The sequence below is a fragment of the Petromyzon marinus genome, chromosome 40 (genome assembly GCF_048934315.1).
Source record: "Petromyzon marinus isolate PM22_M1 ecotype Great Lakes invasive population chromosome 40, UKy_Petmar_22M1.pri1.0, whole genome shotgun sequence".
Lineage (NCBI taxonomy): Eukaryota > Metazoa > Chordata > Hyperoartia > Petromyzontiformes > Petromyzontidae > Petromyzon > Petromyzon marinus.
The window spans coordinates 7,360,569-7,428,048 of record NC_133706.1 but is presented as its reverse complement, the minus strand read 5'-3'; the positions used below and the strand labels follow the sequence as shown (position 1 = coordinate 7,428,048).

The 67,480-nt window shown below is 45.4% G+C and overlaps 1 long non-coding RNA gene across 1 annotated transcript; it reads left to right on the top strand.

Moving 5' to 3' along the window:
* The first annotated feature begins 16,912 nt into the window (after positions 1–16,912).
* On the top strand, positions 16,913–41,137 carry LOC142930525 (uncharacterized). The gene is made up of 4 exons (XR_012946470.1): positions 16,913–17,503; positions 17,914–17,983; positions 36,235–36,457; positions 37,066–41,137. It is a non-coding gene; the product is annotated as an uncharacterized LOC142930525 (long non-coding RNA).
* The last annotated feature ends 26,343 nt before the right edge of the window (positions 41,138–67,480 follow it).

The window sequence follows — 67,480 nt, the reverse complement described above, 5'->3', positions numbered from 1 at the left end:
GCTCTCGGCTCCCTGCTCCACTTAAAATCCATGGATCGAGACCTTTATCTTCTCTGCCTGTGGATGCCTATCATGTCTCTATACTAAACAAAATTTGTAAGCCTCCTGTTTTTCCCCTCCGATTAACACATCCCAGCGTTCTCGAGGTGCAGTCACATTTAAACACTTGAGTATTACCAATTTGGAATTTGTAACTGGAATCATCCGAGGTTGATCACACTAAGTACGACATGTGGGAAATCAACACTGGTTGTCTGATGAAAATACTTTATCCTACCATAATAATTATAATAAGGAATTTTGTAGCAGTGCCACAAGACCAGAGCACGTACATTGCGACTGTATAGGTGATACCTCTAGACTGTGAGTTTAGCATCTGTCACGGCTGTGTGTTGAGATTAGTTTGTCTTATAACGTTTATGAGTAGCAGACGCATCAAACAGAGCATCGTAAAAATGTTATTTCACAGCAGCTGAATTTCATCTATGACTCCATTAATGATGTATGATCCGCAGTTGGGAGAATTCGTGAAAGCATGCAGCAGACTGCGCCGTGAATTACATTTTCAGAATCCCACCGAAGTAATAATAATAATACGTAAGAGATTGTTTTTTACAGCCCATTGTCAATCAACTGCACCAGCGCATGAGCTCATTTCATTACTTCATCTCCACAGTGGACGTGCTTTCTCAGGCGTGTTTCCCTCCTTTGGCTGCCACTCCTTGGCTCGTCTCAGGCACAGGCCATAAGCCTTTCTCGTGACACGTCCTGCCCAAACCCATTTACGCTTCTGATCGCATGTTGCCTCTAACGTTTGCCGTCGTTTGTACAGGGTGATGAGAAACGTAAGCTTTCGTTTTCATCGCGTGTCTTTTTGTACAACGATGCAAATGCAACTTGAAATGATAGCTACCAAAACACACAATAAGTTTGAGAGGTTTTAATTGCGTAAGCACTTGTTTTCATTTGTGTACATATAGGAGCTTCCTCCTGCGCCTGTAATAAAATTTTCACCATGTACGCACACTGCTCCGAAATAAACACACGAAACAAACGATAGTTTATAACACAAAGCAAGGTGTGTGATCGATGGAAGCTCTCACATTGAAAATGCGTTTACACTCGCAAACATCTCGCTTGTTTTGCGAGCTACAATGTCAAAGTCGCGCGTGTATTTTTTTAAGGAAAAGCATGCGATGAAAACTAGATCGTATTTTTGTTCGTTATGAAGACCCCGTATGAAAGAAGCATAGAGAAGTGTAAGCTTGGAATTCCACTGAGAGACAGAGAGAGAGGGAGCAACACAAGCATAATATAAATTATGTAAGTAAGAGGTAACGTAGCGACTTCCCGACATAAACTCTGACGATTATTGCACTGACAGATTACATTTGTTTTCATTAACCATCGAAAATATTACGAAATCATGTGGCTGTTTCATGCAAAGTTACGTTTCTCCCTTGCCTGTTCTGTGAATATATGCACGACGTAAAACGCTGTGGGCATCGTGCCAAAACGTAAGCCTCCGGTAAGGCGAAGTGCACTGCTCCAAAGCAGTGACTTGTGAAATTCTGTGACTTGTGAAATTCTGTCCTGGATATTTCAGAGGAAGCTGCCAAGCCGTCAAATTCGTTTCTGGGACAAAGTATGTCTCGCGATGTTTACACATGTGCCGCGTGTTCTTGTGGGATAAGAGATGATATCGTTTCAGGCAGTGAAGCCTTATCTTCTGTCTAAGGCTGACTGCTGCAAAATTAAATCTTTAGATGTTTAGCAGCTGCACAGAGGAAAAGGGACGAAGGTGTAAAGTGTTATCCTCTCGCGGTAGCGGCAGGTAGAGGTGCAGCCCTGCGGTATCTTTCCCGCACGGCAGCTGGCAGAAGAAGCTCCTCCAGAGAGCTCCAACGGACGTTACGTTGGCCTTCGTCTCCACATTGACCAAACATCCTAACGTCGCACTCGGATTGTAAACGTCGTGGCTTGCCTGTACAACGCACACCGTGTTGCTGTACGAGCGACGAATTGGCCACGTTCTGTTTACGTGACAACCCTTACTGGTTTAGCTGTGTCGGGTGGTGGCGGGTTTTATCGACGCATTTCTGCATTTTTCGCGATCTAACATACAAAACAAACCTCTATTATGGATGATATTGGTCGGGAAAGCCGACGTGTTAAACGTCCTGAAAGAGGTTGGTGAGCACGCACACTTGACCCCATCGCACGCAACCCGCTGATCGCCGAGCTGTGGCGGACCCATCGACACCGCTGGGTGGACGAAGACGGCAAAGGGATTAATTAAACTTGCAACGCTGATTTTTTTTTGTGTTCTTAAACCGCCGCGCTGTGCGATGGAATTGAACTGGCGACCTCTGGGTGTCAAGTCCAGCGTGCTGACGGTAACACCAGGGCAGCGGTACCTAAGTCTGTCTACTCCCTAAACGTTCATGGGGGGGGGGGGGAAATATTCCAATTATGGCAACAGTGAGAATAAAATATTGAATGATGAAAAACAAAAACAGGCGTTTGCCCTTCCTAGCGTTGAGATGTTCCAAAAACCAAAGAGACATAAACTACAAAGGCATCATCAAGTCTGCATTAACCACACAAACTTGTGGTAAAACAAAGGCAAACACCGCGAAACAAATATGCTTCGGTAATTTACGCGCCGCGCCGTGCTTGAAACGGTTCCGCCTGCACCAGCGACAGCGTCAGGAAGCGGCTTCGACTCGACGGTGCTGGACCAATGGCCTACAAAAGACGAGCAGCACAGAGTGGTCCGGATTTCTTGTGACCTCCCCGCTCCCTCCCCCCCCCCCAACTCCAAATTAATTTCCTTTTAAAATGTATTTGCATATGCGTTTCTGTTTTTAATAAAACCTTACTTTTGAAATGTTCAGTTTCAGAGAATTAAATAGGGGGGGGGGGGGTCACACGACATCTGGGCCACCACTTTCATAAAACCTTGCTGCCGCACGACTTTATCGGCATCAGTAGACACACTTTGCCGGCTAGCAAATGTTTTGCGAAGCACAGTAAGTTCATATTAGCGTTTAATCATTCACTTCCATGTAAAAAAAAAAGTGTGTGAACACAAAAAAAAAACCCAGCCGACCGTTAATTTTTACGTATTCCACCCACGGCGTATATTAGAAATGCTCTTTGGCAAAAAATTCAAGAAACGAAATATTCGCAGCCGCACGATTTGCTTTTTTCATCACGCTAAGGTGCGCAGACCACCTTGTTTTGGGGGGGCCGTGAGGTTGCATATAAAATTGCCCCGCGGGTGGAGAATTTCACGTCAAAATTTAATGCGGTGCGCCATGTTCGGTAAATTGCTCAAAGAGAAAAATAAACAACCCACCCCTGTTTATTGCTCGCGAGACCGAGAGAGTTTGTCACTAAAGGAAATAGGAATGGAAATATGGAATTTTTTTTTGTATTTACTTAGATCATGGTGGCGTTCCAATCCAATAAATGTTGATACAGGCTCGGAGCGTAATGCGCGGCGTAGCGAGTTTACTCGCTGCAAGTACAAGCTCTTTTATTTTTCTTTCTAATTTGGACAAAACAAACAAAAAAATATCCCCTTCCAGCTCAAAATGTATCCCTGCTTCTTCTCTGCGCGTACGCGAGATATGAGGAATAACAGTTTGCGCGTTTATTACTGCGCCTGCAACAAAAAAAATGGTGCGTGGGGAGGGGATAAACAGTCTGGCAGCAGGGCATGGTTTGAGAAGGCGTGATTCGGGGCTCCGTGCGCGTGTGTGGCACACTCTACAATGCCATAGTGATTTTTACAATGCCATCGTGATTTTTTCCTTCGCAAAAAAATAGAAAAACCAAGATGTTCTCTCGTTGAGGTGTGCCCACCGTTGAGTTCCCACATCCTGTGTGTTGCGTGACGGACACCCAATCCAAACAACACGATCCAGGCTCAAGCCTGCTCAGCCTCCGAGATCTGACGGGATCGTGGTGCGCATTTTGATAATAAATTATGCCGAAGCGAACGCAATCCCGAGGTAATTGTAACAACAACAACAACAAAACAACTATGTACGTGCTGCTGTGGAGGTGATTGCTAATTGTGTTGAATTAAATTAGTGAGACTGAGGTCCGGCTACTTCTGGGTAAACAATCCGCACATAATATTAATATAAGAAACATTAAGAGAGTCATCGCGTTCAGGAATACATATTTAGCTTTGTCTATTATCAACAACGTATCCCTCGGGATGTTTTTCAATATCCCTCGCATCGGATTTTTTTTCGAATTCATGCAAAAACAGAAATTTGCCTAGAGCTTCGTGGCCGTGCTGTGGATTAAGGTGGCAAATGAATGCGGAATAGACAACACAAATGAATACATTTTACTTCGGTTTCTGCCATCGAGCAATGGGAAGATTAATGAACCGATATTTCTGCCCTCGTACATACTCATTTTTACAGATGTCACACGCGTGCATGTTTGTTTAATAAAACCGTTGTGCTAGAATATTTTTTTATACATTAAATGATTGCCTGTGCATGCAACAACAACAAAAATCACAACATTCAGGCTTAATTTAAAATCCATGTGCATATCAATGCAGTTGCGCGTAGGCTCAAGTTCAACATTACATTAGCCCATGATGTATGCTCACGGTGACTGAATAAAATAATGCCTTTATATAATTCGCTTCAATTACTTTCAATGTCCTTTGTTCGACGAGGTAAGAGCCCACTGAGACACATCGCATATTAAAAATAAGAGAGACCTTGACATCATAGTTGCATGCGAACATTTATTTATGCTTTGTGGCACGCAATGACTTACTCTTGTCAAGAATGTCACAGTGCCTTTAATCTCCCATTCATCAGCCGGTGGAATTCTTTGTGTATATTTACAAATTGCATGAACCCCTATGAGGCGCTAATGCATAGTATGTACGTGTGTGTGGGGGGGGGGAGAGACGCTGTGCCACAACGAATAGCATCGGACACGACTAAAGTGGCAACCTAAGTTTGATTCCCAACCACAGCAAACATCGGCGGTGAACGGTATCAGAACCTCCTGGGCCTCCCCTATGTATCCTCAGCCTTCAATAAGTAAAACAGTGCAATCTGTAAACAAGAGCACTGGGGAGACACAAGCAGCTGAGCGTGGTGCTGGCCATTCCTGTCTCTCCTGCACCTTGCCAACCTTAATAGGATTGTTCGATGAGGGCACTTGTCCCAACAGTCTGCCAAAGGCCATACAGGAAATATTTGACTTCGTGTGTGGACGGTGGTGGCGCAGAGGTGCGCTGCGATATGTGCACTGTGCTATGTAACAGGCGAGGTGAGTTGTTCGCGGACATGGTCAGCATCGGTGACAAGTGGTGCATGAGTCTTTCCCGAGCGTCCCTTGGGTTGACTCAGCCTCAAATCACTGCTTTGGGGACAAAAATGGTGGCCATGTCGGCCTTACTATATGCTTGCTCACAACACCTGCCCCAATTGTTTACAAAAGCTACATAGGGCATCTTTGACTCTATATTTGTGTGCATGAAAAATGCAAGCGGTTTGCTTACATTGCTGCATTCCCAGTGGCCAGGAGAAATCGATTGTCAGTCAGGCAATGGCGAGTGATGTCTGGTGGCGAGATGTTCACTACCTCGCCTGGTATACATGATGTCGTGGGTTCCATCTCGACCATGACGCCAGCTCTATTATTTGGAGTTTGCATGTTCTCCCTGTGGTCGTGTGGATTTTTCTCTGGGTCCTCCGGTTTCCCCCTCCACCTTTAGAAACATGCGTTTAGAGTATTTGGCTTCTCTGAATTTCTTAGGGGCAGTCCATAAATGACGTCACGCATCCTGGGGGGGGGGGTTGATAAATGTGACGTCACATCAAAATGCGCAACTTTAGATCAATATAGACAACACGTTCTTCTTCATTAAATAGACTTTTTTAATAAATGTTTTCTCCTACAACATCAGAGTGCAGCGCCACATTAAATATGCACTACAATGACAATAGTTTAAAGCGATATGAAGCATGTTATATATTTTTTTTTTGGGGGGGGGGCTTTGTGACGTCATATTTGAGGAGCGGGTCTGACTTTTTGTGACGCCGTGTGACGACAGGGGGGGGGGGGGGGGGTCAAAAATCGTCCAAAATCGCGTGACGTCATTTATGGACGGCCCCATACACGATGAGCCCCGATGCAGCGTTTCAACATCAGCACTGGAGAGACACAAAGGACATCAGGATTGGTTTCCTGGCCCACACCGTGGGGGTGTACGGAAGCCTTCAGCATCCAGCAGTTGGATTGACAAATCGCTATATATAAAAATATTTGCAGGTAAAATTTAGGAAATGTTATCGCTTCGATGAACCGCATACGTAACATTCATCAGATTATATCCCTTATAGGTGCTCACTAACAGTACCGGTCCCCATAATCTCTGTGTCTGTGTGTATGCATTTGCAAAAACAAAGATCCCCTCTCTCTCTCTGCCTCCCTGTCCGTCTTTCCTCCCTCCTTACCTCTTAGTGGACTTGTATATGTATTTCTACTGACCGTGTACCTCGTATTTTTCATTCTATCTATGCTGGTATGTGCAATCCAAAGGTTGAACACGAAATTTAACACTCTTCTGAAATTCGTGGTCCGCCAGAAGTGTCTAACTGTGTTGTTGGCCTGACTGGATGTGCTTCACATAATGTTTTTTCAGGTTTGTTGAATTCTCGTCTCTCATCTTTTTGTTGTATTTACCCCCGTGATTTGTTCTTGACACCTGATGAAGATCGCTTGCGTTGTGATCGAAACGTCGTGATTGTTTTTTTTGTTTTAATATAATTTTATTGTATTTCTACATACGTGACTTTACCGAAAAAACCAATGAGTAATCCCCTCTATAGCCTTTAGCAGACTGTTGGGCCAAGTGCTGTTTGTGAGCATCTATGCAGGTCGGCACTGGCACACGAGGGGATGGGTGGCCAGCACCACGCCCGACCGCCTTTGTCCGCCCAGTGGCGATGTTTACACACCACACCAGGTACTCATTTGAGGCTGAGTCTACCTAGGGGAGGCCCATGACCAGTTCAGATAACCGTCACTGCTGTTGGCCGTGATCGGGAGTCGAACTCGGGTCACCGCGTTCGTAGTGCAGCACGCGAACCGCTCCACTACCGCATGTGCACACACACAAACACTTGCGCACGGCATTTTGAAAATGTATTTTGAAAATGCTCATGCAAAGGCCAATGCAACAGCCAAGGCTACACTGTGATCTGAAGTGGATTTGTTTTTAAATCCCCCTCGCCAGCTGCATCGAGTGACCTAACGCTCACGTGCGAGTGTGGGGACCCGCCTGTGTAGGATTCATTATAACCCACGCCGGATCGGTTTCACGTGGAGTACTTCACGAGCCCAGACGCACAGACAAAGCAAAGACAAATATCCTTAAATCTTGACTTAAAGCTTTCGTGAATGCAGGAATTCATATTATTTGGGTCTTTCGCGAAAGCCACATAGATAGAACAAGTAATAAAAATAATAACAATATCACGGCGTTTCGATCGCGACACAAGCAATCGTCGTTAGGCGAAAAATATATAGCGGGAGAGCTGCTGAGAATATATGGTGGCAGCGCTGCTAAGGCAGGGAGTTATAAAGGTTTGAGATGGGTGTAGCCCAAGGGTCAGTGGGCGGGGCTAGAGATTAAATTTGCATATGAATTTAAGATCAGAGAAATCTTGACAAACGAAGCTGTGGGGGTGGCCATTGTATTGTGAGAGATTGGCATGTCAATGTATCGCCACATGTAGGTGGAAACGGATGGCAAGCCGCCATTTACAAACACAGCTAACGGTGGCTGTGTTAGTGAATGTAACTCAGAGTCGAAAATAACTGCTAACATAGGTAGGTAGGGAGGGAACATGACAGCCAGTTATGACCTAAACGTTATTAACCAGTTTTATTTATTTATTTTTACTTTCCTATGCGCCTTGAGTAAAAAGTGCTCCATAAATATACAATAAGAAAGGATATTGCCCCAGGTGACTCTTGCGAAATGAGACTCTTCCTGGTCTCTTGAGTTCTCATCTAGTTAAAAAAGCCCCTTCAAACTTGAAAAATCACTCCCCTAAAGCTCCCCATTACCAAAGCTCCCCACGACCGCCCTTTGTCTCTACATTGCTGATGTTTAAATACCGCACCAGGTAGTCATTTTCAAGGCCGAGTCGACCTAGGCGACGCCCAGGACCCGTTGAGATAATCGTCACCGGTGTTGACCGCGAGCTGGGGAACCGAACTCGGGTGAGCGGGTTTGTAGCGCAACGCTCCAACCGCGAAACTGCGCTCCTCACCACAGACACGCAGACACGCGCGCGTGTATAATGATAACCAGCACACATCACTTTAAGCGAGGACAGGAAGCATGGGACTTTGAGTGGCCGTGCCCTTTAGTTATGACACTGTCGACCGGTTGCCTTGAACTCTTGGGAAATTGCTATCCCAGCACCGGCTCAGTTGTCCAAAAGCATTTAGGTTAAGGCAGATTAAAAGACACGGGATAAAAGGCAGGCTTAAATGTCTGTCTTTGAAATGACAGCATTTGTTAAGTACCTCTGCGCATCCATCCGTTGGGCATTGCGTATCCCTGCACATATCAGAGGTGCACATATCAGAGTTCCGTACAATGGCTGTAAACCGATTTTATGATGGAATAGGCAGTTTGTAAATCATTGGAAAGCAATAATGTGTTAGTGTGTTAGTGTGTGTGTGTACGCGGGGAGCGGTAGTGTAGTGGTTAGCTCGCTGCGCTACGGACCCGGCCACTCGAGTTCGATTCCCGCTCACAGGCAAAACCGGTGGCGATTATCTGAACCGGTACTGGGCATCCCCTAGGTCGACTCGGCCTCAAATGAGTACTTAGTGTGGTGTGTAAAAAGATCGCCAATGGGGGCCGTGGTACTGGCCACTCACCCCCTGGTGTACCATTCCGGCCTTCACGGGTGCTCGCTGGCAGCACTTGCCCCAACAATTTGCTCAGGCTATACGGGGCATCTTTGTATTTAGCGTTAATATATATGTCTGTGTCTATACATACGGAGGGCGTGAGTGTTGTATTTATAGCGGTCAGTGCTATAATCCCGGTGGCCCAAATTAGATATTAGGCCATAGCTAACATTGGCGAACCTATCATGGGCCACTCGTAGGTCAACTCGAAATTAAATAAGTACCTGATGCAGCTGATGCAGTGTGCAAACGAGAGCACGAGGAAGACAAAGGCGGTCACGGAATGGTTATGGCCACCCCACACCCTCGTGCAACGTGCAGCCCTTAATAGGTGCTTGCTTGCAGCACTTGCCTCAAACATATATGCAGGCTACCCGGGGGGAATGGGGGATCTTTGTCTTTATATACCCGAGGGAGCAGCTCAGTGCAACCGCAATCCCAATGATCCAATTTCAAATCCTCGCCAAGGCACAACATGAGTGGAAATTGGTATCTGAACCTGGTCCGGGCCTCCCTATGTTGACCTAGCCTCAAAATGAGCACTCGGCAAGTTGGTCAGGCGGCTAATGGGTCAGGGCGCTGATCCGACTCCCGCTGATGATGCTGGATTCAAATCCGGGTCGCGGTGCTGGGTTCTCGAGTGTGGTGTCAGGCTGTTCATCAATACACCGCAGACACACGAACACACAAACATCAATATGGTGTTGCACTTAATGTGTCCAAAACAAATATGGGGGGGGGGGGAGCGGAGGAGCGGAGGAGGGGGAAATACCAAAAGAAATGAGCACACGGTGGGGTGTACACACAACGTCAGCACTGGAGACGCGAGTGTCTCTGCAATATTAAACGCCAGCCTTCAATGTCACGGGGCCGCAGCGGCCCCTCTGGAAGTGGTTGCGGCCGTAGCCGCCAACTCTGTCACAAAACTTGCCCTGGAATCCCTCCTTCCACCACTCCCCACACATGGCAACCCACACAGCGCACACGCAGATCACAAACTACAATCGTTTAAACCGAACGCACGACAACATGCATGAACTGCACGCCAACCACAACAACCGACATTCGCCGCTAAGTTGGCGGCGACGTGCCAGGCTAGGTGCACTTTAAAGCCACGTGAAGTGTCGGACGCCCGCTGGCAGGAGGTCACGGGACAGACTCAGGTGCCAAAGCCACACACGCTACCTACACATACACGCAAAATATGCAATCATAGCTCGCGTGTCTGTGTGGATCGCAACAAAGACCGAATAATGAAAAACCTATGAGAGCAGGAACTTTTATGTTTATATGGCAGTGTATGGGGCCACGTAAAGAATCCCGCTGCAGTCATAAATACTGTTGGAGCGAGCGCTGTCAGCGAGCACCTATTAAAGTCACCGGTGATACACGAGGGGGTGATTAGGTCACCACCTTTGCCCGACTACATCAACTCCCACGCCGGAAGAACGAATCGAACCAGCGACCTTGGGATTTTACAAGTCCAGCAGCGCTGACCCTCAACACCACGGAAGCAGCAGCAGCAGCATCGCGTGCCAATATTTACCACTCGTTTGAGGCCACGGTGCGTGTAGCAGTAAATAAACAAATTCACGCGGATTTCGGTTCCGTACAAAGCAATGCAAGCTTTTTCACTGCTCTATAACGGTGGCATTTTTGCTGGGGGGGGGGGGGGGGAGTTGGATTTGCATGAAACTTTGATTTTAGTGCTAATGCACAGTTTTGTTGAGTGCAGAGAATAACAGGGTAAGAGTGGTAATTGAGCTGGAAAAGAGTCTCTCCCATTCTTCGAGTGGATATAATGTGTCGTCTCCAGCTTTACCGAGCTGTGTTGTGATGCATCTGCGTCTCGTCTCCGTTGAGGCAGGCATTGTAATTTCATGACCACATTCGAACATTTGCTGTGGAATTTCGCAGTTCAAATTCATGGCCCAAAATAAAGGAGAGCTTCACCGTGAAGGACAGAATCCCTACTGGCAATGTGCACTTTCATTAAATTACCAATAAGACAATGCCATACAGGGGCCTAATTTTGTTTTATCTAAAACTCGTTTTACTTACTATTTTTATTTCACCAGGTAAAGCCCACTGAGCTCTTTAGAACTTTTTTTTAGAAGCGACCTGGCCACAGATGATAGCTTATCACGTGGAATTGTGTAGCAGCCAAATACTCTGAACGCATTTTTTAAAATGTGGAGGGAAAAACCGGACTATCCAGAGAATAATCCACGCGACCACGGGGGGAGAACTTGGACACTCCAAAACATGCAGGCGTCAAGGGTGGGGATCGAACCCACGAACTATTTTATACCAGGCGAAGTAGTTAACATATCACCACCTGGGCACCATTTCTCAGATGGTTACATGCATATGCAAAGACAAAGATCCCCCATACAGACTGTAACGGACTATTGAGGCAAGTGGTATTCGCAATCACCCATGAAGGCAGGCACAGCACACGTATGTGTCGATGGACAACACCACGCCCGGCCACCTTTTTCTCCCTAGTGCTAATAATTACACTCCACATCAGGTACTCATTGAAGGCTGCGTCTTCCTAGGGGATGCCCAGAGCAGGTGAACACATTTGTGTTCACCTGTGTTCACCTGCTCTCTGTGTTCACCTGCTCTGGTGGCTGGTTTCGATGTTCAGTGCCCTAACCACTGCATGACTGCTCGCAACAAAGAAAAAGATCCCCCGTATAGCCTGAACAGACTGTTGGGCCAAGTGCTGTTAACGAGGACCCTATAAAGGCCAGTACGGCGCACGAGGGGGTGGGTGGGCAACACCACGCCCGGCCGCCTTTGTCTCCCATGTGGCGATGTTTACACACTTCACCAGGAAATCATTTGAGGCTGAGTCGACCTAGGGGCAAGTGCTATTAGAAAAGCACCTATTATAAAAGCACAGCTGTGATGTGACTATACACACAAGCTGTCAGATGTCACCGCTACCGCTCCATAAACATAAAGTACTCCGCTATTCTTTCAGAATAAAGTTCAGCAGGATAAATATTGAGCAACCCTCATACATTTAATCAGTTCAATATTCATCTTCTTTGGTTCTTTCGGTAAAGTCACGTAGAATGAGAATAAAATAATAAATTGATCAAATAAAATAACAATAAAATTCTCACGACGTTTCGGCCACAACACAAGCGGCCTTGTGGCCGAAACGTCGTGAGAATTTTATTGCGTCATTTTGTTTTATCAATTTACTATTTTATTCTCATTCTACGTGACTTTACCGAAAGAACCAAAGAAGATGAATCCTTTCAGTCACGAAAGCCTTAACTCGAAATTCCGTTCAATATTCCCTGCTGCATGAAATCCATCACTATTTCCATACCCTTTGCTCTCACAAACTACCAGCGTATGAACTACGATACCACCTGCTGTATTACAACATTATATATATATTTAAAACCGTAAATATATCAACGTCAATTTAAACAATTTGCGCACTCAGCCAAAATGACAAATACCCACGCGGCAGTCGTTTGCTGCTAATTGAATTAATGAGCACATAACGAGCTAGAGCTGTGCGTATCAGCGCAATCTTAGAGGTGTGTCCAAATCGCGCTTCAATTGTAGGTCGCAATGCAAGAGAAAACAAATTTACAGCTTGTTCTGCTTTGCTTTTTTTTTTTACTTAGCCTCGCAATCTCTGCCGCAATGGCGAATGACGCCTCCGTGTCGTTCTGTCAAAACAAGGTTGCATTTATGTAAAGGAATATTTAAAAAAATAGCCACAATAGCTGGCTCAACTCTAAAAAAAAAACAGCCAATGCCTAGACATGCATGGCAGAAGGTTTCATTTTGGGAGTGTTTTTAAAGTAATAACGGACGGTTGTTATCTGCGAACGGTCTTTTGCAAAACTAACAGGTTTGGCTGTTATGAGACTTTAGTTGAGTGTATTTTATTTGTTACAGGGATGATGTTCCCATTTAGCGCCTGTTTGCTGGATATATTTTTTTTCCCGTAATGCTGCGTGTGGCCATCAGTAACAACAACACAAAATCAAATATCGCAGAGAACGAGTGCAGGGTCGTTATGTATGTACGGATGTTGAACTTTTGCACCACACGTAGCCAGCTGAGCCAAGGACGACAAACTGAACACAAAAAGCAGCGCTAAAGATGTTAGTTTTCAATCTAGATGCTTTAACAGCGCATAGGTGCAGTGGCTTCCTAATATGGGAAGGAAGAGCGTCTCAGACGGCGCGTCTAAAAGCGCGTGATGCGGTGATCGTCGTTCATGAATATTGCACAACTAACGAACGAGGTGTAAGAATCCCGCCCGGGAGAACCCCTCGAGAGGAAAGTCCACTTGCACAGGTCTCCTTTGTGCAAGGGAACGCCACGCTTGTGTGTGAATGGTCAAGAACAACAGCTGTAGGGGGGATTGGTGACACGGCATCATCGATTCACGGGCAGAAAGTACACATTTCCGACAGCCCAAGCCTGGTCGCCAAATAACTGCACAACAATAACAACAAAAGCAAAAAAAAACCCATCGTATTAAATATTGTTTTTTTTTATTTCATTTGGTTACGTTCCAACACTATAATCCATAATCTAGGTTTTTTTTTTAAGTTAGATTGCGTAAATATGAATGTGTCGTTAGACCCGCAACCACCCGACACAGCCAACTAGTAAGGGGTTTGTCACCTAAACAGAACGTGTAAATTCGTAACTAGTACAGCACACCGGTGTGTTGGAGAGCAAATCCACAACATTTACAATCGGAGTACGACGTTTCGCCAGTAATTACAACTAGCTTCATGACTAAAAATGTAAAATGAATCCCTTCGATTGTCATTAAACAAAAAAGCACCACAGCAGACTGTCCGAAGTGGGTCGCCTACTTCATTAAAGAGAAAAAAAGGTCACTTTAAGAAGTAACAATGGTGCAAGATTCTTCAATTCACCACACCGCTTCCATCCACCCGGCAAGTATAAATGGGTTAATCAAAGATAATCTATTGGCAGGCTGCAAGTGGTGGCGTATACTGTGGATACATCCAAGCTATTCCAAGAAGTCTGGCCAGCGAAGAAGAGTAGGCCAAAACACCCTCGAGAGGGAACTGTCGTTGAGGCCCTTCCTCCAGCAGTGCCATGAACAAACAAACACAAATATGAGTTCATCATAGAGGTTTTTTGGGATTAGATCACGTAAATATAAATGTGATGTTAAGCTCGCCAACACCCGACAAATCCAATTAGTAAGGTTTGTCACGTAAACAAAACATGCCGATTTGTTACTAGTTCAGCACACCCGTGTGTTGCAGAGTAAGACCCACAATTCGAGTATGACGTTTCACCAGTTATTACAACTAGCATCATCAGGCGGAGAGCCAGAGTTCACACGTAAGCAAAACGATGTGTACGTGTAAACATCCCTTGCACGACCATTCGACGGCACTGATTTGTGATATGTCCCAATGGGTTCTGCATCTCGTGACATGATGCCAATTGGGGGAAAAAAACAGACGGCCAGGAAAAGTTGAAACTCCTGTCGGGGAGTCGACAAAACCCTAAAGGGAAATCAAAAGGACAACCCAGCAGTCTACTTCACGAGAAGGTGAGTGTCCTGCCACAGCATAGCCAACGCCCACTCAGTCACTAGCCCTGCCACCACAGTGAAGTGTCCCCGGCTACCTCGGACTAATAGCAGGCCCTAACCCACTCCTCAGGTAAGCCAAACCCCCTTTTGCACACACAGTGAGCCGTGCACGAGGCCGGAAAATGTTAAACCGGGGAAAATTTCCCAATTTTAACAAATTCTTTAGGGTGCCGGGGACAGGCTGTCTGAGACTGTGGCCAGGCTTTGACGTTGGATGGCCTTAAATGTGGAGAGTAACAACAATAATGGCAACCTGTATCGTGCTGAACGGTATTCCCTCGCACTCCATGGAGACACAGAATGGCTCAGAAGTGCGAGGAGGAACGACGGACAATCGGGAAGGCATCAGCAGTGACGCCGTGAGGCAGCACTATCAATAATTGCCCAGGCTCTGCGGTCCTCTCGATACGAAGATGTTATCGGCCAATTACTGAGTGCTTACATGTGGGTTAACCGGAGCACTCGGAGAACAGCCGCACGTGCGATGGGGCAACCCTCCATCCCGTGTAGATAGAAGCAGGTGGGTTGAACATTTCCTGTACTGTGTTCTAACAATTCCAGGGTACGACATCTCCTCGACGTCTATGGGGAGTTTGATGAACAATGTTTATATGTTCAGGTCGAAGTTGGTGAGTGAGCCAGTGGATGGCTTGAGGAGCAGCCTGCTGACCATCTGAAATGCTGCCAGCAAATGAATGATCGAAGCGGGCGGTAGTGAGTGTTGTTACCATGTGGTCCACGGTCAGAGACTGGTGACAACGGTAACACTTGTGGGCTGCTCAAAATTGTTCCGTCATTGGGTGTGAGCGAGGGCCGCATCTGCTCGTGCGATGTTGCGATGCCAATAAAAATAGGGCATTATTTGCGGGGTTAATTGAAGCCAGGAGCTTCTTCTGTGGGCTTAGAGATTAAGTGCTTGCGAGGGAAGTTGGCATCGTTCCTAGGTTTAACTTTGTTCCACTGAGCCCTTGGGATTCAGTCCTGAGGATTCAAAATTGAGGATTCAATCCTGAGGCTTTGGGCCACCAATGGAGTTGAACACCACAGCCCACGTTGGTTTGAGTGGGTAGACTAAAACGTGTGCACAGGGTGGCCCAAACGTCAGTACACATCTGGTTATTTCACATATTTCACACAACGGCAATCAAAACGTATCAATTGCTTATTCTTTAAGTGAATGTATATATAATAAATTATTTATATAAATGTTTCTTCTTCTTCTGGTGGGATTATCTCAAACCCGTCGTTTGCAAAACTTGACCAAAAACCACGAATGAATGAATTGAGAGAAATCATAATTGATTCAAACAAATTACACCTGTAACCGAAACATGAAAAAACTCCTAAAGTAATTTAAAAAGTGAATTCACGCGTGCATTCATGTTAATGGAAGTCAGTTTGAACATTTGATGAAATAAATGAAACAACCCTATTTGATTTGTTGAAAAAAATGCAATAAACCGATAAGTACAGACTTTTGGGAAACCTTGCATAGTTAGTTTTTCCTTCCCCAGTCACTAAAATTATATTACCAATCACCTGCTAACATCATTATTCAAAAAATTATCTCCCTAAATTGTGATGTGCACATTTCAACCATGAAAATAGTTGATTTACTCCTGCAGAGTATACAAAAACATATTAAATTATATAGTTGGGTCGGAATGTAATTGCAGTATTTAAGCTGTGCAAATTGCGCGAAACTTATTTGTCGAAATGAATAATTTTCTAGTCATAAAAATATATTGGTGATTTGTGTGTGGGTGTGCAGTAATAGAAAACATTCTAGATTTGAGGCTTTCGTGACTGCAACGATTCATACTCTTTGTTTTTTTTATGTAAAGTCACGTGACTTTACAAAAAAAAACAAAGAGTATGAATATAAAACATCTATACACATATAAACATGCCCCATATACTCTCAAGAGACTGTGCTCTTAGCCAACACCTGTGAAGGCCGGACACGGCACATTCATGGATGGGTGGCCAGCACCACGCCCGGCAACCTTTGTCTCCCTCGTGGCGACGATTACACATCGCAACAGGTCCCCTTCTGAAGCCGAGTCGATACAGGTGAGACCCAAGGCTGGTTCAGATAATCGTCACTGGTCATTCTAGATTTGAAGTTTTCGTGACTGCAAGGATCCATACTCTTTGGTTCTTTCGGTAAAGTCACGTAGGTGAAAAAAATAAAAAATAAATACAAAAAAATAATAATCGTCACTGGTGTTGAATATGATCGGGGATCAAATTCAGGTCACCGGGTTCGTAGCACAGCATACTAACTGCTATGCCACCAGTCCCAACTATATTCATCCACACACATACACACACTGTAGATTTACACTTACGTAACATACATACACTTATGTACTACACAAACATGCACACGTGTATGAAACATAGGTAAAGATAAAGGTGCAGCCTGCATTTCCTTATTCATGCCACTGTTAGTGTAAGGGCCTCCACTAGAGCTTCTCTAGTTTAGACGACAAGTTGAGCTACCTTTCCACGCCACACTTTGCCCTGCAATCTGTATATAAATTGATTACAAATCAATTGTGCTAACACACATCAGAATTCGTATCATTCGTATAGAGACGTCATACATGTGTAGTGACATTGAATGAGTCACTGGAGCGCGTGGCGCTGGGAGATTGGTCGACAGTGTGATTGGGGGTAGCAGCCCCGTTCTACCAGTTGGACATGTGGGCGAAGCACGGAGCCTTCTGGAGGATCCAGAGCGGTGCGGGGCCGAGAGCGGAGCCTGGCCACGCTCCGACTCACAGTCGGGGCTGCCGCCATCTGGAGTGGAACTCGTCGTGCTGCCGCGGTCGTCGTGGTCTTCGCCTCTTCGAGCTGTGGGTCTGGCAGCATGTTGGCTGTCCTGACCCGGTATGGAGTTATCCCCTATGGCTGTGAAGGCCGGAATAAACAAGAGAGAGTGTCTCCTAAAAGTGTATTTGAATTAGTACACTACAAATGTATGCATACATACGCGTGAATGTGATTTTGATTACAAGTGTCTTTAAGATCAAGCGATTAACTCCCAGAAGGCCGTGTGGCTGATGGGACGTGTACAATAAAAAATATATATATCATTCATTTTTGTTTGGCGCAGACACGCAGAGCGAGAGAGATTGTATTTATTTCAGTAGGAAGAACCCAGTGAGCTGCAACGTTCCGTGTCACGTTACAGATCTTCGTTACAATAATTGAAAGAGGCGTTTTGTCGAATTATTTATAGTTTTAAATTGTTCCCCACAAATAAACTCACGATGATTCCGTCTTAATATTATACACAGGCTGCTTCTTGACTGCATCCGCGAAAAGCCACAATTGTGCCACCACCCTGGTCTCGAGGGAGATTTTCAGGTACACAGCAAACGTGGTCGCATTCTATTTTTGGAAACATGAAGAGTGTGTGTGTGTGTGCCCACCTCGTGTGCCGTGTCGGCCTTCGTAGGTGCTCGATAAAAGAACGCGGCCAAAAAGTCTGTCAAGGTTACTGGGGGAATCTTTGTCTGCCCCTTAGGCGCTAAAGTCACATAAGCCGTGGCCACAATACGCAGTGGGCAATACTTGATGAGAGTTGTTCGTATGCCCCTGAATAGCAAACTCTTGTGTGAACCCACACGGCAGGTGATGAGTTAAAACGTGAGTCGACGCTCACGATAAAAGTCAAAGCGGCTCAGCTGTCAAGTTTCGGTTTTGCGGGTTCTATATTCATAGCTGTCAACCTCTTATCGGCGCCTACCTTATTTCAGACCAATTCAGACCTACAAAGACTCATCACAAGAGAGAAACACAAACAAATAGACGAAAAAAAATTGCCCCTATTGAAACGGCTGTGCGCCGTATGGACTTGAAAACTCAATTTCCCTGTACATGAATACGGTGTAAACCGTATAGCTTGACAGCTATGTGTATTCATCGTGAATTGTGTTGTGTGCATTGCCGCCGTCGCCACCACCACCACCGAGGCATCGGCAAGTAATTTGCCTTAGAAAGCCATGGCTGTTCAACTCCTATTGATACGGTGATCTAGCCCAGGTCTCCACTGCCAGGGGACATTGTGCACCTCGCTTATCCTTACAGCCACACACCTTCCCCAACTCTACGCATTGTGCCAGCAGCATTGTATTATTATTATTATTTTACTTTCATTATTAATTCGTTTTTTGTTGTTGTTCTAATGATGTTGATTATTGATTGGTTTGTCTGGTACTCAATTGTTACTCATTGGGTAACTCTCATTATGCCCCTTTAAACACTTAGTCATTGCAACATTTTTTAAATAATTGTATTCTCATCCGGCTCCGTGGTGTCAAGTGCAGTCACCAACCATTATTATTATTATGATTCTCCACTCTATCTCTCTGGCCTCTGTTTATGTGCTAGGAAGAAGGGTCATTACCCAAAACGTCGCTGATTATGTATTATGTATATATATTTTAAGATCACAGTGTTATTGACGAGTTGTTGAGTTCTCTGTGTGTTTTGTACGTACACTTTTCTCCCTGATCTCTATTTGCACCATTTTCAGTTTTTGACCCGTTTTCTTTGTCACTGTGCCACGTCCATAATCCATACATTTGGCAACATGCACCGATTAAAAACGTTATTCTTCAGGCACCATTGTAATCCTCCATTTCGTCTCCACACCCAGCACAGCACGTAACATCTGCTACATCTCTCGCGATTTGGCTCTGCGGCTTTTGGCTGCTTGCCACATGTATATTTCAATTCTACCGGCCCAGAACCGCAAAATATTTCGGTGGGAAATTAAGCCCTGAGCACGGACATCAGTTGAAGACTTCGCAGTTGGAAATAAGGGAGCTTGGAATGGGACCAGATGGGTCGCACCACACTGGGAGATGTTTGGACTCCAAGCCAGCCGCTTTTGAATATCTGGCCATTGTGTCTCCATCCACGGCATGCATCGTTAGTCCCGACTGGCAAGCTCCTGACACCAGGACATAATCACGTCACGGCCGTTACAATCCTCAGCGAGATGTTTGAGGTGCCAGTTGGGGGGTAATTTTATGGCTGTCAGATTTGATGACTGCCATCTCCCTCCCCTGCCTTCCCGTCCCCCGTTTTCCCCCAGCACCCCCCAGTTTAAAAAGTGGCAGATGCAAGGTTGGCGGAGAGGGAGAAAAAAAATGTCTGTCCCAATCTCGTCCTTCATCTGCCCCAACCCCTTGTCCGTGCTTCAGATTTAGGGCCCCACCTTTTGTGTCAATGTCTGAATTTTTGTCATTTACAGGTGTGATTAATGCCTTGACGACTGGCCGACTTACAGGGTAACTGGCTCTAAGAGGTCGGCGTTGAGTGAGCGAAGGGGACAAGTTTGGATTTTTTTATCTCTCCTTTTTTAACAAGGGGAATTCAGGGTAAAATATTTGGGCAGGACATGTGTAGTGGCATTTATAGAGTCACGGTGGTGTAGCGCCAGTACCGAGAGAAGAGCGGTACTGTATGTGTGGAGCTTCTCTCTAGCATCGAAATGATTATGGAACGGAAGGGCCCCTAGGGGGCATAGTTCGGGTGAAAGTGGGAGAGAGGTCGGGCGAGAACGTGACGTCTGCGTGAACCCGAGAGGACACGTGACCGGCACGGGGTACCAAGTGGGCCCAAAAGGGGGCTTGAGGGACACGTGATGCTGGCTCCGGATCCTTCTGGAAAGATCCAGAAGGGGGCGTGGCTGGAGGCGGAGCAAGGCCACGCTCGGCAGCTTAAGAGGGATGGCCCGAGAGCAATCACGGCTGTCTTCTGGAATCAACCCACCGTGCTTCGTCTCCTCGGTCTTCAGACCTCGATCTTCGGTTCTCTGTCTTCGGGCTTCGCGCACGACATTGTGGACCAGGCAGCGTGTTATCCCGTCTTGTGCTTATGTAGTTACTCGTGGTGGTCACCACCCTAGATCGTCATCCGTCGAGTGACTATATGTGTTAAGAAATAAACGTGTTGCCTTCAGGTTCGAGTGTGCACCTCTGTCGAACCCACTACACATGTATCCATTGCCTTTCTCCTCTAATGTCACCCCCACCCCCCCCTCTCCCTGCCCATCGTGTTACCCTCAGTTCCAGCTAAAATAAATAAAATAAACTTCGGTCAAAGTCCGGGGTCAAATTGCCCTCAGCGGGAGGTCGCTCCTTCTCTGCTGCTCGCTTCCTGGAGGTTGAATTATCGCTGGCTGCTACCCACTGTCCCGGCACCTTCTACCATTGTTCACATCCACTGCTCAAAACCTTCCTATTCTGCTCTGCCTGCAGTCATTGACTGCCCCTGTCTATGAACGCGCCTTCATTCTCACCGAGTTTTGCCACGCTGCCACGTATCTTCCTTTCCCCTTTTTGGTGGCCGCAGTCCCACAATCTTTGTCTCTCGGAAAATAACGTGAAAAAAATTAATCGCGATGGCAACCATGGCTAGTGAGGCATTTCCTTTGCCTCCCCCACTGCTTGTTAAAGCGTCTTGAGATTCAGATCAAACCGGAGCCTTTATCCAACCAAACTGTACCATAGAGCTTACTGTCGGTTTATTCTACCGCCACTTTTCCACCCCAATAAATTAACCACCCACAGCCTTTGCAATATATGTGCATGGTCTAACTGTCATTCTTTAACATTGTTCACAAATCAAACCTTTTCATATATCTGCCGATATTGCAGTCCCCAGTGGGTCGGAAATGTGACGTTGTGCTGTGTTGTGTAGAGGAGAATTGCACGCTGCACTGAGATAATAGCAACCTGAGTTAAATTCCTGTTCACGATTCACAGCACAAGCGGCAAATGGGAACATGAGCATGGCCTGGCTCTCCTCTAGGCTTGCTCGACCAGAACCATAAAATCACATGGGCAAGGGTCTATTTCAATAATTATCTGGAAGGAAATCATGATCACAGAGCAATAATGGCAATGTGTTCCAATGTCGGAATTCTGCCATGGTGTCATGGGTAGCGCATTGGACTTCTTCATAGGTCAAGGATTTCATCTCCCGGCACAGCAGTTCAAAGAATGGTGCAAAATTCATAAATCCTTCCCTCATCTCTGTTTACCCAGCGGTATAATAAAATAAGCAGTTTGTCGATCCGCTGGTCGCACGTGGTGGGATAAATTGTGGGGGCTTCCGATGGAGCTCTCTAGAGCTCCCTCTAGCGGAGCATCTTCCGTGAGCAGTGGTGTGAGCAAGCAATTGCACGGCACCACCTTTACACTTGAGTATTTTTGTGCGTGACGGCTTACGGTCCTCGTCAAAGAGCGTAAACCGTCACGCGAACTCCTGTCATCCTCGCAGCGGCTTTAAGCTATCAAACAAGGGCGGTCACCACATCGCCCACTTTCAGATGCGCTTCTGCGGCCATCTGGAACGCTCTTCCTTCCAATAATTGGAAGCCAATGGAGCTATGCACTTTTAAATCTGTATTGAAAACTCATTACTTTAGAACTGCTTTTTGTGTTTAGTTTGTTGTCCTTCCCCCACACCTCCGATTAACGCTGTTGGCTACGTACAGTGTGAAAGAGGTTCAACATACATATCGATGGTAGTATCTAGTATGCACTTGGTCACATATCATGCTGGCAGCATGTTTTAGTAAATGAATAAATAGGCTTGCTCTCACGTGTATTCATTGCAAGCTACTAACTGTTCTCTAATGCTGCGTGTTTGCATAACGTGATTTGGATATAACGCGATTCCTGTATTAGCAGATGTGAATTGGATATAACGCGCCTGAGTGAACAGAAATAAAGGTACGCGAGTAGGAATAAGCGGTCGTACAGCCGCCTCGGAGTAGCATCATCGCGCAAGGCGGGATGCTGCTGGATGCTTCTAGATGCTACCCACCCACCTCAGTCGTTGTTCGGCCTGCGTACGTGTTCCACGTGTTTTTCTCGGACTGTGCTTTGTTCTACATCGTATGTTAACTTTCATAACGAGATTTCTCCATAATGCAGTGTTCTCGAGGAATGCAACACCTACCGCGTTATAAGAGAGCAGCAGGATGTGTTCCAGAGTGACTCTCTAGTGCTCTCTCTCTCTCTCTTACTAAGGGGGCCCTTCCACACCAGCTCGCAAGTTAGAGGGCTGTACCTTTACATTTGTGGTTTTAGACCCGCCCCCCACCAATGCACTGCAACTACGCTGCCAAACAAACCTCCGGTTGAACCGATTGCTATTTATTCTTTGCATACATTCAAAAAATATTGATTTGACGAATGGGCCTTTATCCAAATGTAGCCAACGGGGCTCGCAGCGCAATGACATTCGGTCGATGTGTTGTGGACAATATCCCGGGCTCTCTGATGCCCAGGCAGATCAGCAGATGGCATGTTTATTTTATGATGTCTCGGCGTGCCAGTGACTTGGTGGCCGATGGTGCGTTGGAATCTGTTAGCCGGCCACTCCGAGCTTTCTAAATGCCCGGCCAAGCGTGCAAATGATTCTGATTCGCGTCCCTTTCTCTGCACATGCTCTTTCGATTACACGATAAATTATTCCCCCACCCCTGCAGCGGTTGAAGTCCTTACAAGTTGTGATACACATATAGTTGTAGAGCACTTCATTTTATATACTCAAAGTAAAGAAAAATCGGTGAGTATGTTGTACCAGTCAAATGGCCAAGGTAAAATGTTCATTTAAAGTGGCTGCCCTGAAATATTTTTGACAATTTCACATGCATATGACAGGGCTTAGGATATTAATAGAGAAAAAAAACATGATTCAAGATCAACCTCACCATCTTCAAGATCCTCCATGGACTTGCCCCTGCCGACCTCTCCGCTTCCATCTCACTCTACTCCCCTCCATACCCATTCGCACCTCTCCCCATAAATCCTACTCGTTCTACAACCTTTCACAAAATCTCTTACCTCTCCTCTATCGCCTCACTTTACCCTCTTCCACGCATTCTCCTATCTCACCCCACTATACTCCCAACCACGCGCTCTCTTGCCTCTTCCCACTCATCTCACTCCACTAATTAAACGTGAGAAATGATAGTGTCAGCACCTTGGGTTAATGGACGGCGGAGTGTACAAATTCACATACATCACAATGCAAAGCCTGCAACCAATTTGAAAATACACAAGACAGGACTATGTTGCATTTCAGCGGCTGATTATTTTTTCGAAATTAAATCTCCTTATCCTATATTCCTGTGTCATTGGAAACATACATTTATACCGAATACAATTGGAAATCTCATTTTCACGTCAGTAAGGTGCTGTTGGGGTAATATAACAAAGGGAAATAGCTTGCCTGCCCTACACAAGCATTGCAGCAATATTCATTTTTATTGGCTGGCCTCAGTCTGTCGCGAAAACTCCATGTTACCATGGCAGGAGCAGTATATCCATATGGGTACCACTGTTGGTGATGATTGATAACGATTATGACGGTGTATGGACATCGATAATGATGTATAGAGATTAAGATAATTATGGAATTATAGAAACACAATTAGGATGATGATGATGATGATGAAAATTACGATGATTGATGGATGATGACAATGATAATGAGGATAAATGGATGATGATGATGATAATGGTAAAGTAAACTTGCTGACGTGAAATGTTACTTCTTTAATTTTACTTGATATGAAAATGTGTTTCTAATAACACGAGGATATAGGACCAGGAGAGGTAATTCTGATTGTTGACATACATAATGGGGATGCTGATCATGATTGATAAGGATTCTCAATTGATGATGGTGAGTTATTGTATCACAATTCTGGCCATTGTCGTACCCAATTCGGTATACGTGCGTGGATCGCTCTCCAGCACACCGGTGTGCTGCACGTAGTTGGCCGCGTTTGTCTCACGTAACATATTTATTCGTTGGCTGGGTGGAGGAGGGTGTACGACAAAGATGTTAACACACAAGGCGATCAGACCCAAAGGTCAATCGCGAATGATTGAATCACGATGACGACGATGGCGATGATTGATGATGGTGAAGTTTGTCAAGAGTTTGAACTCGCAACTCTCCAACCATGAGCACGCTTACTCACACCTCAACACCTACCCCAGCCGAATCGTCTTCCTCCTCAGGGACTGTCCCGAGCGCTGTGACCAACATCATTACGCGTCAAATGTGCTTATTGAACCAAATCATTATATTTTTTTATTGCAACTCAACGCAAGCCCTGGTACAATACGCCGATCGCAGAACGGAGGGGTGGAAAATAAACTTCGTGAAGGGCAGCCCAGTATCGGTGCTACAGGGCCCCACAATTATTATTACACCCCCTTCAGGCAGAATTGTTTTAAGTCTCTTTGGACTAAGTCAGGTGTAATTTACCATCTCTGGTTACGTGCTGGGAGTAATTCAAAGATATTAGGACAAATTCCCATTCTCGGTCTGATAGATGGCCAAACTGTCTTAACTATCTCGTAAAATGCAAAAATGATGCATTGAGTGATGCTGACCGTTAACATTTGCAATGCGGGTGAATAATTGTGGGGCTAACGAAATGGGTTTCAACCTCCCGAGTTTGATAGCTCAATGAAAATGTCTAGACGCTTGAACAAAGCAGTTTGTAAGTTAAAAGAAATGGATGAATCGCTATGCTACATATTTTGCATTAATTTAGCGAAGAGGGTCATCTTTTAAATCTTGCGAGAAGTTTTTTGAGATAAAAGAAAAATCTATACTTTTTAGAAAGCCATACGATACCTGGGAGCCACGGTGGAAAGATGTTAACTACCTCGATTGGTATAAACGAGGGCGTGGGTTCGATCGCGATCCTGACGCCTGCTGTATATTTGGAGTTTCCGTGTCTTCCACATGGTCGCGTGGATTTTTTTCGGCTTCTCCGGTTTTTCCCTCCACATAAATAAACATGCCTTTAGAGTCAATGTAATTAAAGATACTACGCTTAACACGAGTGACATTCTCGTAAGTTTTAATGTGAATTCTCTATTCGCGAGGGTTCCGGTCAAAGAGTCCATTAAATTACTCGACACTCTGGTAACGAACAAAGGTTTAGCCAAAATATATCCCAAGACTAGCTGAACACTGTCAAAAGAACACCTATTTCTTGTTGAAAGGTGACTTCTATTACAAAAGCAATACCTTCAAGCACACTTAAACCCTCTGCTTGGTTTAGATATGTGGATGACACATTGGTGGTCTGACCACACGGCAATGATACACTTAACGAATTTCTAAATCATCTCCACTCGCAAAACCCATTCATCCAGTTCACCATGGAAGTGGAAGCTGACAGAACTTTACCATTTCTGGATATTCTGCTCGGACGGGGTCCAAAGGGTAAAATAACACACAGCGTTTACCGAAAGAAAATGCATACTGACGCATATCTGATTGCAGTCACACCATCACCCCGCAAAGAAATATTCTCTTATCAAGGCGCTCATTCATCGGGCTAAGAAAGTGTCAGACGGTGACAGTTTGAGAAGTGAAATTAAACATGTTAAAGAAGCGCTGCAAATGAACGGTTACAATGATGCACAAATCAACAGGAATGCCAAGACCAAATCAAATAACGCGAGCATTGAAACTGCCCAAGTAATTAAAACGATCAAAATACTGTACATTGCGGGAGCAACTGATAAACTAGCCAGATGTTTGGAAAAACAAAACATCCGAGTCAGATTTGGTACGGTACATAACATACAGAAATTAATATCTGGTACAAAAGATGTATTATAATCAAAGAAATTAAGCTTAAGCCTAATGATATGCTCGTAAGCCAAAGATATCCCAAGACTAGCTGAACACTATAACTGTGATAATCATCGCACTGCGTTATGCACCTGGCAAGCTGAGTTTGAATCCCAGCCAAGGCTCACGAGTGGCAAGGGACATCTGCAACCATTTATGGCCCCCTTCTCACCAACCCGCAATGACCAGCGTGGTAAATAATAATAACAACACAGATAAGAAGAGACATGTCGTGAATAAATTAAGAGTCGTTTGTCAATCCACGGTTGAATGAAGGCCTCCCCCCACTGTGTCGGTCATGGGGGTTGTTTGACCATACTTCACCACACTCATCAGTTGCGAGTTCATGAAGGGGGAGGTACGGGACTCGTGTTGACTATGTTAGCCTGGGAATCGAACTAAAGTCGGTCGAGTTCAGAGCACAAAGTGCTGGCTGCACTCCCACTTTAGAGCATGGAATCAATGTGAACTTGTTGCAGAAATGAAAAAATAAAACCTTTTTTTTTTCATTTTAACAGGGAAGGCCCACTGTGCTATGTAGCTCTTTTTCAGAAGTGACATGGCCACAAATGATTGCTCAACGAAGTGGCTTATCGTGTAGAAATGTATAGCAACTAAATATCCATAATAGAGGTTTTGGGTTAGATCGCGTAAATATATAAATGTGTCGTGAAACCCGCTACCACCCGACACAGCCAACTCGTAAGGGTTGTCACGTAAACAGAGCATGCCAATTCGTCACTAGTACAGCACTACACCGGTGTGTTAGAGAGATAAGCCGCAACATTTGCAATCTGAGTACGACGTTTCGCTAGTAATTACAACTAGCTTTATCATGCGACAGCCAGATTTGTGTAGAAGTCCACCTGTTTAATTCCTTATATAGAGGCGTAGATGTGGTGACCACGCTTCTGCGTTCTTGCGAAAAGTGGGGGGGGGGGGGGGGGGGATTAATGAGTCAACGTACATTATGCAGGCGCATTATGCGAGCCCATTGATCTTGTCCATCCTGTCCATTGTGTGCGTTAAAATAGCCCTACCAACGGTAATCCATATTGAAGTATGGTGACCTGTATAGGCATGCATTTAAATAATGCATCATTTGATGGGTCGCTTCCACGCAGCACTAAGTCGGTAGCTATCCGACCGGTTAAAATACATTTTATTTCTTTCAATTTCGATAGATCATTTAATTAGTCCTGGCCAGTAGTAGCTAGTTTTGCACAGAACTTCAACATTATCAAGTGAGTGGCCTTTTTGGCACGCGTGTTCTGCTACTGTTGACAGTTGTATTTGGGAGCATTTAATATTTATACTCTTTGGTTTTATTCGTCAGCTTTGATGTGGTCTATCTGTTCACCAAGGTCCCAGTACCTGATACCATTACAATAATCGAAGATCTGGTCCAACATGGACTAGACCCCGATGTACCTGCGTTGGTTAAGCACTGCCTCACCAACACCTACTTTACTTGGAATGGCACCTTCTACAAACAAAATGAGGGTACCCCCATGGGTCCCCCCTTATCACCAGTGATAGCCAATGTTTTCATGGAGCAATTTGAATCAGACGCCATCCAGACATCCACCCTCAGTCCTTCCCTGTGGAAGAGATATGTGGATGACACTTTCGTCATTTGGCCACATGGTCTCCCAGCTTTGAACATTTTCCTAGACCACATCAATTCCAGACACCCTTCCATCAAATTCACCATGGAAGTGGAGAAAGATGGCAAGCTGCCATTCTTGGATGTTCTGTTTGAGAGAAGGTCTGATGGCTCTTTGGGACATTCTGTTTACAGGAAGCCCACCCACACAGACTCCTACTTGAAACCTGATTCCCACCACCACCCGACTCAGAAGAATTATCTCATCAAAACGTTATACCATAGGGCTCATTGCATTTCTGACCAACACCACCTGACCAGTGAATTAAAACATGTACATCTGGCCCTCAAGATGAACGGTTACTCTGACCTTACCATCCGCCAAGCTGTTTCTCCCATCATACAGAAACAACCATTTGCCATTTGACACCCCGATCAAAATCATCACGTTACCATACATAGCAGGCGTTACTAAAAAGATTTCCAAAATTCTAAACAAACACAAGATCCAGGTCCGGTTCAACACAGTACACAAAATCCGTGATCTGATCCGATCCGTAAAGGATGTTATTCCTGACTTACAGTACCCCGGTGTTTTCAAATTGAGTTTTACCTGCGGTCACTGCTATATCGGGGAGACGAAGCGACATATCTCTGACCGATTTCGCGAGCACAAATCAGATTTAAAACACGACAGAACGAATTCTTCTGCCGTGGCTGATCACTGTTACAACGCTGTGGGTGATCCTGATATTGTTTTCTCCAATACCAAGGTACTCTGCAAACCTACCGGTTATTATCAGAGATTTGTCCACGAGGCCATCCAGATATACAAACACAGACACAGCTTCAACCGAGAGGATGGTTTCAAATTAAGCAACCATTGGAAAGATGTTATAAATCAAGTCAAACGTTAGCTGCCTTTTAATTGTACAGCAATTCTCAGTGGTGGTTGCACAAACTTTAGATGTTTTTTTCCGCATGTGTTGGCAGTCCACCACAGCCTTCCACCCGAACCCCCTGCAGCTTAACAAAAGGCGGCTTGACTCAGCCCTCCCACCCACCCACGCCCCTTTCTGACTCCTCCCCCCCCCCCTTAACCTATATATAAACCCGATTGTCTCAGAGCTGTGTACTCAACACAGATTTTCTGCTGTGACTGTTCCACCTGAAGACGGAAGCTTGTGTTGCCTCGGAAACGTCGTGATTTAATTGTTTTCTTTTCTTTTACTTTATTTTCCCTATGTGACTTTACCAAATAAAACCAAAGAGTATGAATCCTTGCAATCACGAAAGCTTCAAATCTACATTTAATATTTATTTGATATTATTTTAGCCTCGTGATTATCATTCGTCCTGTTTGCCTAACCATAGCATTTGCCAAAAAATGCAGTTAATCCCGTACACACCTTCTGTTGAAAGCTTCGGTAATTAATCACTACATTGTTCCGAGCCATTAATTACCGCAAGGGCAATTTTTTAAGCAGATCACTGCTACCATTTAAGTGCATCAATCAACAGGCGTTCGCATGTCATCCTCATAATAACGTGCAGCTCTGACACCGATGATCATACTTACGGTGTTAAATGCACGGCTTGCACGTGTTTAAGGACACCCTGCCCGGGTTAATAGTTCAATACCAATCAGCCAATCCGTATCCTCTAATTGGAGGGATGCCGTTGTGATGTCATGGTTTCGCTCGTTTAATTTGTAAACCTTAGAGGTCGATTGTGGTTTCCCAGTCCGGATGGGCAGCAGTTGAGACAATGGTCCAACTTCCTTGGTTCTTTCGGAAAAGTCACGTAGAATGAGAATAAAATAATAAATTGATAAAATAAAATAACACAATAAAATTCTCACGACGTTTCGGCCACAACACAAGTGGCCTTCATCAGGTGAAAGGACGAGACTGTCTGGAGGACAGCGCTGGAGCGAACACAGCCAAGTTGGCGAACACAGCAAGTTATTGTCAAATAACAACCCCGCCCCCAAGCCCCCCCACACCCCCACACCACCTCCCCACCCCCCCCCCCCCCGGTCCATTGCGTTATCTCTGTGTTGCGGTGCTATTTCGCGGGCTATAGATAGGCGCAATCCATTTAAAGTGCGTGAGGGTCCAATTTATGGGGCTGGCATGGTTTTTTTTATTTTGCACCGTAATCGTCTCATCGATTTCAAACCATCAGAAACTATTTTATTTATTTATTTTCGGTACAGATGCAGTGTCTGACTCACCAGCTCAGAATGTTTTTAGTGTCGCGCAAGACGTGTAATTGACCGGCACGATGTCCCGTTATTTGTCGTGGAAGCTAATTTTCATTAATGCTCTACACCGGGATATATTCTGTAGGGAAGAGCCTCCGCAAAGCTTTGAGAATGTGTAAAAGCTTCGCGGGACTACGCAAACCACAACCAAGGGCACCGTGGTGGCTATGAGATGTTAACTCCATCGCCTGGTATGCAGGAGGCCATAGGGTCAATCCCGACCCTGACGCCTGTATATTTTGAGTTTACATCTCTCTCTCTAAGTGATTGCGTGGATTTTTCTGTGAGTCCTTGACTGTTTCCCTCCACATTTATTAATAAACATGCATTTAGAGTATCAGGGTGCTAAATATTTCCACGTGATAAGCCACATCGTTGAGGTGTCATTTTGTGGTCACGTCGCTTCTAAAAAAATAGCTATATAGCTCAGTGGGCCTTACCTAGAGAAAAAAAAAACATAGTCATAGTAACAAAAAAATAATAATCACGTAGCGAGCTTCCACGTGTGCCTATTCAACATTCGCTCATTTATTTTGGATGCCACTTGGCTATTCCGTGGGATGGTAATAGGCAGGTGCACGTGGACAGTTCTCCCAATACGAAGATGCATTAACCTGCGGCTGCGTTGTCTCTGCCCTCTCTCTTTTGTGTACCGTCCAAATAGAGAGATGGAGGCGCGCATTGTGCCTTAACTCAGACAAAAGACAAAGATCCCCCATATAGCCTTGACAAACTGTAGGGGTAAGTGCTGTTAGCGAGCACCTATGAAGGCCGGAACGGTACACGAGAGGGTGGGTGGCCAGCACCATGCCCGACCGCCTTTGTCTCCCTAGTGGCAATGTTTACACACCGCACCAGGTACTCATTTGAGGCTGAGCCGACCTAGGGGAGGCCCGGGACCGGCTCAGATAATCGTCACTGGTGTTGGCCGTGAGCGGGAATCGAACCCGAGTCGCCAGGTTCATAGCGCAGCGCACTAACCGCTACACTATCGCTCCCCACAAGACACACACACACGCACAAACGTTTCACCTTTTCACGTATGTACGACTGGAAGAAATATATGCAGTGATAAAAAGTGTTGCCCGCATACTTTTCACAATAGATGTCCTTTGAAATTTACTTTTTTATTTTCCTGTCAGCACGTACATAGTCGTAATAATTCCTTTTTGAATAGTCACAGCCAAACGTAAGTGTGTCTGGATGTCCCCGTTCTCAAACAAGCAAGGTACTACGCTCGTCTTCATTGGTCGCTCTGAGCTAGTGGAGGCAATTGCAGATTTATATGAGAGGGCCCGGTATTTTAGTAGAATAAAAACATTATCAGCAGAACATTGTGAGTAGAATTTTTTTTAAAATAGACTATAATTCAAGATCACTTTCATCATCTTCAAGATCTTCCACCCCTACCGGTACTTCTGGTCTCACTCGACTGCTTCCCTTCACGCACTCTCCTACCTCTCCCCTCTCATCCTACTCTACTTCCCTTCACGCACTCTCCTACCTCTCCCCTCTCATCTCACTCTACTCCCATTCACGCACTCTCCTATCTCTCCCCTCTCATCCTACTCTACTTCCTTACACGCACTCTCCTACCTCTCCCCTCTCATCCCACTCTACTTTCATTGACGCACTCTGCTACCTCTCCCCTCTCATCCCACTCTACTTCCATTGACGCACTCTCCTACCTCTCCCCTCTCATCCCACTCTACTTCTTTACACGCACTCTCCTACCTCTCCCTTCTCATCTCACTCTACTCCTTCCCTCCACGGACTCTCCACTCCAACAACCAAGCTATTGTGTCCAAGTTAAACCTTCGCTTAAGTCGCAGGTTTCTCTCTCTCCTCTGATGCCCTGTGTATTTGGCGTTCGTTCCTCTGGCCCTGTTCAGGCCCAGGCACAATAAATGTATTTCTCCTCCCTCTACCTACCGATGATAGCTTCTTTCTCGTCATCAACTAAAACACGACAGTAGTGCAAAGTACGAGAGGCAAACAAATCACGCAAAAACATACAAATTCAACTAAAACCATCTCCATCCTACCAGGCAAAGCCCACTGCGGTATGAACATATATTTCAGAAGCGACCTGGCTACAAATGATAGCTCAACAAAGTGGCTTATCTTATTCTTAGCTCTTTCGGTAAAGTCACGTTGAAGGGAAACAATAAAATAATAATATATATAAAACAATAAAAATTCTCACGACGTTTCGACCATAACACAAACGGTCGTCATCAGGTGTGTCGGTTTGCATAGTAACAGCCAAACGTAAGAGCTAAGAATATGAATTACTGCAGTCACGAAAGCTTTAAATCAAAATTTAAAGTGGCTTATCATTTTGACACATATATAGCAGCAGCATAATCTAAATCATCCCAATGCGTGTTGGTAAATGTGGAGGGAAAATCTGCAGGACCCGGAGGAAAAAAAGAACCCATGCAATCACTGGGAGAACTCGCAAACTCCAAAGCAACGGAGATAACGTCACAACCACCGTGGCGCCCTCAAATAAACAAAGTATATAACGTTCAAATCGCATCATCAATTATCAATCTTGGGAAAAGGCAAGGTAAAGGTGTAAGCCGAGGTAAAGGTGCAGCCCTGCAACCGCTGCACCCACCGCTGCTGGTGAAAGGGCCTCCACTAGAGCACGTGACCTGTCCATTGACTAACTGTGGTGTATCTATTTATACTGATAGAAGGACATATCTATGGGGGGGGGGGGGGGCGGGGGGTGTGAGCGGTGGGAAATATTTAGCATCTTTGCTCCATTTTTCAACTGCCATGCCAGGTGACCAAATGTTTGATTGGAGTCCAGTGTGCTAACCATTAGAGCACATCAGTGTTTCCCGATATTTAATCAATATAATTTGTTCATAACAATGAATGATAATTGTCTGCCCTTTTGTTCAATCACTGCTGGATGAACGCCTCCAATTGTTACGTCGGTTGTGCAAGTTGTTTGACCACACTTCACCACACTGGTCACTGCGGGTTGGTGAACAGTGGTGAGAGTCTCGGGGTGCAGGATGAGTCCACTGGGTCAGATATCACTCACCACTGATTTCAGCTGAATTTATAACTCGTCGCAAGGTGCACTTCCCTCTGCTGCACTGCTTGCTCCCGCTAACTGCTCCTGTATCATTATTTACACACACGCATAAAATACCAGAATCAACATTGGCAGTGCTCTGGGAACCTAATTTGATAATGCTTTAGCAGTTTAAGTACCGTTGTCATTCACACACTCATTTAGTTCCGTTTTATTGGATTTCTATTGAACTTCTGCTCCGGTACTCTCTGATTTAAAGAAAAACCCCATTAACTTATTTAAGTTCACATTCATAGGTGGAAAAGGTTTCCGGCAACAAGATACGGTACTGAACAGATATCACAGGGACATGATGGCTGCATATTTCCTCCATAAGTGGTAGGTCAAGGGACTCACCAAATTGTGAATGCAATGAGATGCATCACTGATGACTGCCCACTAAATGGCGCATATTCTGGTGGAATAAGCAGACTCCGTCTCAGTTACCGCCCCAGATGCGGTGGAATGGCAGACAGCATTAAAACGTACAATCGTAGCCATGTTGCTATTTTCAAACTATTAAAATAAACGAAACGATCTTTTTTGTTTATACCAAAAGTAAGACCCACTGAGATATATGGCTCTTTTTTTCCAGACGCCACCTAGCCACAAATGATAGCTCAATGAAGTGGCTTATGGCATGGACATTTTATAGCAGCGAAATACTCTCAATGCACGTTGATTCCAAATGCGGAGGAGAAACCCGGAGGACCCAGAGAAAAAATCCACGTGACCAGGGGTTGAACACGCAAACTCCAAATATGCAGGCGTCAGGGTCGGGATCGAATCCAGGACCTCCTGCATACTAGACGAGGTAGATAACATCTCGCCACCGTGGCACCCCTAGTAAATAAGAAGGACAATGGTTGGCTGATAAATCACCCCAGCGTTCGTGTATTAATCATGAGATAACACAATTAACAGTGACACTTGAATATCGGTGACTTGGATATTTGTGACTTTTCAATGTTACATCTGAAACGCCACGCAAAAGCTGAGTTGTGTTTACATGCACTTTTCACATCTAATCCTCCACGTTGTTCAGCTCTAGGAAGAGTCTCCTTATCTTTCATTTTGTGTGTGTATAATTGCGCATGCGATTTAAAGTAACGATTCTCCATTTGTCAATCCGCTGCTGAGTAAAGGCCCCCTCCGCACTGCATTCCTCACAGTTCTGCTCTGCCACAATTCATCTCACTCCTGCGCGTGAACTGATCACAAAGCTCCATCTCCATGCCGGTTGCATTCAAGTGCAAAATCAAATTTGTTGCGGAGCAGCGGTTCAGTTACCCGCCCTGTACCAATTCACACTGACCTGCGTGGTGAAGTATGTCCAAATAACCGCCACGACAAACATGGCATGGAGACGCCTTCATCCAGCAGTGGATTTACCATGGCTAGTGACGATGATGATGATGATGTACATGTTTCAGTCGGGCAGCACGCTGGCCGTGGTGGTGCTATTCAAATGCAAAGACTGAACGTCAGGATGAGTTGCAGCCACTGGCAGCAAATCCCCCGTGAAGCTTTGCTGGTTAAAGCCAAATCATGATCCGTTCAGCCCTATTAGCCATAGAATCTGGCTCTCTGATTACATGTTCATTTCACAGGCTGTTTCTCTTAACAGCAGAATGTCCTCTTAGCTCCCGGTTGTGACCTCCGCATGTATCATGCCCCTGCACTCTCGCGCGACATAATTTTAATGCTTCCAGTTCCTCGTAACTCTTAATTTGTCCGCAATGATTTTACGAGTCTCATAACGCGTGGCAGTCTTAAACCATTAGTATGTTTGCGACCTTGCTGTTGTTGAAAAAGTCGTACGTAATGCCACCATCAAACAAGGTGGCAGGCTTTGATGTATTTATTACTGAAAAGGTCAAGGCGGAGCCCTGACATGTCCTGCTCACACCACTGTTGTAGCGATCTCCTCTACAATGCATTTGGTGTACCCTACCACGCTGACCAGGCGTCTTGGAAGAGATGACACCGGCACTTTACCCCACCACCACACGGGACCAGCAAGATCATCCATCTCCGATGAGCACGGTTGGCTCCGTTGGGTGCGAAAGAAGTTCAACATACATACAGAAAAAACATCCGCGGTGAACCCATTTATATTGCTGGGTGGACAAATTGAAGAACATTTTAACTGGCAACATTTGTATTATTATTATGAGAAGATGCCTGTTAAATGGTATGATATGTCTCCCTGTCTCCCAGTTATTCGTATTTTTTTTCCCCAAGTGAACGTGGATCTTTCTTCATTCTGCTAAACTGTTCTCCGCTCTCACTTAAAATATTTAGCGAAATGGGAAGACAATTTATAATGGTGTATAACCTGCATTAGAATAGTGACATTTGTTATTTTGGATCATTATTGTTATTAGGACCCCCTCGGTCAATTGTCATCGGTTGTTGTCATAGGGTGGGTCACCTGTTTCACGGTGCCAGGCCGGCCAGCACAACTCGTTCTATTGTTGATTACCAAAGGGCATCAAGCTATTGTTGTAAAGCGCACGGCCTTTTTCTGCCTCTTGGAAATCCCACAGAGGCTTCTGTGGGAAAGTCTGATTGGCAATCGGTGCATCCAATCAAATCAAACTTTACTTTTATAGCACAATTCGTGCGTAAAATGGAATACAAAGTGATTTACAAGACACATTAATAGCGACTTACACAATTTAAACAACAATAAGATTAATACGTTAAAAAGACGTAACATTATAACGAACTAAAAGTATAATTAAAAAAAGAATTATAATAACACAATCAGGGCATCCTAATTAAAAGCCCATCTAAAAAAGTTATGTTTTAATACGCCGTTTAAAAACATACATACTCATTTTAATGGCATTCATAATCGGGCTGGGGCGGAAGGGGGCTGATTATACAATTATTGACAATACTTTAACCTGGCCTGCACTATTATTCTGTTATGATTGTGGTTTTGTCATTATTTACAGGTCTGAGTAATGCTCTCCAGATTTCTGGAATTCAGCAAGAGTTGTCCCACGGGTGCTCCGTGAGTAACTGTCTCAGCCGCTCGATATAAAGTGGCCGGAAGGAGCCGACGGAGGGAGAGGAGGAACGAGAGCGGTGGTCGTGTGCGTGGTGCCGTGAGTCGTGGTGCTGGAGTTTGCTAGGATGGCGTCTTGGCTGGCTGGACGGCTGGACAGGTCGCTGGAGGTAATAATCCGGAACGCTGCCATGTTAAAGGTGCTGCATTAGCGTTAATGCGAGTCTGCCCTGGTTTGTGAGACACTGTAGAACAGAACATGGCTGGCATGTGCCTCTTTGAGTGGTTAGGAATAATTGTGGCGAAATTGCCCTGTTTTTGGAGTTCACTAGGCCCCACTTCTTTTGTAGCATGAGTCTGAAGAAGGGAAAAAATATACTTGGCTCTACAACCAAACATTACTCTTGGTCCGTGACTGGGAGTGATTCCTATACAGACAAATGCAGTTGCTTATGGTGTAGTTCACTTTTTTGTCTTTTTGTAATTTAAATTTCTTATTTTAAGCCTGGATTCATGTTCGTTTCACTTTTCTGTATTTCAGTTAAAAAAAAAACGGCTTATTTTTTTTCAAAAGGATGACGCAAACGACTCATTGTGTAAGCTACACGCATCCAAGGCTGTGTATCTGGGGCAATCTACCCCGAATTTCGGATACGCTTCTAGTAGCGACATCACTGTTGTGCTATTTCCACACTTTTGTTTACCACGTTTGTTTTTTCTTCGCCCCCCCCCACCCCCATCCGCTTCGCCAAATGTTCTTCTTGATCGTGCTATCGAGGATGATGTCAAAAGGCAAAGCATCCATTCCCTTCCCTCTCTCTCTCTCTACAACCCTCGTCGTTGATGTTGGTGGACTATCCTGCACAAGGCGATATCTTCTTAACACGGGGTGACGCGCGCCTTGCGAGGCTTGTGAATGGACACTTCATCTCGTCACATGATGGCAACAGCGCACTTGGGATGCATTTTTTTGGAGGGTTATTGGCGAGACGGGGGGTTAAAGCCAAAGAAGCCACACCAAGCTTCTCTGGACATCGAGTGCTGCTGGAGACTTTCCTGCATATCCTATAAATTGTGATTTATAATCCCAAGTGACCACGTGCTCAATATTCCTTGATGTACAACCGTGCATTATACTACTGTTGTTAATGACAGCATTAAATTATTATGCTGGCATTTAAAAAAAGAATTGTGCTTGTTTAAAACCACAAATCTTCCTTGTCCGCGATATTGGCCACTGTTTAATATATATATTAATATATTGTGCTGAATGTTGTGATGTTTAACATCTCCTTTGTCAGTGTATTGATTTATGAAGACTTCAATTATACGGATGCTCTCTGTGTAAGCCGCTAAATAATTATCGGTAACGGGCTTCGCTTGCTTTTTATCAGCTTCAGCGTCACACTCCGCGGAAGCCAACAGTGCATGGTCCATTGATGAGAAAGGACGTATTCGTGCGTTTAGCACGAAACTTCAAGCATTATTGACCTGTCGGTTGACCCTGCTCCTAATGAGGTGAAACCAAAACCTCCTAAACAAGTTTCCCAGGGCGTTGACGTGAAATGTTGGAGATTCTGCACAAGGCTCGGTACAATCACGGTGCTCGTTGCACATCGAAAGAATACTTCACTGCTTGCTCTGTGCCGCAACGCGTTATTATATATATAAGTGGTCATATCGAATCGGGGAAATCGTTAATTCACACGCTTGTGGATGTTGTTGTTTTTTTTTTTTAAAGAAAGATCCTGCTTTGAAACGAGTAGCCAATTCCATTCTTCGAGTATGAATTTTGAGTGGAAGAGGACATCGGGAGTGCGTAAAGAAGCCCCAGACATTCGTATGTATGTTGGCCTTTCGCAACGTACATAGCCAGCCGTGCTAATCGTAGGTGCAGGGGGAAGGACAACAAATAAAACGTAAAAACGCAGTTCCAATAAAATTAATTTTCAGCCTAGATTTCAAAGTGCAGAGCTTCCAGTGGCTTCTATATTCGAGAGGATTATTCACTCCAGTGCACAGGTAACGTCTGAGCATCCAATTTGCTCTACTGACTCCCAACTGGCACAAACAAATTTAATCGTCAGGTGTCTTAAACGCAGCATCCAAATCTCGCTCAATTATTAAAAGCAATGCTACTCATTGTTTTTTTAGCAAACTACTTTAGGGAGTCGGTGAGCATCCTATTTGCTCTGCTGACGCCAAGCGGTGAAAGCCAACATACGGAACACTGAGTGACCGGGTCTTTGAGAGCTCCACCAACCCCTGTTGGCCAGTGGGCCCAGCGAACATTTATTTTTACGGGGGAAAAAAATGTGCCACAGTTCTCCTGGGAGCACGGGAACTCGTGCATGGGTAATTACAAGTGCATTCCCGTCCAAATATCGTTAAAGCCCCTGTGCTCACTGACGTGGGAATCGATGGCAATCTCTTTGTTTTCCTACTACTTGGAAAGGGTGGCCACGGTGATGCCGCTCTTGCTAAGGTGTGTCATTATAGTCTGTGCCGGGTATGGTCACTGCACGCTAAATGCTGTCGTTTTTTTTTATTAGTTACGCGCTTGTGTTCAATACAAAATGTAGATCTTGTTGTAGTGAACACGCCCCTATCCAAGCTAAGCTAAAGCGTAATATAAATGTATTTATTTTGCGATATATTTCATCTGAGCATCTCGGTAAGCATTGATGTTTAGATTCGTCATCGATGCCTGGTGCAGAAACCATCTACCATGATCAATCTACTGCTGGATGAAGGTCTCCCCAAGCCGTAGCCATTTCTCTTATGATTTTGTGATTGTAACAATCCACTGCTCCTGTGTACACCCAAGATGATTTTATTGCTCCGTCTGCCTGTTGGACGTCCTCCCGGATGCACTCCCGCTGTTCGGGTTGAAACGAGAGCAAGAACACTAACAGCACGTGGATGCGCTTCTATTGATGGGCCAGAATCTGCATTACAGCGCAGGTGTGTGTTTAGTGATGAGGTGAGGCAGTGTAGCTGCTAGCGCGCTGCGCTACGAAACCGACGACCCGGTCCTGGGCCTCCCCTAGGTCGACTCGGCACTTAAATTAGTACCTGGTGCGGTGTGTAAAAAACATCACCACCTGGGGAGACAAAGGCGACCGGGCGTGGTGCTGGCCACCCACCCCCTCGTGTGCCGTTCTGGCCTTCATAGGTGCTCGCTATCAGCACTTGCCCCAACACTCAGGATCTTTGTCTTTGTTCGTGATTTCACCGAAACGGAATTACAAGACCACTGCAGGCAGCCTGACGTGTAAGAGTTATACTGGTAGGAACGAAGTTGTAAACTGAGTGTACCAGCCTGCAATAGATTAATGTGTCCGTCTGTCCGTCCCCTTTCAATACTTTAACGAAGTTAAATCTCGTGCTGTTGGGTGTAAAATCAGCAATAGACAGCGCAGAGACTTGTCCTACCAGCCCACCCTGCAGGGACCTGTTTAAGTGTCAAATGATGCTGTAATTCCGTTGCAGAGGAATTTACCACGCGAGTAGCGTTTTACGATGAATTAACCTTGCATCTTAGGAGAGGTGCATGCTTGGAATTTAAACTGAGACGGTAAGATGCACTGACCAAAGACGGTCACACTTTCAGATGCGCTTCCGCGGCTGTCTGGATCGCTCTTCCTTCCGATAGTAGGAAGCCACTGGAACTATGCACTTTTAAATCGAGATTGAAAATAATTTATTTAGAACCTGCTATGCTGCGTTTCATTCATCCTTCCTCCAGCACCACCTACATTGAGGGAACCAAGCATTTGATCCCCTGCTGATTTTGTACGTTTGCCCACTGACAAAGAAATGATCAGTCTATAATTTTAATGAACAGTGAGAGACAGAATAACAACAACAAAATCCAGAAAAACGCATGTCAAAAATGTTATAAATTGATTTGCATTTTAATGAGAGAAATAAGTATTTGACCCCCTCTCAATCAGAAAGATTTCTGGCTCCCAGGTGTCTTTCATACAGGTAACGAGCTGAGATTAGGAGCACACTCTTAAAGGGAGTGCTCCTAATCTCAGCTTGTTACCTGTATAAAAGGCACCTGTCCACAGAAACAATCAATCAATCAGATTCCAAACTCTCCACCATGGCCAAGACCAAAGAGCTCTCCAAGGATGTCAGGGACAAGATTGTAGACCTACACAAGGCTGGAATGGGCTACAAGACCATTGCCAAGCAGCTTGGTGAGAAGGTGACAACAGTTGGTGCGATTATTCGCAAATCGAAGAAACACAAACGAACTGTCAATCTCCTCGGCCTGGGGCTCCATGCAAGATCTCACCTCGTGGAGTTGCAATGACCATGAGAATGGTGAGGAATCAGCCCAGAACTACACGGGAGGATCTTATCAATGATCAATTGTCAAAGTGTTGTGGTCAGATGAGACCAAAATGGAGCTCTTTGGCATCAACTCAACTCGTCGTGTTTGGAGGAGGAGGAGGAATGCTGCCTATGACCCCAAGAACACCATCCCCACCGTCAAACATGGAGTTGGAAACATTATGCTTTGGGGGTCTTTTTTTCTGTTAAGGGGACAGGACAACTTCACCGCATCAAAGGGACGATGGACGGGGCCATGTACCGTCAAATCTTGGGTGAGAACCTCTTTCCCTCAGCCAGGGCATTGAAAATGGGTCGTGAATGGGTATTCCAGCATGACAATGACCCAAAACACACGGCCAAGGCAACAAAGGAGTGGCTCAAGAAGAAGCACATTAAGGTCCTGGAGTGGCTTAGCCAGTCTCCGGACCTTAATCCCATAGAAAATCTGTGGAGGGAGCTGAAGGTTTGAGTTTCCAAACGTCAGCCTCGAAACCTTAATGACTTGAAGAAGATGTGCAAAGAGGAGTGGGACAAAATCCCTCCTGAGATGTGTGCAAACCTGGTGGCCAACTACAAGAAAAGTCTGACCTCTGTGATTGCCAACAAGGGCTTTGCCACCAAGTACTAAGTCATGTTTTACAAAGGGGTCAAATACTTATTTCCCTTATTAAAATGCCAATCAATTTATAACATTTTTGACATGCGTTTTTCGGATTTTTTAGTTGTTATTCTTTCTCTCACAGTTCAATTAAACCTACCATTAAAATTATAGACTGATCATTTCTTTGTCAGTGGGCAAACGTACAGAATCAGCAGGGGATCAAATTATTTTTTCCCTCACTGTACGTATGTTATGAAATAAGTTCAGCATACCTACAAGTGGAACGCATGGATAATAGCATAAAAGACAAATTATAGCTAGAGTTGACCTAAAGGAAGTGTGCTGGAGTCTGGATTATTCGCCCGGAGGGATGAGACTGCTGACGGCAACGCAAGGGACGGAATCCGCCCGAGAGGATGTGACCATGGCAGAGATGGAGCGATGAAGTTGCCTCGTGCGTAGGAGCCAGATGGATCTGTGCATCGCAAAGGCTGAGTGATGATGGCTTCCATAAAGCAGTAGATATAGCAGGGCTGATGATGATGACGACGACGATAATATCAATGCTATATTGTGCACTCATCGATCTCTGAGCCGAGAATCTGTGAAAAAGAAAAAAAAAAACGAGCTACACTCGTGTACCCTGTATTTGTTACCACTGGTTGGAGACCCTTGGGGATTGCATCCAGAATCTCAACGATGTGCTGACTCGTTGCTCTGACATGGGCCATCAGCGTTAATAACCTCCGAGCCAGAGAAACCCGCTTCACAACGCCCACCCCCCCCCCCCCCCTTCATAATTCATCGGCGTGGCGTGGCGCTAACGCTGACCCTACAGCTGACCTCCTTGCACCGAGGGAGTGTCGACGTGTATCGGTGCGCGAATCGCACCGAGTAATCCTCCCGTCGACGCTCTTTACTCCCACCTGGGACGAGGCTGGTGCGACCGTCGCTGTCGGCACGCTCGTGTCCCGCCTCCACAGCGACGATTCGCGCTCTGCGCGCTTGAGTTGGATTCCCGGCCAGGGTTGACATCAGTGATGTTGGAACCACTCCTGCCCTCTGCGCGCTTCACTAAAATGCACTGACCAGTATGGTGAAACGACCGCCACGACCTACATGGTGTTGAGAGGCCTCCATTCAGGAGTAGATTGATAAGTCGCGGTGGCGAGATGTTAACTACCTCGCCTGGTATGCAGGAGGTCGTGGGTCCGATCGCGACCCTGACACCTGCTGTATAGTGTGCGGTGTCTCTCCCCATGGTGAGATGTTAACTACCTCGCCTGGTATGCAGGAGGTCGTGGGTTCGATCGCGACCCTGACGCCTGCTGTTTAATGTGCGGTGTCTCTCCCCATGGTGAGATGTTAACTACCTCGCCTCGTATGCAGCAGGTCGTGGGTCCGATCGCGACCCTGACACCTGCTGTATAGTGTGCGGTGTCTCTCCCCATGGTGAGATGTTAACTACCTCGCCTGGTATGCAGGAGGTCGTGGGTTCGATCGCGACCCTGACGCCTGCTGTATAATGTGCGGTGTCTCTCCCCATGGTGAGATGTTAACTACCTCGCCTGGTATGCAGGAGGTCGTGGGTTCGATCGCGACCCTGACACCTGCTGTATAATGTGCGGTGTTTCTCCCCATGGTGAGATGTTAACTACCTCGCCTGGTATGCCGGAGGTCGTGGGTTCTATCCGAACTCTGACGCCTGTTTATTTGGAGCTTGCATCTTCTCCCCCGTGGTCGTGTGGATTTCTCTTCGGTTTTCCCCCTCTTCCATTTAGAAACATGCTCTTAATGGTATTTGGCTGCTATACATTTTCACGTGCTAAGCCACTTCGTTGAGCTATCATTTGTGATAGCCAGGTCGCTTCTGAAAAGAGCTACATAGCTCAGTGGTCCTTACCTGATTAAACAAAAAAAGCCTAATACATGCGCCATTGCATTTTTGTTACAACAGATGGCACATCGGTCGTCATTGTGATGTTTTTTTTTATTTTAATGAACGCACATTCATATTAAACTAATCTTAAATTAATTCCTGGGTTCAACGCTGCCCATAGCCCCACTGGCATTAACAACATAATTACAATTTAGTGAAAAGTCAACACTTGCCATCACTATGAATATATGCATGCTGGCCATAAGATGTATGTAATTTCCATCATTTGGTTCGGAACCATCAACCGTGGATGAGCTAGAAGACTTATTTCATCGTTGACTGTTTCTCAATTCAATTAATCCTGTTTACCTGCTTACATTAACTACGTGCACTGGTTGGGGAAAATGGTCACAAGTGAAAAATGCGAACCAGAATCTGAAAAGCGTCTAAAGAAGATTGGCATTGCATGGGGAGACGGAGAGCAGAAAGGCGCATGTACTGGAGAAAAGACGCAGGTGAATGGCATCGCTCAAGCCGATCATAATACGTAAGTTGGTTTGGGGCAGGATATGTCGCTCAGAGGGCAATTGGCCAACGTTCAAGAATAATATAACGAAGTTGACGGCCAAAGAATGTAATGCGTCCGATGAGGATTTCCACCGAGGAGGAGATTGAGTGATGTTATCGGATTGTGTGCAGTTACCAGATGTATCGTAGCATCGTGAGATGTGGCAATACCTTGGGAAGCCTTCATGCAACCGTACTTACGTTTATTTGGCTGTCAAACGAATAAGTGATATTTCATACGTGTAATCGGGGGTCCACATTTACGAATGGCAGCATCTGCATCAGCTTCATGGATGGCACAGCGTCCGCATTTTGGCTTATGCACAACCCATTTGCTACAATGATAGCTTTATTGTGAAGGACATAATCCCAAATGGTAATGTGCACTTTTATTAATTTTTCTTTTTTTAATCTCAGTTCTTTTTACTTACGATTTTTATTTTACGAGGTAAGACCCACTGAGCTACAGTATGTACTATGGCTTGCCAGAAGTCACCTGGCCACAAATGATAGGCCAACGAAGTGTCTTACGTGGAAATTTACAGCAAACATTCTATACACGCACGTTTCTAAATGAGGGAAATACCGAAGGACCCGGATAAAGTTCTACGCAACCACGGAGAGAACATGCAGACTCCAAATATACAGCAGCAGGCATCGGTCGGGATCGAACCCACGACCCCCTGCATCCCAACAATTCGCCACCGTGGCGCCCGCTTTAAATTATTAAGTTCCCAAATCTTTGTTTCCATCGGGAGATAAAAAGCACGAGCCTTTCGCAGGGCCAATCGATACGTTTTGCATGTAATTCGAAACTGAACTGCTGAGCGTGATCTTGCAGAGATCTGGTAGCAAAGCTATGTTGAGGTGCTTTACAAGCTCAGGTAATTGTTAATTTGATGCAGCTGTTCAAGCAGTAATAAAGAATTAGACTATCGTTTGGTCATCCTGTTAATGTTTTATTAACGTTTAATAATGCCCGCGCGTTCTACTGCAACGGTAATCGTTAAAACATTAACGCGTGCTTTTTTTACCTCTTGCGACCTGAAGTTATTCATTATTTATGAAGGCATGACCTTGGCATGACCTTGGCCGTAGCACCTGACTCTTGCGCGAAATGTAGCAAGAACCACGTAGAGGAAAATGGAGTGTAATATGTGTGCTAGAATGTTTGTAATTTTAGCCTAAACACAGCATTAAATTTGGCGTTATCACGCGTGTCCCACTCGGTATAATATTTATCGTAAAAATATAATAATCTGTTCATGGGGAATTTTTAGGCAGCATAGCAAGTAGGTTGCTGACATCTTTTTTGGTTACAGGAGCGTTTGTTTGTCCGTCTCTAGTGCATGTGGCTATTCTCCTAGGCGTACATCGTTGCCCCAATACTCCCAAAGTAATACCGTCTTTTACAAAGAGAGCTTGATAATTTTTGGGGGGCAGGTTTCCTGAGCAAATGAAGCCGTTGTCATTTTACTTAAAAATTCAAAACGTCAATTATGTTTACTTGTTGATCATGATCATCTTTGATTGCATTGATAATTACACAATGTTCCCACGAACCAAAGAGTGGAATTGTGTCCGTTTGATTACCGTAATATCCTTTTTTTGTGGATTTATACAGCGTTGGTTTCATTGTGAGCATAGCATTTAAAAGGGCTTTTCAAATCGACCAGAGCATGAGCTGGTGCTTCTCTCCTTTATACAGCTCACATGTAATTGTGAAAATTCCACGAAGGGCAAATCTGTCCGTAGGAAAATCAATGTTCATTTTAGAGGTGTACAGAGCTCTGAGGCAGCCTCGCGAGAAACCTGAGTATGAACCTAGGTTTCTGTCACCTGTACTCAAACTGCGTTTTAAAGTACGTATAATTTTTTCATGGTTATAACTCGTTCATCAGTGATTACACAAATATTGTTTGGTTTGTTATTGAATATGGCAAAAGTCCAGCTCTGTTTGCCCACCAAATGAAGAGGATCTTTTTATAGCGGGGTACATGGGAGAGCACCTTCTTTAGTGTAGGTGAAAGATCACCTGGAAGGGATCTCATCATTTGTTGTGTCTATAAACTTCCATGGGCCACCCTATAACACAGTGACACGACCCTCCGGGGGAATGATGAATTAATAATGTGTCTTATGGCATGACACTGACAACATAATTGGAATAACATTTGGGGGGGAAAAGACAAAGCTCATATTTTAAAGGTCATGTTCATTTTACCATGGATCCGAGAACTGCCATGATTTCATGGTTAGGACACCGGACTTGGAACCCAGAGGTTACAGGTTCTGTCTTCCAGCCACAATGGGCAGATTTATTAAAATCCCACCGCCTCTGTCCGTCCAGCAGCAGTTATGAATGGGCAACACCATCGTTAGTCGATCGGCAGGTTGCGTGTGCGGTGGGGTAAAGTGTGGTCACTCCCACCCCTTCCACGATGACTATTGGGCGTAGACGAGGACGCTAATCACGTTTCTCGAGATGATGCGCGCTCCAAATCTCCCAGCAGCGCCGAGCGAGAAAGCAATTGCAGGGCCGCACCGTTTAAATCTCGCTCATTTTGATCAAACCCATGAGGATGATACCTGCCAAGCCAATCCCTCGAGCAAGATGCAAACGTGCGAGAGTGTATTATATGTAAGTTAAACTTGTTTAGCACAGTAGTACGTAGCCAACCAGTCTATACAGAAGGTGCATGCAGCCACTGCACTGCCGTGCAAAAAAAAGTCAAAATGCTCGGAAAACCGTCGACGAGAGACTTGCGTTCAGGGGTCGACAGTCTGTGGCTCTGGAGGAGCATGCGGCTCATCAAGGACTGCTTCGTGACGTTTATTATGGACCGCCGTCTCGTATTGACATTGCATTGCGCTGCTTGAGTTTGAGTTGTTGCCGAATTTCAGAAAGAGAAAATGTTTTTTTGTTAACTTATAGTTGCAGACCCCTGATTTAGTTCATCCAGAGATTTGTGCTTCTCGCCATCCGTTTGGAGTGCACAAAAATAAGAGCCTTAACGGACTGTTGGGGAAAGTGCTGTTGGCGAGCACCTAATTAAGGCCGACAAGGCACACGGAGGAGTGGGTGGCCAGTACCACACCCGACCGCCTTTGTATCCCCAGTGGCGATGTTCGCACACCGCACCAGGCACTCATTTGGCTCCACAGTCGACCGAGGGGGGGGGGCCCGGGACCGATTCAAATATTCGCCGCTATTATTCGTCATGAGCGGTGATCGAACTCTGCTCGCCGGGTTCGTAGCGCGGCGCGCTAACCGCTACACTACCGCCCCCCACACGTGCACACGCACACACACACACGCGCACGTACGCACACACCTGGCAGCTGCTGAGACAATTAACACCCTGACGTCGCCGCCCTGCCCCTTTGTATTCCACGGAGGGCTGGAGCGAGTCAATGAGCCCCCCCCCCCACCCGCCCCATTATTCACCACGTGCCCGAGTGTGGGGAGGGGCGCCCCCCTCGCCGTGTCGTAGCTTTGCTCGATGCCTATTGACTCCCGCGTGCCCCATTGACTGCGCCCGTAGAGGAATAAATACGCGCGCACGCACGCGCGGTTTAATGCATTGCTTATTATGCAACTGGTAGCGGACGGGCTTGGAAATGTGGAACCTGCGGTACGTAGCGTTTAAATTCTGGAATGTGTGTGTGTGTGCGTGGGGGGGGGGTAGTGTAGCGGTTAGCGCGCTGCGCTACGAACCTGGCGACCTGCTCATGGCCAACACCGGTGACGTTTATCTGAACCGGTCCTGTCTCTCCGCTCAGTCGCCTCGGCCTCAAATGAGTATCTGGTGGGATGTGTAAACATCGCCACTGGGGAGACAAAGGCGGCCGGGGAAGGTACTGGCCACCCACTCCCTCGTGTGCCGTGCTGGCCTTCATAGGTCCTCGCTAACAACACTTGCCCCAACAGTCTGCCAAGGCTTTACTAGGGATCTTTATCTTTGTGTGTGCCTGGTCAAGTTACAAATGCACATTTGCACGCTGTGCCACAAGGGACCATCCCCAATGTTGGCCTTAAGCCGGTGATATAAATTCCACATTACTATGGCAAGGACCAATAATTATTAGCATAAGATGGCGACCAACGGCTTTCGACGAAGTGGTGCTCGTTTTATTAACCGCATAGGGATGATGTGTTGAGACGGATTTTAGATTAGTTTAATATATATGTAAAGACGACTTGGCCACGCCTTGAGATGGTTTCTTTATTAAGGAGCCACGTGCTCACACTCGGACAGGCGGAGACCCCCACTGCAACAGCCCCGAGTCTCCCGCGCATCTCCCTTTTATACGATCCGAGGCCACGCCCCCATTCCCGAATCTTCTCGCAGGCTTTAGACGCTCGCTCAACCAGCAGACTCTACCGTCCTCTTCCGTCACCTGGCCACGATACTATTCTCGCTTCCCGCAACCACCAATCTACTCGTACTGCAGGCTGACTCCCCTGGTATTACCTCCTGTGGCCACTAGTCCATTCGCACCGCAGGCTGACTCCCTTGTCATTACCTCCTGTGGCCACTAGTGCATTCACACTGCAGGCTGACTCCCTTGGCATTACCTCCAGTGGCCACTCGTCCATTCGCACTGCATGCTGACTCCCCTGTCATTACCTCCTGTGGCCACTAGTGCATTCACACTGCATACTGACTCCCTTGTCATTACCTCCTGTGGCCACTAGTCCATTCGCACCACAGGCTGACTCCACTGTCATTACCTCCTGTGGCCACTAGTCCATTCGCACTGCAGGCTGACTCCACTGTCATTACATATATATGCAGGGTGGAGGAGTGGCACTGGTAAGCGCCCTGCTTAGTTCTCCCTGTAAATTGTTTTAAAAAAAATCTTCTAGTCGTGATGTCCAATTTTATTTCATAAAAAAACAAAGTCAGTGCATATATAGCACATGAAACACACGTAAATATTTTCTTTCTCATATCTTCATGCATGTGCAGTGGTTCAACTCGGAGGCAGTAAATTATTGGAGGCGCTTCTTTTATATTATGCGCACAATCCCCTTTCACACACCCTACAGTCGCCTAGGCTACACACACCCTAGCCTACACACAACACTAGCCGTCTAACACCGATGGCGCTGACCGATACAGCCAACAACTTTATAGCAGCGCAATATCAAGCGACGACGACTGCGGCGACCACGAAAAGAATGGTGACGACGACGATGGACTTGAGCAGCACAACGGGGATCCCACTCCATACAACAGCCCCGAGGTTGCCTACAGAGGCCCTTCTTATACTGTCAGCGTGCCCTGGCTGCTCCGTACCCGGCCACGCCCCCTTTCTAGAACCTACCAGCGGGTTCTTGGTGTGCCCCTTCTGTGACCTTTCCCCTAGACCCCCCCTCTGGTCTACCACGTGGCCTGCTGACGTCAGGGCTGCCAGCAGCCAGACCAATGCTGCTACGTGATTCTATGCCACCACACATATATGGTGAAGTGGTGGCATAATGATGAACGTCCTGTGCTGTGATCCCAGAAACTCTGTCTTGATTACACAACCAGGTATACAACAGGAGGCAAATCGTATGTGAGCATATCTAGGACCTCTTCTAAGTCCGTTCAGAATAAAATATATGATATGTATTCAATATTAGCACTGTGAAGACGAACGGCAGCTGCATGCGCATGTTGTTGGCACCACCACCTATTGCTGTGCCAGTCTGCATTTGATTCCTCCTACCAATGTTGAGGAACTCTGTCTATCAGTCTGACCGTCATCTCATCGACACTTCAACCACCACACTGCAGAATGCAACCACGCCTCACTCACCTAGTCACCCAGTCACACGCACTCACTCGCCCACTTACATATCCGATGTCAAAAACCACCACACTGCAGGTCACAACCACACACTCATTCGCACACTCACACAACCACCACACCGCAAATCACAACACTTATCTGGCTGCTTCTATGCTCACACTGCTTGCTCTCCAATTCCCTCCGATGATCTCTTTCCACGAGCTCTTTAAACCTGGCTCCATGCAAGAAATGTGTTTTAACTTAGACGGTGCTGTATTTTGTTAGCCGTCTTAGACTGCCTTGGGTCTGTGCTCAGCAACTGGTGGAATGAAGAAAAAAAACAGTAATAGTTCCTCTTAAAGAGCACTTCCTCACCCAACCGATAAGGCCTGGGCCAATTACTGATAATCAATTTGAGTTAAAGCGTATGGTATTTTTTTATTTGCAATTATGAAATACAAGGGATGAAAATAAATATGTGTGCGCACATAAATACGTTTGTGTGTGGATGTGGAGCGGCGACGTAGTGGATAGTGTGCTGCGCTGTGAACAAAGTGACCCAGTTTAGATTCTCCCCTAGGTCGACTGAGCCTCATGGGTACCTATAGTGCGCCACGTAAACATCGCCACTTGGGAGACAAAGGCGGTCGGGCGTGGTGCTGGCCGCCCACCTCCTCGTGTGCCATGGCGGCCTTCATAGGGGCTACTTGCTAACAGCTCCAACAGTCTGAAGGCTATACGGGGGGGAAGGGCATCTTTGTCCTTGTGTCCGTGGAAGTTGTTTTGGTGCCAGCGCAACATCGGCCTGCGGTGGGGAATTGCGCCGCATTTTTATTGTGCGGTGGTTTAAGGAGCCATTCGAAGCGGGGGGGGGGGGAAGTAAATGTGGGGGGGGGGGGCTCTTCTTGTTTCATAGCAATGTGCCATATTTGACATTTGCAAGTGGAGAGCGCGCATTGTGCGATGGAGCCCTCCTGGCAGCCGTTGTTGTTGTTGTGTTTGGCTCGTGGCAGAAACGTTTTTTTTTATAAGGCCGCGTTTTGAGCTAAAAACATGGCGGGCTCTTGCTGCCCGGGGCCTTTTACATCCACAATTCGGTATTTTGGAATAAACCGTAACAAAAAAAAATGCCGAATGAATGATAGGTGCGCCGTTGATATTGGTTCGAGAGGGCCGTGAAAATGGTGAGGATAGGAGCAAAATAACCACGCCTCAGGGTACCGGTTCGCGCGTTGGTAAGTGTTTGTAAGAATTGTGCCGAGAAATTACATTCCCTTCTCTCCGATGTGTCTCCGGGTTGACCCGCGTGTATCTCCGGCACAGTGTCGGACATTTCGCTCCACGTGCTGAAGAAGCTCGTGGCAGGAGACGAACTGAAGACGCTCCCAGCATGTGGAGCGAAACGTCGGACAGTGCCGAAACAAAACCCAGTACGACTCGAAAACGCATCCCAGGGCTATGCAACCCAAGCGCAAAAAACCTACGCAATAGTGAATGGCATTATTAATTATTATTATCCTACAGTAGTTAGTCTGAAAATTAACTGCTCGAGTTACATTTCCAGCCATGGCTAACGCCTGAACAGGTCCTGGGCCTCTTTCACCAGCATTTATTGACCGGCATGGTGAAGTATGGTCAAACAACTCCCATGACCGATACGGCAAAGGGAGACCATGCGGCAGTGGATTCACAGAAGACCGTAAATTATTAATTGTGTTTTTTTTTTATTTTAAGTTGTTTTAATATATTAAGTGTACACTACCCAATATGAAAACGAAAAAACACCTTTTGAAAAGAGCGTGGTTTACAGATCAGATGCCGCTCAAAAAGTCATGTTTTCCCATCACATTGGAGCCATCCTTTCCATAAAATAGCTTGTACATAAACTATTTCACGTGAATACTGCCATTCATACCGCAGACGGACAAATTAATAAAAATATATATATATCGCAATTGACGTGTGCATATGTGACAACAAAATTGAAACGCGTAAGCGTGAGGTCAAAGTGAAAGTGAAAAAAAAAATTAAGCGAGAAGGAACCGGTGGTGAATTTAAAAAAAAAATGGTTTGAATGTGCCGGAGAACATCGGCGATGTCTTTCTTTTCAGACTTTTTTTTTTCCTCCAAGGCGAGCGATGGGTGTCGCGATTAATCTGCACCGGCGGTGGCCCCGAGCCAGCGGCGAATATTCCACGGTGCTTGTGGGTGCGGGGGGAGGGGAGAGTGGCCGTGCATACAGCACGTGAATACAAATATTGTTAGGTGCACGCTTGCAGAGAGCGTACGATGAGCCATCGGAGAACGAGTACGGCTCGACGGCGACGCTGCCATCTGCCCTGGTTTTTCCTTGGATCGTCCTCCTCGTTGAAGTAGCTGTCGTGTTTAAAATCTCTCCGAGTCTTCGGGGAACATTAAACATTTAGAACTCCTGGTGTTTTGTCACTTACACGTGCAGTCGTTCTCCCTCCTTTCCATGACATATCCTGTTTTTGTTGTTGTACCTTCCCAGTGGTTGCAGCCGCTTATGCCATGCTTGACCATAAAGCCTACCAAACTGCTGCTGTGTAAAAGTTTAGCGCTTCCTCGAGATGCAAAATACAACTTGAATTTACAGATTATCTGAACGCTCCTGGTGTCTTTAAGATGCTGGAGAGATGCACGCTGGGAATTACTCTGCATGGCAGAGGGGAGCTCACGTGGATTGAAAAACGAACACAAATCGCAGACATTTTAGGGACCGTTCATGGGCTTGGGAAAGACCTCGTGAGAATAGATTACAGCCGAAGGTCCGGCATAATGATGGCATGGCAGCCAGAGGAAGTAAACGTAAGTAGGACACATTGCTAGATTATAGGTGGCCAAAGGGAAAGACTGGTGATGGAATTTAAGCCAAAGGAGGGAAAGTGCGCCCAAGGGTATGACCAGTATTGATTATTGGAGCAATAATATCTGTTTCGTGTGCAGGAACTGAACAGATTGTCGCCGCATGGGGAGATGTACGTCTGACGGTGTACAGACGATGGCTGATTGGTGCCGGTGATGAACAGGCACAGACTCCGATTTGAGCCTGCACACACATGGCTACGTGAATATCACTTGCACGTAGTTACGCTTCAGGAAATTGATCAAAGCCCTTTGAGACTCGATCGCAGATGGCATTGCAATCTGCTATGCGGATAAAACGTGCAGCTGAACCCATGGCTCGGGCATTGCCAGTTATACATTTCTTCAAAGTCAAAACATGACCCCTCATCATATTTTGAGTCTCTAAAGAGAACAAATTTACGTACTCAATTGCTTTAAGATGAATAAATGGCTTATGTATAATGTAATAAAGTTGTGTAGAGCTTCCGTGGGAGTGTGTAATAGATATGAATGCCCTTTTTATAGAGATGGGGTGGATTGGAAGCCTTCATCCAGTTAGTGGATCGACCTTCGCTAATAGTTATGATGAATTTTTTTTCCATATTAACCGGAATAGGCCGGTATTAGCATCGGAGCCATTCAGGTCAATAGACACCTCACAGCCTTTGGCTGCGAGCGCCTGAGGGCTGGCAAGGCACCCTAATGAGGGTGGCGTAGATGTTAACTACCTCGCCTGGTATACAGGCGCTCGTGGCTTCGATACCACCCCTTGACACCTGTATATTTGGAGTTTTCATGTTCCCCCCATGGTCGTCTGGATTTTTCTCCCGGGTCCTCCGGTCTTTCCCTCCAATTTTTGTTTTAAAGCACGCGTTTAGAGTATTTGACTGCTATACATTTTCACTTGATAATAAGCAACTTCGTCGAACAAGCATTTGTGGCCGGGTTGCTCCTGGAAAAAAGACCTATACAGCTCAGTGGACCTTACCTGGTAATAGTTACTTCAGTCGAGAATGACCTATGTAAATTTTGATTTAAAGCTTTCGTGACTGCAGGGATTCATATTCATGGTTCTTTCGGTAAAGTCACGTAGAAGGGAAACAATAAAATAATACAAATATAAAACAATAAAATTCTCACGACGTTTCGACTACAACACAAGCAATCATCATCAGGTGTGAAAACCACAGCAAGACAATTTTTAAAAAGTGGCGGGGTTTTTTTAACGTTAGCACCACGGAGAGCGATTTGACAGTTTGTTCAATTGGACGAGTCCATCTATATTCTAAGTTTTTTCCGGTAAAGTCACGTTGAAGAGAAACAACAAAATAACAAAATATATATATAAAACAATAAAAAAAATTCTCACGACGTTTCGACCATAACTCAAACGGTCATCATCAGGTGTGTCGGTTTGCATAAATTTATTTTGAAAACGGCATATTTATTTATTTATATATAAAAAATAACGTTTGCGTCACGCGCAACGATTGGCAGTTTGCCCAGGACTAGTCCATCTATTTTTTGAAAAGAGGAGGGGGGAGACGAAATTTGTTTTTATGTATGCTGTCTGAAAGCCACTGTAAGCGTGAACAATCAATCAAGAACTGAAATGATTGATCAAATCTTTCCAATGATTGCTAAGATAGAATCCATCTTCTCGGTTGAAATTGTCTCTGTGCTTGTATATGTGCATAGCCTCATGAACGAATCTCTCATGGAAGCCAGATGGCTTACAAAGAACCTCCGTCTTGGAAAAGTCAATGGCATGTGAGCCTACTGAATTAGAACAATGATCTGCTACGGCCGAGGTGTTGGTCCTACCGTGTTTAAGGTCTGCTTTATGTTCACGAATGCGGTCCGAGATATGGCGTTTGGTTTCTCCAATGTAACTACTACCACAGAGGCAACTTAGTTTGTAGACACCAGGGTATTGTATGTCCGGAATCACATCTTTTACAGACGGAACCAGATCACGGATTTTATGTAATGTGTTGAAACGGACCTGGATCTTGTGTTTATTCAAGATTTTGGAGATCTTTTTTGTGATCCCAGCAATGTAGGGTAAAGTGATGGTTTTGAAAGGCTCCTCAAGAGGGTTCTTCTTCATGGTTTGAGTGATAGCTTTGCGGATTGTATAGTCGGAGTAACCATTAGCCCTAAGAGCTTGGTGTACGTGCTTGAGTTCACTGCTTATGTGTTCCTGGTCGGATATGCATTGGGCTCTATGATACAGAGTCTTGATGAGAGAATTCTTCTGTGATGGATGGTGGTGGGAATCCGGTTTCAGATAAGCATCCGTATGGGTAGCTTTCCTGTAGACAGAGTGGCTCATTGAACCATCAGGTCTCTTTTTAATTAGGACATCCAAAAAAGGTATCTTGCCATCTATTTCGACTTCCATGGTAAATCTGATGGCTGGGTGTATGGAATTGATGTGGTCGAAGAATTGGTCTAGAGCAGGCCGGCCATGTGGCCAGATGACAAAAGTGTCATCCACGTACCTCTTCCATAAGGTTGGGCGCAGAGTGGCAGTCTGGATGGCGTCAGTCTCAAATTTCTCCATGAAAATGTTAGCTATAACTGGAGAAAGGGGGGAGCCCATTGGGGTGCCCTCAGTTTGTTTGTAGAAAGTTCCATTCCAAGTGAAGTATGTATTGGTTAAACAGTGTCTCACCAGGGGGGGTACCTCAGTGTTTAGTCCTTGATGAACCAAGTCTTCAATGATTGCAATGGTGTCAGGTACAGGAACCTTGGTGAATAAGGAAACTACATCAAAACTGACAAGCAGGTCGTCTGGGGACAGGGAAATACCCTTGATTGTTGATACCAGGTGAGTAGAATTTTGTACCGCAGAGGTGGTCTTTCCAGTGAAAGGACGCAGGATTTCAGACAAAAAACGAGCTAGTTTGTAGGTGGGGGAGCTGATAGTAGAGACTATGGGACGAAGAGGTGTATCAACTTTATGTATTTTTGGTAAGCCGTATAATCTTGGTGGCCTGGCAGCAGAAGGTTTCAACGAAAACTGTTTAGATTGATCAATTAATGCGGTTGAATTAGAAATTATTTTGTTGGTTTGTGTGACGAGGCTGTTGGTGGGATCTCTTTTTATTTTTGTATAACTACCATCGTCGAGTAATTCTTTAATTTTGTTGTTGTATTCTATTTTATCCATGATGACAGTAGCATTGCCTTTGTCAGCTGAGAGAACTACAATATCATTCCTCTTTTTTAATTTATATAATTCAAAACGCTCATCTTTGCTGAGGTTGCTAGCTGGCATCTTAGCGTTTTTGAGGGTTGCAGCGATTTCAGATCTTGCTACGTCTGCAGCGATGTGACCCAGGCCCCTGAGAGCAACGTCTACTTGGGCAATTATATCATTAACTGGTATGTGTTTAGGTGTGACTGCAAAGTTTAGACCTTTAGCTAAAACGAATTTCAGACCATCGGAAATAGAACTGTTACTGCGATTAATTACGACTTTATTAACGTCTAACTTTTTGGTGTGTGGGTCCGGTCTTTTGTTGAAGAGGAGGTTAAATTTGGAAATCAGGTTTTCCTAACATTTGGTCGACATAGTAGCAGCTGAAGAGGCAGTCATATTGTCTACATGTTCCCAATCCGATGTGGACATTATTGCCGTCAATGATAAGTGTGATTTGTAGAGTGTCTTGTCTAACTGATCTAGTTCTGTGCGTATAAGTCTGATTTTTTCTGAGATAAGAGCTAAGCTAGTTTTGAAAATAATTCGTTTCGCATTAGAAGAAGTTACAGTAGCAGAGGTGAGTGTAAATGCGATTGGTATTACCCCAGAGTCGCGGCATCTCTTCAGGAAGGTGAGAGACTCGATCAGCTGAGCTTTCTTATCCCGGAGTTTGTTGAAGGATCTTAAAGTTATGTGAAAACCCTCCCCGTAGAGGCGATTAAATTTTGATTTAAAGCTTTCGTGACTGCAGTAATTCATATTCTTAGTTTTTTCGGTAAAGTCACGTTGAAGAGAAACAACAAAATAACAAAATATATATAAAACAATCCATCTATGTTCGGAAAAGAGGAGGGGGGAAGACGAAAAATAATTATTATGTTGCTAACGTTAAAAAACGCCACATTTTCAAATTTCATTGCTGTAGTTTTCACACCTGATGATGATTGCTTGTGTTGCAGTCGAAACGTCGTGAGAATTTTATTGTTTTATATTTTTATTATTTTATTGTTTCCCTTCTACGTGACTTTACCGAAAGAACCAAGAAAATGACCAATGTATTTCAGGTTATTTAAATTGTGGCTAGGTCATAGATAGAAAGTTGGGTTGTTTTTAAGCAGAATATTTATAATTTTACGTCTCCACATATGAATACAACTTTGTTTTTTTAGACCATTGGCTTTTCAAACCAATATTATCCACGAGCATCTGTTTTTAATATATTAAAACCAGACTTATGTTGACCTTTTCGGTCTCATCAGCAGGATCCGGTTTCTTTAAACGAGTGCTGCTGGGTTGCCAGATGTTCTTGGCAAGATCACTGCACACCAAAAGCAAAAGCCATATTGAGTTTGCGCTTCATAAAGGGTAATTTAATTGGTTCATTGGGTGCATTGGAAAGTCGATGTTAACGACTAAAATAGGTCTCAAAAACGTCATTGTTTTTTTATCCATACACTCTATCTCTAAGGATTGTGCTATTTATTCTCATAATGAAATGCCTTTCTTTTTTTTTAAAACCGAACGTTTGGTCTGTCCTCCTGTCAAACGGAGAGCGTGCTTGTGAATGCCAGCTCCAAAATAGAGCGAGAGAGAGCGCAAAGAGGCGCACAGTTCAAATAGCTCCCAAACAGAAAATCTAATTTGTTAGAAAACAAATAATAATTTAAGTGTATGCAGTGGCTCATTGCAAACTGCACGTCCAAGAAAGCTGGGACCAACACGGGGGGGGGGGGGGGGGGTTGGGGAGAAATATGAAATGTAGTGAAATTGATGCCTTGGCGATGCTAAAGCTGCATGCGCAAAAAACAACCACAAACATGCTTATACATGAACTATCACCGCACTTAAAAAACAAAAATCCGTGCCTTTGTCGCCGTGCGACCTTAGAAGTTGAACGCCGTGCCAGTCCGTGCGACTTTCTTCTTCTTCTTAAATGCCACGAACGTCAACCTCCACGCATTATGGAAAACACAGGTTGACAGCGCCGCGGTGCAAAACAAACGAGACGCGTGGTGTGGAGGTGTGGGTGGGGGTGGGGGGTGGAATGTCGCTCGCCCCAGGAATAAACGACCGCGGCCGATTATCTCAAATAACCGTCGTAAATTTACAACGACGAAAAAAGGCGACCCCACCAACAACAACGCGCGCGGATGTTTGGAAGCAAATCGCCGTTGATTTAATGCAACCGGGTGGAGGGGGGGTATGTTGGGGGGGGGGAGGAGAGATGGCAACATTCTGACACGTGTTTTACGGATGCTTTCCATCACTGACGCGAGCCACAGAAGGGGAGGAGTGAATAACGGCGCTGGGCGAGCGAGCTAAGGCGAGAGCGGACGAGATTTCGTTATATTCGTGGCACTCCCACATATTTCACGGGGAGGGGGGGGGGACACACACTTGCTGCGATATTGGCTACAGGCACTGACTATGTATATCGGATGGCGATTTTATTGTCTTCAATGATGATTTTCCAACTGGCGCTGTGAAAAGGCATCCATGCATTGGCGCCGCTTGACGTCTGCCCATCCGTGCGAAGGGGGTGGTACGCTGGTGCCCGTAGAGATGCTCCCATATCGGCGAGAGTTTGGGGAAAGAGTTGTGCTAAATATTCGGGACTTATTCCGTTCTTCTGAACGCCGGTCAAAGTGATCACAGGTTTGCCCAAAAGACTTTGAGACGCAGCAAGAGGACATAGATGAAAGGCTCCATTTGCAATTAATGCAAATGTTTTTTGCCCCCGACAAATGCCCTTCCACTTCTGGACTAGTAATTAAAAATTCCAAACACTAAACGCATGTTACAACGTGTTGCATAACCTATGCATCTGCATGATATTTTCTAACCGGATTAATTTAGCAACTTACGGTGGGAATTGTTCACTCGCCTTTCATTGCACTGAAAAGATAAATGCAAATAATCTCGGCAAAAGAAAAAAGTAACACCAAACAAGAAACACCAAAAATAAATTCTGGGGCAAAATGACCAAGATTCAGTTTTCCTTTACGACAATAAGATTTGTTTTTATTTACTTTTCCTGAATAACCCCAGGTGAAAACATGTAAAGGCGCAGGATCTAATGTCAGCTCCCTAGCCCCTTTGTGCGAGTCATCTACGGTATTCGTTGCACGCGGGCAGTTCACTAACGCGCGAAACGCTCGTCGCAAAATTGCTATAAAATGGGGCAAATGACAACCGGGAAAAATAAAAGATGTACGAGCCATGAAAATTGTTCACATTCAAATATACCAAAGAGTGTCACTTCTGGTTGTCTAGACACTTAATAGAGGTTGTTGGTTTCCAAGAGATACTGTCAGAAGCATCAGGAGGAGTAGCGGCAGTCCTCCACTGCTGGCAATTGGCATCGCATCCCATCTGTGGCTGATCTTTCCATGGCATTCATTTCCCCGTCTCGTGCCTGCTCCTCCACTCCCATCACTCCACGTCTTTTTTTTTTATCCTCCTCGGTCATGCTCTGGCTCTTTAGTTTGTTGTCCTTTCCCCGCACCTCTGATTAGCACGGTTGACTACGTGCGGTGCAAATAAGTTCAACATACATGCATACCTTCTGCTGCCATTTTCACTGCTTTTCTGGATTCCTATTTGGTGCCATTATTTTGAAATAACCGTACAATAGCAGTCAGCGTGTCTCATTTCTTTCAAGTAATTACATCGTTCGTTACAGTTTTTTTTTTACATACGTAGTGACTAACTCGGAGACCCTAAGAGTAGGAGGCACTGTTTATTTAACGGCCTTAACAGTTAACACTTGATAACTACGGTTCCCAGTCAGGACAGCTGGCGGACTGCCTGACTGACGACGCCGAGATGGTGAAGATGGAGACGACGGTGAAGACTCCAGCAGCAGCACGACAGCCCCGAGCTCCACTCCCGGGGCCTCTCTTATACTGTCAGCGTGGCCTAGCTCCGCCCCCGGCCACGCCTCCCTTCTGGAACCTACTCGCGGGTTCTCGATGTGCCCCTTCCGTGACCTTTCCCCTAGACACCCCTCTGGTCTATCACGTGGCCTGCTGACGTCAGGGCTGCTGTAGGCTGCAGATCCCCTTCCCCGCCAGCAGCCAGCGCTATGCTGCTACGTGACCGATGCTATGTCACTACACATATATCAAAAACACACACACACACACTAAAGGCAGATGTAATGCAAAGAATGCACAACGAATATATTAATAACACCCCCATGTTGGCTTTAATTAGGCAAGTTGTTTACATTGTCGAACAAATATGGGTGAGAAGTCTTAAATAATGGAGATGACGCAGTGACTTGGTCCGAGAGACAGCGCAGTTACTCCAATGTTGTTATTTAAGAATAAGCAAACAATCGCCCATTGAAAGCCCTCAGAGTTGTTTATCATTGAACCCATAGCAGCTGTCACCTGTGACTGAGTGGTTGGGGGTGGGGGGGGCAAAGAGGAGTCTCGATGGTAAAACTGCAACAACACGGGCGGTGAGATGCAGCAGGAAATGAAGAACTCAGTATCCACTCGGGGCTGGAATGAACAACAGTGGAAACAAGTGAGGAATGCAGACCTGCTGTGGGTCACAGCCGTGTCAGAAATGACGCCACCCGTGCGGTGATCCAAGCAAACGGCAACAACCATCGGAGGTATAAATGACGTCACGCAACTGGGGTGGGGAGGGGGTCAGACATTTGTGACGATGTATGACGGGGGCGGGGAGGGGGGGTTGAGAAATGTGACGTCACATCAAAATGCACAACTTTAAATAAATGATATAGACAACACGTTCTACTTAAATTTCGATTTAAAGCTTTCGTGACTGCAAGGATTCATCTTCTTTGGTTCTTTCGGTAAAGTCACGTAGAATGAGAATAAAATAATAAATTGATAAATATTATTGTGTTATTTTATTTAATCAATTTATTATTTTATTCTCATTCTACGTGACTTTACCGAAAGAACCAAAGAAGACGTTCTACTTAATAAAATAAGACTTTTTTAAATAAATGTTTTCTCCTACAACATCAGAGTGCAGCGGCACATTAAATACGCACCACCATGACAATCGTTTAAAGAGATTTGAAGCAAATCTTTGTGACATCATATTTGAGGGGGGATTGTCTGACTTTTTGTGACGCCGAATGACGAGGCGTGGGGGGTCAAAAATAGTCCAAAATCGCGTGACGTCATTTATGGACGGCCCCCTAAGAGGACGACCGAGAAAGGAGGCGTTGCTACGATGGAGAGGATTGACAATGAAACGGCAGCAACAGAGCTGGGATGTGGTGATGGTGATCGGCAACAGTGAGGGAAAGGGGGTTGGGGGGGAGGGGGCGACTGCTTTCTGAAGGTCGTGGACCATAGCGCCGCCGCGTAGAGAGGCTGGACGAGAATGGGGGGGGGTGGAGAGAGGCGTTGAATACATTTTGACTTAAAACTTTCGTGACCGCAGGAATTCGTATTCTTTTGTTCTTTTGGTCAAGTCGCGTAGATGGAAGAAATAATAATCAAAATAAAATAATAATGAAAGTGAGCGTACTGGCAGTCTATAATGCAGACTGTAGATTATAGACTGCCAATACGCTCACCAGCTTAACAAAAACAGGCTACAGTCTACATAATAGAAGCGTATTATTAAATAAAATTTATAATACAATTACAATTCCTTATAAGGGAAACAAATGCCAATGAATAACAATTGAATGATTACCAATATATTATATAATTACAATACCCTCCCCCTCTCCGCCTCAAATCACTGCACCTGAATGAGTTAAGTGATGACGTCACCCTGCTGCTCTATTTAAGACCGGGAGCAAGCGAGGGCTTTACCATTCTGGCGAATTGCCCGATGAAGCTGGATGTAATTACCAGCGAAACGTCGTACTTAAATTTTAAATGATGTTGATTCACTCTTCAACACACCGGTGGGCTAAAGTAGTGAACTATTTGTCCTTTGTAAACGTGACACATTTTTTTTACTGTTTGGCCGTGTCGGGTGGTGGAGGGTTACGACACATTTATAAATAACGCGATCTAACCCAAAAATCGTTTATTATACATAATAGACTGCCAGTACGCTCACTTTTTTGTCCTATCCACGTGACTTTGCCGAAAGAACCAAAGAATAAGAGGCGTTGAATGTTTGATGAAATAGTTTTAGACTTTTACAAAGCGCCGGGGGGGGGGGGGGGTAAGCGGTTCGGGGCGCACCTCACGGAGTCTTTGATCAAATTTGTATCAAAGGGTGAGCTCCACAAAAAAAAAATTCCTCGCCACCGCTCGAATAATCAACTTGTTAGGATTCCCGGGCAACCGGCAGCGCCTCGCATGGCCAGACACGACGGACGGGAGGTAGGGGAGGGGCTGGCGTGAAATTCGAGGGCCGGCAGAAAGTATTTTGTGAAAAATGCCAACCGCGCTCGGCGGTGACCCGGTGGCAGTTGGGCGAATTTAAACAATTATTCAAGCATCCACACCACAACAAAAAAACCCGTTTCCGTTACTTCAGATTGTGTGCGCTCGCCGTTGCACGGCTTGGTAAATCTGTGGCCCTGACGGTGCAAATTGTTTGATTTTCGTGTATCAACCGATCGACTTTTGTTTTACCTCTCTCTCTCTCCGAAGTGATTTGGGCAGCTATAATAAAAGGCAGAGATTTTGTGTCACATCTGCCGAGGGTCTTGTTTTTTTTTTAACCAACCAAATACATAAATCCCAGTTCGACTCGGCGGGGTGTGTGTGCTCAAGCGTGTCAAACGTGTCTTTTTAAACGTTTCCTTTGGCTAAGCAAGTTGAAAAACGCGTTCCATAGTTGAACGCCAAATCTTTTTTGTTTGTTTGTTTGTTTACCCAGTCCAAGGTGGCAGCAGTATACGCTGTACGCATGTATAACTTAAAGGGTGCTTCCAAAAAAAATGTTAACACTTCCGATAATGAAATGTATTTTTCTTCTTTGGTTCTTTCGGTAAAGTCACGTAGAATGATAATAAAATAATAAATTGATAAAATAAAATAACACAGTCTCGCCCCCTTCACCTGATGAAGGCCGCTTGTGTTGTGGCCGAAACGTCGTGAGAATATTATTGTGTTATTTTATTTTATCAATTTATTATTTATTATCATTCTACGTGACTTTACCGAAAGAACCAAAGAAGATGAATCATTGCAGTCACGAAAGCTTTAAATCGAAAAATGAAATGTATTTCCCGGGCTCTCGAGACCACCTGGAGACGATTCCAGGCACGTGTTGACAATGATGGCGAATAAGTGGAAGCTTTCACTGTTTGAAGCCATTAACATTTTGTTATCACGTTCCAGTGCATTGTCCGTTCTTTTCCCATTTTAAAACCATAGTCCCATGCAGGTGTTAACATTTTATTTGAAGCACCCTGTATTTCGCAACATGCGTACCCAAACGCGCTCATTGGGAGGTGCGGGATGCCGTGCGGATCGCAGCGACGCCGCCGATATTTTTGCACGGACGGCGAGTTTGTCGGCGATGCGTTTTTATCTTTTTTTTCACATACATTTGGACTTGTCGCAGTTCAGCGATGGTTTTTTTTCTGCGATCGTCCGGTTGCGGGAGATGTCTGCGCGTCTCCCCCTATTTTGCATTTGCAGCATGGCTTAGCAGAGCTCCACAGTCGGCGCGTCGACAATCGGCCCCTCGATGAGAGGGCGTCCGTAGCCGCCCGCGATTCTGCCCGGCGGGTATCGGTGTTTTTTTGTTTGTATGTTCCATTGCTGGAGCGGAGGTGGGTATCAAAGAGAGGCTACTTAAAATTGAATTGTGTTCTCTTAGCGAATAATTACGGCGATCATTGTTCAACTTCACGCACACTAAAACCGTGAATGCTGTTGTGGAGAATGTAAACGGACGTAAATATTGAGAAGCAGACTACGTCTCCAATCCATTGGCCCCGCCCGCCTTCTGGGCATCCATGACATCAGCAGCATTGATTCAGTGCGAGCTAACGCTGGGCCAGTTTCGACGTACATCGTCTCATCGGAAATTTGATTCATCCAGCAGTGGGCCTCTGAACCCCCGTGATTTTTTGAAGTCGCCGTCTCTTCCGCTCACTTCCTCTGCTCCTCCTGCCTTCCGTCGGTCTCCACTCTGCAGTTCAAATCCCGTCGGTTCTTCTCGCGATGTGTGCTGCCCATTAAAATTTAACGTATGTTGTTTTTTTATTTTATTTTATTTTTTATTTTGTTATCAACAAGCATCCATAACATCACATTTATTACACACGAAGCGCTTGCACACAAAGGAACCACCACCTTGCTGATCGACGTGAAGGTGCATAAACCATCCATGTGAACTCTGATCAACCTCGCAGAGGATTTTGGCTAGTCATCGAACAAAGACGGCCACTGCACCGCGCTTTCAGATGCGCTTTTTTGCGGCCGTCTGGAACGTTCTTCCTTCTGATGTTAGGAATCTACTGGCGCAATACACTTTTTAAAATCTCGATTGAAAAGTCAATTCTTTAACTTATTTTTGTGTTTTTCTTTTTCTGTTGTTGTCTTTTCCCCCGCACCTCCGATTAGCACGGTTGGCTACTTGCAGTGTGAAAGAAGTTCTACATTCATACTGTACATGACACCCGTTCTTTTCTTCTTCCCCTGGGCCATTTGTTCCCAGCGTACTTATCTCCCTAGAACGTGGCCAGATTGTTATTGGTGACATTAACGACAACTTTAAAATCGCTGAGCCTAACATCTCGGTCAATTCGAGGTTGAGCAAGGGACTACTCAAGCGTTTTATTAATGCATAATTGTACAATTTATAATATTTGTCTTTTGTGCAATCGTTGGCGACTTGAACTATAACCGTGCCAGGCCGGAAGCGCAACGATTTGGTCCATGAGCCCTAAGCACATATTTCACTTTTTTATATATAAAAAAATATGGTGGCATCATTTTGGTGGTTCCAACTTTTTTAATGCGGTCGAGCAGCAGTGAAATGTGTGATAAGTTTTTTTTTTTAATGAGTGGGGCTACACGCAATTAAATTTTATCCACCATATAAATAAATTGGGACCACCTAAGGGAGCAACACTTCAGGTGGTACCAATTTCTGCTCCTGGGTTTCAAAATTCAGGATCTGAGTAGCGCCGGCTTCAAGGCTCTGACACATGCAGTAGCCCCAGGTCATGCTGCTGAGCAGCGATTTTCCCAGTGATCTATATGAATAGAAGAGGTTTTTTTTTTCCTTTTCATGAGCTGTACCATTCCTACCCTGCCAAGGTGGGGTTACAACCAAAATTATATTGGATTCCATGTTTCATTGCTATCCTGCGTTTGAGAGCGTAAACATTACTGATTGGTTTGATCTCTGATGCGTTTTCGGGTTGTTGTTGTTGCACGATGTCCGACGTTTCGCTCTACGTGCATGGGGCTTCTTCAGGAACTGAGTAGATTGTACTGGTAGGAACCTCCTTGTTACACCAGCCCACAGGGGATTATCGTGTCCGACTGTCCGTCGTGCATCCAAAAATGGGAGAGGTGGGGCAAGGTGGAGAGAGGAGGGTGGGGAGGGGCTGGGTGGGGAGGGGAGGGTGGAGTGGGGCTGGGTGGGGAGGGGAGGGTGGGGAGGGGCTGGGTGGGGAGGGTCTGGGTGGAGTGGGGCTGGGTGGGGGGTGGGAGTGGTGGGGCTGGGTGGGGAGGGGCTGGTCACCCCGTGGTGCCCTTATAAAACTCAACGTTTAACCTACTCACGCCGGCTTGTGCCCGCCCTCACAGTCGGGCATATATGCGGAATACACCACGTGGTGCCGCCGTTGTTGACCCTGGCCATTGACCGAGCAACCCAACGTTCCTACCAGCTCCCTCCACAGGAGAATGTGTTTTAATGATCAATGCACCGAGGCTGAAGTTCGCAGTTGTAGATATGGATGTGTGTTGTCCACCTGGGCTGCAAAGTGACCATCAGATGGCAGTATAGCAATGGATTGTTAAATCTAACTGTGCGGAGTTATGATTGTCACCCCTTGCTTACATGCGGGATGATTCCTCCGGTTTCCTTCCACATGTCAGAATATTCGTTGTGTGCTAAACACTACACGGCATAACATAATAAAAAAAAACAAAGACGCAAGGATCTACCAATATAGCCTTCATCGGGCTGTTGTTGGGGTAAGTGCTGTTAGCGCGCACCGAATGAAGGTGAGAACAGCACACGGATGCGTGGGTAGCCACCACCGCGTGCCTTTGTCTCTCCTGCGCTGACATTTACACCTCTGTACCAGTTCGTCATTTAGGGCCGATGCGACCGAGGTGAGGTGCAGTGCAGGTTAAGATATTTGCAACTGTTATCGGACATGGCAGGTTCGTAGTGGAAGTACACTAACCACTACCACACCCGCAAGCACACACATATATATACATGCGCGCAACTATACCAAAGCCTACGGAGAATTGTAAATCTCAACAAGTACTCCTTCATTGGATTTGTTTTATTGTTACAATGTAAAAAGTATACACCCCTATCAAACCACTGCTTTACAGAGTTAACATCATTGGCTGATTTTCATGGCCTGTAATGCCAATGCTATAACAATACAGTTGTGTAACAACGTCATTATACTGCATGGTAATGCAATAATTATAACATAGGCACTCAACAACAATTTCCGACTGCCAGAATACGAATGTAACCAAAACGGCGCGTTCTGTGAAATGCAACTAATGCTGCATACAGGATGACTGCCGATTAAATCCACCCATTATTGCAGAATTATAATTATGTATCTGAACTGCGTGGATAAAATGTTGGCAACAATGTTTATTACGCAATTAAGTTGTTGGTGTTTCTTTTTTTGTCCTGAAAAGCTTGAACAATCTTCAATCGAATGCACGATAGAAGCGTTCGAAACAATCAAAGCCGATGTCTTGGTTGGACACCAGGCTCTCTGCGTCTGTGGGGAGGTTTTTCAGAATCAATCTGTAATTTTTACTGCAGGAGGAATCCGATGAGCTATAAATCATTTTTTTCCATAGATGTCCAGTAGGGGCCGGGTAAAACAGTTACAACAACAAACTGTACAAACACACGATAGTCGTGTAAAGTGCAAGAAAGGTAAACAAAACGAACAAACACAAACAAATACAACACTAAACCATTCCCAACCTACCAGGCAAAGCGCACTGAGGTATTAACTTATTTTTCAGAAGCGACCTGGCCTCGTGTGATAGCTCAACAAAGTGGGCCCCATCATTTGGATAACACTCCGTCATATTGTGTGCAGTTTAGGCTTCACAAATCCATAACATTATAATTCCTTACAAATTGGTTGGAGAGATGCCGCCGAGGTTGTAATGTTTAGCGCGCTGGACCAGCAATCCAGAGGCCCACTGGTTCCGATCGATCTCTTGGCGCGGGAGTCAATTTAACGGCGCAAATTTCTTAGAATCCGCCCCCACCCACCTCTGTCAACCCAGCAGTAGAACTTGATACAGCGCAGCTGGTCGGCAGGTCACGTGCGATGTGGTAAAGTGTTGGTGCAGTTTTCCCGCGTTATTCACGAACTCGCTATCCGCTATCGTGGCTGTCCGCGAATCGCACAACTGCATCGGTAAGTTAATTTATGAGCTGTCATTTAATTATTATATTTTATTTTTCATTAGCTTCATTTATTTTAGCCAAATGTTTTTGTTGTGTTTAATTCTCGTGTAGTTAATCACTTACTTTACATATTTATTTTAGGTACAGTGAGGGAAAAAATAATTTCATCCCCTGCTGATTCTGTACGTTTGCCCACTGAAAAATAAATGATCAGTCTATAATTTTAATGAACAGTGAGAAACAAAATAACAACAACAAAAATCCAGAAAAACACATGTCAAAAATTTTATAAATTGATTTGCATTTTAATGAGGGAAATACGTATTTGACCCCCTCTCAATCAGAAAGATTTCTGGCTCCCAGGTGTCTTTTATACAGGTAACGAGCTGAAATTA